The 57,675-nt window shown below is 36.3% G+C and overlaps 3 protein-coding genes across 5 annotated transcripts in view; all 3 read right to left on the bottom strand.

The window, feature by feature from the left end:
* Positions 1-14,113: 14,113 nt before the first annotated feature.
* Positions 14,114-14,875, bottom strand: LOC139150779 (actin-like). The gene is made up of 2 exons (XM_070723173.1): positions 14,656-14,875; positions 14,114-14,253 (listed from the first exon to the last, which is right to left on the bottom strand). Exons 1-2 carry the CDS (start codon positions 14,873-14,875, stop codon positions 14,114-14,116), a joined length of 360 nt encoding a protein of 119 aa, XP_070579274.1.
* A 14,207-nt stretch (positions 14,876-29,082) lies between these two features.
* Positions 29,083-37,304, bottom strand: LOC139151936 (uncharacterized). Of its 2 annotated transcripts, XM_070724999.1 has the most exons (9): positions 37,198-37,304; positions 36,496-36,636; positions 36,000-36,023; positions 34,998-35,021; positions 34,487-34,534; positions 33,595-33,726; positions 33,046-33,093; positions 30,580-30,721; positions 29,083-29,847 (listed from the first exon to the last, which is right to left on the bottom strand). In XM_070724999.1, exons 1-9 carry the CDS (start codon positions 37,217-37,219, stop codon positions 29,733-29,735), a joined length of 696 nt encoding a protein of 231 aa, XP_070581100.1. In that variant the 5' UTR covers positions 37,220-37,304; the 3' UTR covers positions 29,083-29,732. The 2 variants fall into 2 exon arrangements, with proteins under 2 accessions (XP_070581100.1, XP_070581101.1); XM_070725000.1 differs by lacking the exon at positions 34,998-35,021.
* An 18,792-nt stretch (positions 37,305-56,096) lies between these two features.
* The window catches only part of LOC139151935 (uncharacterized), a 3,117-nt gene continuing 1,538 nt past the window's right edge, over positions 56,097-57,675 (bottom strand). For both annotated transcript variants that reach the window (XM_070724997.1, XM_070724996.1), the window contains 3 exons: positions 57,640-57,675; positions 57,120-57,287; positions 56,097-56,732 (listed from right to left, as the gene is read on the bottom strand). The exon at positions 57,640-57,675 is cut by the window's right edge and continues 108 nt beyond it. In XM_070724997.1, the coding sequence (XP_070581098.1) occupies positions 56,707-56,732; positions 57,120-57,287; positions 57,640-57,675 (230 nt within the window). In that variant the 3' untranslated portion in view covers positions 56,097-56,706. The remainder of the gene's footprint in view (positions 56,733-57,119; positions 57,288-57,639) is intronic.

The raw sequence follows: 57,675 nt of genomic DNA, 5'->3' as shown, positions 1-57,675 counted from the left end.
GTATAGTCCGTGGGCTAGAGGGGGTCTACGTGCACCTCCCCCACAGGATAACAGACCTGTATTTTTCAGAAGCCTTGGGATCCCTAGAATACGAAATGGATTTTTAACAGAAAAATGCAATAGCTGTTACGGTCATGTTTTGAAGGGTACCGCAAAATCACGATTTTGCGACCCAAATGCGTTTTCGTCAAATCTGTCAAAGTCATTTGCTGAGCTTAATTTTAAACATAACCTCACTTGTTTGGTATCATTAGAAAGGCAATTTATTTTTCTTTAAGGTGACATATTGTAATGTGCAATATCTTCAACAGTTTTAGTGAAATATGACCAAAACTTACCCCATACCCTAAAGTTTAACATCGCAAATTACTGTGAATCTCAAATTCTACCAAATTTTTAGCTACGCATAATAAAAAATGTAATGCCTTGTATGAAATCTGTTTTATTTGATACAGGAATATGTTAGAAATATGAAATAGAATTTTAAAAGAAAAATATTGGGATTCTATAGCTGTAACAGGCATATTCTGAGGGGTATCGCAAAATCACAATGTTGGAGACTCATATGCAAGGTTGTTTATTCTGTCTTATTGTAGATCACCTTCTGAGCTAATTTTATTACATAACCATGTTTATTTGATCTCATTAGAAAGGTAATTTACTAGTCTTCAAGATGACATATAGTAACTTGCATTATCTTGTAGAGTTTTCATGGAATATGACCAAAACTTACTCCATATCCCAAAGTTTAACATAGCAAATTACTGTCGTAGCTATTGTCAAATTCTACCAATATTTTAGCTACACATAATAAAAACGGCAATGTTTTGTATGAAATGTGTTTTATTTGGTACAGGAATGTATCAGGAATATGAAACAGACTTCATACAATATATTGCCGTTTTTATTATGTCTAGGTAAAAACTTGAATTTGACGTTAGCTATGACAGTATATTTTGATATACACATTGGGGTATGGGGTAAGTTTTGGTCATATTTCATAAAAACTGTACAGAAAATTGCCTGTTGCAATATGTCATTTTAAAAGCTAGTAAATTAATTTTCTATTGATATCAAACAAGCCACGTTGTATTCAAAAACAGGCTCAGCAGACTACTTATAAGAAGACAGATTTAACAAAATGTATGCGAGTTGGCAATACTGAGATTTTGTGGTACTCTTCACAATATGACTCTTACGGCTATAGAATCCCAATATTTTTTCTGTTAAAAGTCCATTTCATATTTCTGATATGACCGGATACCAAATAAAGCAGATTCTATACAAAACATTGCCCTATATTTTATGTCTCGGTTAAAAAAAATTGGTAGAATTAGATGGTAGTTGTAACAGTAATATTCGATACAAACTTTTGGGTATGGGGTGAGTTTTGGTCATAATCAATGACAACTGTACGAAACATTGCATGTTGAAATATGTCATTTTATATACTAGTTATTACCTTTCAAATAATACCAAACAAGCCAGGTTATATTCAATATCAAGCTCAGCAGACGACTTATAAGAAGACATATTTAACAAAAACGCATGTGAGTCAGCAATACTGTGATTTTGAGGTTCCCTTAAAAATCTGAGTGTTACAGCTATAGAGAATGTCAATATTTCTGTTAAAAGTCTATTCACATTTCTGACATGTCCCAGTACCAAATAAAACAGATTTCATACAAGACATTGCCCAATTTTTATGTCTAGGTAAAAAAAATGAAAGAATTTGACATTACCATATGACAGTAATGTAAACTTTTGGGTATGGGGTACATTTTGGTCATATATCATGAAAACTATACAAGATATTGCATATTACAATATGTCACTGTAGAGATAAATTGCCTTTCTAATGATACCAAACAAGCCAGGTTATATTCAATAACAAGCTCAGCAGATGACTTATAAGAAGACAGATTTAACAAAAACGCATGCGAATAAGGAACACTGAGATTTTGCGGTACACCTCAGAATACGACTGTTACAGCTATAGAATCCCGATATTTTTTCTGTTAAAAGTCTATTTCATATTTCTGACATGCCCCAGTACCAGATAAAGCAGATTAATTGCAAAATAATGCCTGATTTTTTATGTCTTGGTAAAACATTGGTAGAATTTGACATTAGCTATGACACTAATTTTCAATGTAAACTTCGGGGTACGGGGTAAGTTTTGGTCGTATATCATGAAAACTATATTGCAGATTACAATTTGTCATTTTAAAAACAAGTAAATTACCTTTCTAATCATACCTAAAAACCCAGGTTATATTCAATAACAAGTTCAGGAGATGACTTATAAGAAGACAGATTTAGCAAAAACGCATGCAGATCAGGAATACGGAGATTTTGCGTTACCCTTCAAAATCTGACTGTTATAACTACAAAATTCCTATATTTTTCCTGTTAAAAGTCTATTTCATATTTCTGATATGACCCAATACAAAATAAATTAGATTTAATGCAAAATATTGCCTGATTTTTTATGTCTAGGTAAAAAATTGGTAGAATTTGACATTAGCTACGACACTAATTTTCGATGTAAACTTTGGAGTATAGGGTAAGTTTTGGTCATATTTCACAAAAACTGTAGAAGATATAGCATATTACAATATATTATCTTAAAGAAAAATAAATTGCCTTTCTAATGATACCAAACAAATGAGGTTATGTTAAAAAATAAGCTCAGCAAATGACTTACAAGAAGACAGATTTGACGAAAATGCATGTGGGTCGCAAAATCGTGATTTTGCGGTACCCTTCAAAATATGACCATAACTGCTATTGCATCCCTATATTTTTTCTGTTAAAATTCCATTTCGTATTCTAGGGATCCCAAGGCTTCTGATAAATACAGATTTGATATCCTGTGGGGGAGGTGCACGTAGACCCCCTCTAGCCCACGGCCTATTATTTGTCCCATCGAAAACTACACGCTCCGTTACGACGAGGTGGTAAAACACTAAACATAGCTGTCTTTCTATAAAGCAGTGACTGTTAGGAATGAGAAAAATTGAAGTATTAAATTAACCGTTGGAATATTTCTGCACTTTACCTTAGTTTACCAATAAGTGATATTATATTACAATATTGAACTCTCTAAGGCTACAGAAACATCGTGACCACAACCAAAGGTGATCCTTTGCTACGTTCTTCCTTTCTGTTGAAAAGCAATCTATATGATTTTTAAAGTGCGTCTAAGCCATACAAGGATGTCAAATTTCTCTAAAAACACAACTGTGGGGCTATTTCAAGAGTTTTCTTGACAGCTATAATCATAGACTGGAAGATCAGTCGTACGAGGGCGCTTCTACACTTCCAATACTTCCTTTGTAAAATACACCGTTTGCAATATTAGAAATTCGGCTGTCCTTGATGGGGATTAAAGTTACCCCACAATGCTATGTTATTCAATTAAACTGCTGTCTGTTTTCATGGGTGAATACATATTGCATTTCACTTATAATGTGATGAACAAAGTTGATGATTTTATAACAAAGTTTTCAAACCTTGTTTAAGACTTGAAGAAGACGGATGCGTCCTAAATGCATTTATATGATGATATGATTTTATTGATATTTTTCTTCTTTTTTTTCTTTTTATTTCTAGACAAGTTGCTTTGTAATTTTGGTCGTTCGCCTGACACACTCACAGTTATGCAGATTTGTTTTATTTGCCATTTTGTTGAAATGAAGTACTCTTGAGAAAAGTAGAAGCGCCCTCATCGGACAGATCTACCAGTCGGACCCTGGGAGGGTCTACATCATACCTAACCTTAACAAGGATAGTGCATTTGATCAGAACCTTTGATATCACCATCATACCACAAGAAGACTATACTGAAATGTGCAACATCAGCTCTACAAGTATTCATCTTCTTTCTAAAATCTTGAATTCAGCTTTTCTTCCAGAGTTGGTTACCCTTTTACCGCGAGAGTTGATTCACATAAAGTCCAATATCACAACAAAGAAGGTATAGTCTTAGAATACTTGGCAATAAGGGTACATGCCATTTTTTAGTTAATAGGTACGGAACTAGTTCTTTGGATCTGACAGCTATACAATCAAAAACCCTGTACAAAAATTTGCAATATCCGCTTTATACATGTCCACCATGATTGTTTACAAGTTAGTGTAGCAAACATTTCCATTCATCCTAATATTATAAGACTGACCATTCCCTCGTGTTAGATGTTTGCCCGGCCTTTTGGATCGACACATACTTTGCGCTGTTCCTCTTTCGGTATTGAAATAGCTTGGGCATATTGCATTTTGTGAGTGCAAATGAATCTGTGTAGCAGGAAAGAGATTTGAGTTTTAAATAATCGTTACTAGATCTCGCACTTGGATAATTGGAAGTGAAACTATAAAAAGATACAAAGTCATCCAAATTTACATCACAAAAATCATTAAAACACTTATAGAAAAATATTAGATCCGCTATTTCTCTTCTGTATGTTAGAGGCAGAAGTTTAAGTTTAAAAAGCCTGTCATTGTAATCTAAATCCGCGTAGTGAAGGATATACTGAGTAGCCTTCGTTGAACCTCTTCCAAAGCCTTTATATTCTGCTTGGATGTACTAGCCCACAGACAACTACAATATTCTAAGCCACTCCTAATTAGGGTTTACTTGCATTCGGCGGAGCATCGGAGCCCAAAGTACGCTTTATCATACCTAATTTACTTTTTTTATATGATTGTTCCAAACCAAGGTGGAGGAAATATCCACCTCTAAGTCAGTATTGAATTAACATGACATAAGATGGTACCATTTATGCTGTATGAGTAGATACTGGATTTTTTTACGACGAGTGATTGAAACAATTTGACACTAGATGGGGTGAAAGCAAAGGTTCCAAGTATTACTCCACTTCAGTAAGAAATTATTATCGTTCTGCAGATACTCACAGTCAGCAACACTATTTATAACTCTATAACACTTTGAATCATCAGCAAACAAAGCAAGAGTAGAATTTTCGACAACACGGGGCATGTCATTTATATAAAGGAGGAAAAGAAGAGGTCCTAGTATTGACCCTTGGGGAACTCCTGAAACAACCGGGAGCCAGTCTGAATGAAGTCCTCCTACAAATTCTCTGCTTTCGTCCAGATAAGCAAGCCTGTAATCATGTTAATAGCTGAGAATGGATCCCAAAAGATTTGAGTTTATGAATTAATAACTGATGAGGAACACCAGTGTTCCTTTTGTACAGTCTGTCAAAGGCCTTTGAAAAATCTAAGTAAACCATATCAACTTGACCTGCCCTGTCCAAAGTAGAACCAATATCATGAAAACTTTGCAAAAGCTGAGTCACTGAAGAACGTCCCTTAACAAAGCCATGTTGCAGATAATAGATGTGCTCCTTTATATTTGGAAAAACGATGTTAAAAACAGCCCTCTCCAGAACTTTACTACATATACTTAACAATGCTACAGGTCTATAATTGTCAACTTGCTGTCTATCAGACTTCTTATGAATAGGAACAACGTTAGCTGTCAACAAAACGCATCCACTGAATAGTGATTTCACTAAAATGAGGTCTGGTACCAGATACTATTCAGTAAGGTGCCGCACAAACAGGTTTAGAAATACTTTTGTACCCTCAGCAGTGAGAATTCTAAACCAATTTTCTAACAGGTGAAAAAAAAACTCATTAATGGCTACTGTTAGAATTATTTTAAATTGTACTGTTGTTGATCGTCAAGTGCTTTGTCTGTTATTTGGAATTGTGCTTTTTAATCTGCGTGATCTCTTTGTATTTTATCTATTGTGGAATATTTCTTTTTAGACTGTGTACACCACAACACATTTCCATTTTTATATTGGATTAATAAAGGATATAATAACAATAATAATAACCAGTCATCCGGCAAAATACCTGTTGTAAGTAATAAATTAAAGATGTAACATTGTGGTTCAACTAGTTGCCTGGCACACTGTTTAAGGACAAGTGGAGAAATACCATTTTGGGCGATTGCTTTACAAACGTCAAGGTCGAGAAGGATGTTAAGAATGTCATTCCGAGTAACTGAAACATTTCCTGACGAGAGATTCTTGAAAATGGAAAAATCCGGGAAAGTAGCATGAGGATCAGACTTAGTAAAAACAGAATAAAAGTAGTTATTGAAAAGAGTGGCCTTATCTGCAGTAGTGGCGGAACCTTGCTGGCTAACAAGAATCTTTGGTAGTGATTTGAAGCGCGTTTTAGACCGAATAAGAGACCAAACCCTTCTTGGATTTTCGACTATAAATTTACTAAGATTGTAAATGAACTGATGAAATTTCGAAGTCACCATGTTTTTGAGCCTATTGCGAAGCTTACTAAAAATCGCCCAATGCCGTGAAAGATTTGAATTCTTGGCTCGTCTCCATGCAGAAAGTTTTATTTTATGCATATGCCTAATGTCGGCATCGATCCAACCCGGTGCAGATATATCCTAACTTTACTTTAGGGATATGAGCATCAATCACTTTAAAAAGATGTTTCTTAAAAAATAACCAGGCCGAATTTACATCACTGGAATAGAAAATATCATCAAAATTCGTGTTAGACAATGCAGACCTAATGAGATCGAAATTTGCCTTTTTGTAGTTGTAAGTAAAGTCGGTTTGTGTTTAATGTAATATAACTTAGCAATAATAGAAAATTCCAAAATCGTATGGTCGGTATGAAAATTTTCAGAGGAAACAGAAACTACCTCACCAAATCTATCAAGCATTGAAGTGAAAATAAGATCAAGAATGTTTGAGCAATTCACCCGTGATGGAATATGATTCATTTGCGTCAAGAAAAATTTGTGGACAGTATCTCAGAAAGCTTGTCCGTGTTTAGAAATACTATGAAGGACAGATTCGTGACAACCTTTGATGTTGGGAAAGTTAAAATCCCCAATGACAAGAAAAACATTATAACAGTGCACAACTTTCTGCAATGCATATCGGGGCCGGTCGGGCGCTATTTTTTCACATTTACCCAACAATGTTAATTTTCTCGTCGTTATAGAGCTTAAGGCAGTGTGGAGATACTGTGGATAACCTAGATAATACAATGAGAAGTCTCTGGTACTTCAACACTGTGTTACTGCTCCGTGCAGAATCCTGCGTCGTGCAGACATCATAGACACCAATTCTTGCAATCAAGCTTGGTTCGATGTAGTGTAAACTGGTATGCTATGGTATGCATACTACAGAGGCCCCTTTAAACAGATACCGGCGACATTAAATGTCCACATAGACCTATAGTCTTGTCAGTCGATGCTTAAATACATGCCACTTAATGGTAGTGTCATTATACATACATATACATACATACATACATACATACATACATACATACATACATACATACATACATACATACATACATACACACACCACACACACACACACAAACACCACACACACACACACACACACACACACACATATATATATATATTATATATATATATATATATATATATATATATAAATATATATATTATCTCAGTAAAAATACCCACGAGGACATCTGTATATTTCGATATATATATATATATATATATATATATATATATATATATATATATATATATATATATATATATATATATATATATATATATATCTCGAAGTATACAGATGTCCTCGTGGGTATTTTTTACTGAGATAATATCAGAAGAGATTGAGAAGACAACATGTACACAGCTTGATGCATATATATCTAATCCTTAGTTAAAGCCCGGTGCGGACTTACTCTAAAAATCTCGCAACATATTTATATAAGGATCGCAATTTCAAAGGCGAACAAAAGACAGAAACACCTCATAATCTTTTTAACACTTTTCGTCCCGGGGTTCAAAGACGCACGACACGGCCTCATAAAAAATGAAAACATGTTCTATCTTCACAAAAAGTCAAGCTAATATGAAAAATGACATGAAAAAGAGAAGAAAGAAAACCAAAAGAATGAAATTGGACAAATACTTCTATTCTCTTACTATTCTCACATTTTACTAATATCTATACATTTGTGACTTAGATCAATAATGCCAAGTAATCTGAACCCTATTGCCGGGGGTAAAGAAAATGTTGGTGTCATAGAGATGATTTTAATTACAACAATGTAATTTTGAGGCTCAGAATGGGAAGGTCTTCCGCTCACATGATATGAGCACGCAAATAGGGTTAGGTAGCCTCTTATTTCTGCTTTTTATAACTCTCTCCTTTCGTTCAGTTTCAATTGCTCTAGGTCTTGAACAAAGGATGTTTTTCTCTTTACACTAAATGCTGGATTTTCCCGTTCGCTATTTCTGTGTACAGCGTCATTTGCTCAGCCGGGTTAACTGACGTCACTTTATTACGTGGCCTTGAACCAACAGCAACATTGGCGTCACTTTATTACGCACATTACAGACATTAGCATGAGTTTACTTTTCGTAACTTCTCAACCGCTTGTCAACTTACATAGAGGACTGTTTTTGAAAGCTGTGAGTGAACTCATTGAAAAAGGATGCAAACAGAACGTCCCATTGACAGTGCAAGTGTAGATAGACTAGCATAAAGTCTGTGGGCATGTATTAAATATCAACATGGAATGTATTCAGTGTATTGAAGGAATAAACTTTAGTAGACTCGCGTTAGTGGTAGGCTGTTGCATAGATCGTGGGGTAAACGCGTTGCTAGGCCAATTGCTACCAAGAAAAGCCAAATGACTGGGGCCAGTCTATGATGTGGACGGACGAGAGCTCAACTAAAATGACCATCTAGCCAACCGCTATCAAAGGTTCAACGGTCTTGAAAACAGGATGCGAGAGAGAAAAGTCTTGTTTGTCTTACCCAAGCTAAATGTTGGATTTTCCCGTTCTCTATTGTTGTGTGTAGCGTCACTTGCTCAGTCGGGTTATCCCCTTGTAGCACTTTTAGGCATGTAGCATCGGTTTATAACTGTCGTTTTAGACACTTCTCTCTCGTCAACTGTTTATCACGCTTTCATTGAACTCATTAACATGGATTGCAAAGAAAATGCCTCTAAGATATTATTGGTGTGGACGAACGACATCTCAAAAAAATAAAAAACTCTACCAGTAAGCCTCTCAAAGAAGAGGCGATGTTCCTGAGGGTAGTCGTTTTGATTCGCAAAATCCATACAAATAAGCCATACGCTGGCGTATACCGACGATTTGCCAAGCACACGCATCTCCGTGGCTCAGCCATACCACAGACAAGGAATCTGTGGGGATGTGCCGTAATATTTGGCGAATGTTTTAATCGTCGACTGTCGAGTATAAACCATGGTCGGGAGGCCCATACAGTTTAGGAACGGGCGAACAACTTTTCATCTGAATGAAAGTTTCATTGAACCACGGTCCGCACCGTGATTAAACAGCCTAAAGGCTGCATTCACAATTACTGGTGAAGGGGGAAATCCAAAATACTGCGGAGTAAAGGGGAATTGAAAGTTTTGCTCTAAGAGGACGACCTGAAAACATTATGGTTCCTATTTATTTATTTATTTATTTATTTATTTATTTATTTATTTATTTATTTATTTATTTATTTGCATTTCCAGATTCTAAAGCTTGGCGGGTAACTCAATAAAAAGTGTACAACATTTAAATATTATCCAATAGTTCTGTTGTTAGTAATAATTAAACTACTGATAACGGTAATGTCGAACATCTACGAGCAGAACAATGCAGTACAGTTTAATTTTTTCCGTGATTACACCCCTTCTACATAGGTAGCTACATGATAATTGGAGAGGAGAATTGAAAATTGTGATCATATAGGTGGGGGGCTTGAAAAGGTTTTGAGGGTATTCAGGGACTAAAAATAAATAAGATATCAATTGCGAGTCCTCCAGTCGCCCTACCCTTATTTGTGAAGGCGGCATAATGGATTAGTTCACTTCTACTAACTTTTCTCTGGACGTACAAGTCAATACTCATAACATAAGTAACCTTATGGACTTCATACCAATATTTCATGATCATACAGCTTGCTACAGGGGAAATAGCTGACAGTCGGTGATCGATGAATTTTGTTCCGTTAGAAAGCCAAATTTATTCGTTATTTTTTTTCTCTTGCCACTTGCCTTATTTTTCCATTCGGTATTAGTTGATTTTGAAGTGGTCAATGCACAACCGTATCTTTCACATATTACTATTACTTTCTTTCACAAAAAATGACAGCTGGGGCGATAACATCCAGTGACTGTACGGCACACTCAACCGTTTTATTCATCTAACTAAATATTCTTGATATTTTCAAATACACAACTTCAAAGCTGTTGCTTTATGTATGACTAAGTCAACAAAAACTTGCTTCACTGTCTCACAAATTATGGTTCATTACCGTGTCACCACTATGGTACACGACACACAGATCAAGGAAATCTCTTTTTCCCAACTGTCAACATATCAATTTGCAATTATCATGCACAGGTAATGTCTAATGAAACACTTTGCCATCAGACATCAGGTCAAAAACCGCACGATATGCCTTTCGTAATTCCCCAAAAAATCTCCTTGTAAAAACTTGACGTAAATTCCGGGTATCGCCTTGTGAAAACTTGAAGTACATTCCAGGTATTATAATTTACTGAATGACTGATTTACTTATCAACACTGTGTATCTGAAGTACCTTTAAAATATTGAATTATTGTATTCTTTTATGATCAATTATTTTGGCCTTGGAAACAGACGTGCGTAACAACCTTGCTAATTTTCTGTTTTCTTTTAACCTGTATTCAAGTATAGATCAGATCTCTGTCTTTTACCTGCGTTGTAATATTTACTCAGAAGGATAATAAAGTTCAATTTCAATTAAATTTCAACTGCAAGATCTGGCTGGTAGACGGACAAGAGTAGCCCTGCGATGAAAGCTCATCAGTTCGACTGCAACTGTACAGAAAGTTCTGGAACATGCTACTAGTTTAACTGAAGACATAAATACTATACACTTCAACAAGTCAAACACGACAAGTTTACAAATACATGTGCTCTGTGTACAGTAATGCGCGGCTTGTCATCAATGAAATAGCTGCAAGGAAGACTAGATAAGGTTTAGGAGATTTATAAAGAAATAGAATCAGATGACGAGCTTGATCAGCTTGTCCACTTCTTTACGGAAAACAATATCATCAAAAGTACCTTAGCCCAACAAAGTCCAAGAAAATTTGAGTATTGATCACCACGTGCATGACCGAAGAAAGTAAACTTTTGAAACCTGTGTTATGATGTATAGGTGAAATGTCTATACAAAAACGATGAGTTTATTCTGAAACTGAAAGATCGAACAAGGCTACAGACTCACAATAACAGATCGTGAATAACGACTTCGTTCTACTTCTTCAAGTTTCTGTTCATGTTTTCGGTGTAATTAAAGTAAAACAGATATTATAGACACAGCTGACTGAAAACATCCGATCCTTATCTGATAAAAATTACATTTGAAAAAGAACAGTCGGACCTAAGTCAAATGCATACATTTCAGTTCAGTAGTCGGTCAATGGCGTTTACATTCCGTCCTATCGAAATCAACCCTGAAAAGTACCTGTCAACTTGTACTCAATGAAATTTGTACAAAGTAAATTTCAAGTTATTTGACACTAAAATGATAACACGATAAATGAAGAGTCCTATACCATTCATTTTATGATAGTATCAAATTAATTCTCGAAGCATTGTTTATAAGTCGTGTTTAAAAACCCATCATCACTAGTTTAGAAATGTCCACTTGGCCCGAAGGACTGAAGGCTTGTAGTCGGCCTTTTTCCGATAGGCTTACATTCGTTAGGTCCTCTGCCCTTCGTTAGAAATTTAAAGTTAACGTAAAGGAAAGACGTCGATTACTTTTTAATATTGGTTCGAGTATTAAAGTATTAAAGCCGAGCATTTTGACTTAGGTCCAACTGTCCTTTTTAGTCCCCACGGACACCGTCCGGGGGGACTTATAGGTTTGGTCATGTCCGTCCGTCCGTCCGTCCCGTTCACGTAGATATCTCAGAGTCGCCTGGAGCGATTTCGTTCAAACTTTGTACAAGGATAGTACCCTACCTCATACAGATGCACGTCGATTTGTTTCACGATGCGAAATTTGGCCGTGTTAGAGGACTTTTTAGTTTTCACCTCCATAGACTCCCATGTATAAGGCAGTCCATAGACTCCCATGTATAAGGCAGTCCATAGACTCCCATGTATAAGGAAGTCCATAGACTCCCATGTATAAGGCAGTCCAATGACTCCCATGTATAAGGCCAAGAAAAATAAAAATTTAGTTTCTCATCGTATTCATATTGCAAAAAGGATGCAGTGGCACAGTTTTTAGTCCCCACAGATAAAGTCCAGGGGGCTCATAGATTGGGTCATGTCAGTCCGTGAGTCCATCCATGTGAGTCTATCCGTTCACGCAGATATCTCAGACACTTTGACAAAATGTCACGTGACCTTGGTGACCTTTGACCTCGAATATACATATTTGTCCATAACTCAGTAACCACAAGTGCTAAACCTTTCATATATGGTATGATGGGACACCCTATGACGCCACATATTGTACCTCATTAATTATGTGCATATCTAATTTTGAGCGAGCCAATAGAGCCAGAGGTCTGATTTTTGGTATGTAGGGATAACTTAGCAATACAATTTTTTTGACAAAATGTCATGTGACCTCAGTGACCTTTGACCTCAAATATACATATTTGTCCATAACTCGGTAACCACAAGTGCTACACCCTTCATATTTGGTATGATGGGACACCTTATGACGCCACATATTGCATCTCATTAATTATGCACATATCTTATTTTGAGCGAGCCAATAGAGCTAGAGGTCTGATTTTTGGTATATATGGATAACTTAGCAATACAATTTTTTTTTGACAAAATGTCACGTGACCTTGGTGACCTTTGACCTCAAATATACATATTTGTCAATAACTCCACAAGTGCTACACCCTTCATATTTGGTATGATGGGACACCTTATGACGCCACATATTGTACCTCATTAATTATGCACATATCTAATTTTGAGCGAGCCAATAGAGCTAGAGGTCTGATTTTTGGTATATATGGATAACTTAGCAATACAATTTTTTTTTGACAAAATGTCACGTGACCTTGGTGACCTTTGACCTCGAATATACATATTTGTCCATAACTCAGTAACCACAAGTGCTAAACCTTTCATATATGGTATGATGGGACACCCTATGACGCCACATAGTGTACCTCATTAATTATGTGCATATCTAATTTTGAGCAAGCCAATAGCGGTAAATGTATGATTTTTAGTATATAGGGATAGACTATAGGATAGAAAGTTTTTGACAAAATGTCATGTGACCTCGATAACTTTCACCCTTAATACACGATAATGTCAATTAATAAGTAACCACAAGTGCTATGTCCTTTGTATTTAGTAGGATGGGAGACCTTATGACAACACATGCTTTACCCCGTTAATTATGCCCATATATAATTGTGGGCAAGCCAATAGAGCCAGAGGTCTGAATTTTGGTATATATGGATTAATTAGCAATACAATGGGTTTTTTTCAAATGTCACGTGACCTTGATGACCTTTGACCATGGATATGCATATATATGCATAACTCAGTAACCACAAGTTCTTTACGCTTCAATTTTGATAGGATAATAGACCTTAAGATGTCACATCTTGTACCTCATTTATTATGCACATATGTATTTCTTGGCTGGCCAATACAGCTAGAGGTCTGATCTTTTTTCCCGATTTAGAACCATAACTTAGACATGCCTCTTGTTTCAAATTGGGAACAATGACATAGACCTATGTGTCCATAGATCTGAACATATACACTCCAGTGATACTTCTTAATGACCTCATTTCCCTGCCCCATCAAGACTAATACTCCTATTACAAGTGGGGACTATGTCATTGTCAATGACTTGTTGAAATGTAATTTTTAGCAGATCAGGATCAGATGTTTCCAGTCAGCTGTGTCTATAATATCTGTCTTACTTTAATTACACTGAAAACATGAACAGAAACTTGAAGAAGTAGAACGAAGTCGTTATTCACAATCTGTTATTGTGAGTCTGGAGCCTTGTTCGCTCAGTATTCTCACGAGATGGACTGTCAAATCTCGTCTAGCCAAAACTGTTCTCTGTATGGTGTGCGACAGAATGTAGCCTTCGGCACCACGTGCATCACACTGTCACCACTGTCCAGTGCAATACCACTGCCAGTGGTGCGACCCGGGGAATGCAGTGACAGGACTGTTTGGATGGAGACGTACATGGCCGGTGTGTCGAAAGTCTCGAATATAATGTTTATACGATGTAACAGTTAGTAAACTAACTGAGTAATCTGTCAACGGGCTACTGCATGACACAGCACATAGCTTGTGCTTATCCAAGTGACACAGATAGTATTTTTAAGTGGTTACATCTCTTATATAACATGTATCATAAGTTGACTAACAAACTTACAGCATGATTATGCAAAAATCACGGTAACCTTCGATTGTCAATCGATTCAACAATAGTGTTTGCAGAATATGTGTCGTATCAAAATGATAATATGTCAAACTAATTTTTTAGATCTGTACAAAACCTACTTTCCGGAATTTCTGCAAGGGAATTAGAAATTATTTCAAACTTGTAGGTATTTTGGCCCACCTTCATCATCCTCTCTCTGTTGGCTTGGCAAGGGCGCTTCTGTTAGTAATACTGGGTGTTCTTCCGGAGCGACACGCAGTTCATTGTAGAAAGTGTGATGCCAGATCTTCTCTATGTCATCCCAGTTCGTAACGATTCCGTGTTCGATGGGACATCTCAAGGTTAGAATACCTCTATTGTTATGCGCCTTGTCTCGGCTGTAGCTGCCCTTGTGTCCCATTACCAAGAGGAGATGAAATAAGAAGACGTGATATTTAGCTTATAACATTACAGAGAATATTTTTTACCAGGGATGCTGATCATTGTTACGAAGAAAAAGAACTCGACAGGGCCTTAGTTACTCTACAACCCTGTGCCCTACAACCACCTGTTCCGAGCCAGCGCGGTAACTCGAAAACACGAAAATTCGAAGGTCTTCCTTCGTCAACTTTGGTCCAGTCAATACAGATAAATATCCCTAATTAAGAAAGTTCATCAAATATGCGAATTAGAAATTGGCTGAATGAAAATGCTTTACGACTTTCACTAATGTTGTATCATAGTATCTTAAATATATGTAGCAAGATTCATCCATTTTGGTCGAGTCAATTCAGATATATATCCCTAAACGTTCGTTACATATGCAAATAAGGAATTTGCTGAAGTAAAACTAATTAATGACTTTCAATGATGTTATATCATAGCATCTTCAATGTACATAGCAAGTTTCATCAAGTTTGGTCGAGTCAATTCAGATATATGTAATTAATTAGGAAAGTTAATTAAATATGCAAATAAGGAATTGGCTGCAGTAAAACGTTTAATGACTTCCAATAATGCAATATCATAGTATATTTAATGTACGCAGCACGTTTCACTTATTTTGGTCGAGTAAATTCAGATAAATATCCCTAATTTCAAAGTTCATTAAATATGCAATTTAGCAATTATCTTTCATTTCAACCCTTAATATCTTTCAAGGCTGATACATTTTGGTGAGATCAACATTTGTAGCAAATCTCATCAGATTGTGTTCAGTAATTCTCAATGCATATCCGTTTTTTCTAAAATTATTATTATGCAAATGAGCAAAAAGTAAGCAAGTCACACCCGCCAAAAACTAACCAGTTCTTGCCGTTTGCAAACTGAATCTATGTACCAAATTTGATTTTGATCTGATGAGGAGCCGTTTTTGAGATATCGGGCACACAGACAGACAGACAGACAGACATTGTTGCGACATACGCTCACGTGTGTGAACACGTGAGCAAACAAGTAAAAAAGGGACGAGTGCTGCAGTCAACTAAGGGAGCCTTCAGTAGTTACAGGGCGGTGGGCCGGTGGAATGGGGGGGGAGGGTCACTTTTTTAGAAAACAGTTAAAGGAGGAGGGTCACTTTTTATAAACCTATCTTGGGGGAGGGTCACTTTGGACAGAAGCTGATTTTATGGCCAAAAATTTGATTGTCTGTGTGATATTTCATGAATAGGAAATCACCAGTACACAGTATAGACCGCCATGCATGGTGAATTGACATTTCGGTGAAATTCCGAAATCAAATTTCTTGCACAACCATGGACTTGTAACCACTCTAGTCTAATCAAGAACAGTAATGTGAATAATCAAGCATACATAAATGCACAGATTTATCTAATTTTGTACTGAAAAAAAGTATTCATAGTTTCATCATAGACCCCAGTGCACAGTGAATCGACATCATTTTGGTGAAATTCCGAAATCAAATTTCTTGCACAACCATGGACTTGTAACCACTCTAGTCTAATCAAGAACAGAAACTTGAATGTGAATAATCAAGCATACATAAATGCACAGATTAATCTAATTTTGTACTGAAAAAAAAGTATTCATAGTTTCATCATAGACTCCAATGCATAGTAAATCGACATTTTGGTGAAATTCCAAAATCAAATTTCTTGCACAACCATGGACTTGTAACCACTCTAGTCTAATCTAGACAATAATATGAATAATCAAGCATGCATAAATGCACAGATTTATCTAATTTTGTACTGAAAAAAATTATTCATAGTTTCATCATAGACTCCAATGTATAGTGAATCAACATTTTGGTGAAATTCCAACATCAAATTTCATGCACAACCATGGACTTGTAACCACTCCAGTCTAATCAAGAACAATAATGTGAATAATCAAGCATACATAAATGCACAGATTTATCTAATTTTGTACTGAAAAAAAGTATTCATAGTTTCATCATATAGACCCCAATGCATAGTGAATTGACATTTTGGTGAAATTCCGAAATCAAATTTCTTGCACAACCATGGACTTGTAACCACTCTAGTCTAATAAAGAATAATAATGTGAATAATCAAGCATAAATAAATGCACAGATTTATCTAATTTTGTACTGGAAAAAAGTATTCATAGCTTCATCATATAGACCCAAATGCATAGTGAATTGACATTTTGGTGAAATTCCAAAATCAAATTTCTTGCACAACCATGGACTTGTAACCACTCTAGTCTAATCAAGAACAGTAATGTGAATAATCAAGCATACATAAATGCACAGATTTATCTAATTTTGTGCTGAAAAAAAATTATTCATAGTTTCATCATAGACTCCAATGCATAGTGAATTGACATTTTGGTGAAATTCCAAAATCAAATTTCTTGCACAACCATGGACTTGTAACCACTCTAGTCTAATCAAGAACAATAATGTGAATAATCAAGCATACATAAATGCACAGATTTATCTAATTTTGTACTGAAAAAAATTATTCATAGTTTCATCATAGACTCCAATGCATAGTGAATTGACATTTTGGTGAAATTCCAAAATCAAATTTCTTGCACAACCATGGACTTGTAACCACTCTAGTCTAATCTAGAACAATAATGTGAATAATCAAGCATACGTAAATGCACAGATTTATCTAATTTTGTACTGAAAAAAAAGTATTCATAGTTTCATCATAGACTCCAATGTATAGTGAATTGACATTTTGGTGAAATTCCAACATCAATTTCTTACACAACCATGGACTTGTAACCACTCAAGTCTAATCAAGAACAATAATGTGAATAATCAAGCATAAATAAATGCACAGATTTATCTACTTTTGTACTTAAAAAAAATTATTAGTTTCATCATAGACCCCAGTGCACAGTGAATCGACATCATTTTCGTGAAATTCCAAAATCAAATTTCTTGCACAACAACCATGGACTTGTAACCACTCAAGTCTAATCAAGAACAGAAACTTGAATGTGAATAATCAAGCATACATAAATGCACAGATTTATCTAATTTTGTACTGAAAAAAAAGTATTCATAGTTTCATCGTAGACTCCAATGCATAGTAAATCGACATTTTGGTGAAATTCCAAAATCAAATTTCTTGCACAACCATGGACTTGTAACCACTCTAGTCTAATCAAGAACAATAATCTGAATAATCAAGCATACATAAATGCACAGATTTATCTAATTTTGTACTGAAAAAAAATTATTCATAGTTTCATCATAGACCCCCATGCATAGTGAATCAACATTTTGGTGAAATTCCAAAATCAAATTTCTTACACAACCATGGACTTGTAACCACTCCAGTCTAATCAAGAACAATAATGTGAATAATCAAGCATACATAAATGCACAGATTTATCTAATTTTGTACTGAAAAAAAAGTGTTCATAGTTTCATCATATAGACCCCAATGCATAGTGAATTGACATTTTGGTGAAATTCCGAAATCAAATTTCTTGCACAAGCATGGACTTGTAACCACTCCAGTCTAATAAAGAACAATAATGTGAATAATCAAGCATAAATAAATGCACAGATTTATCTAATTTTGTACTGAAAAAAAAGTATTCATAGTTTCATCATAGACCCCAATGCATAGTGAATTGACATTTTAGCGAAATTCCAAAATCAAATTTCTTGCACAACCATGGACTTGTAACCACTCTAGTCTAATCAAGAACAGTAATGTGAATAATCAAGCATACATAAATGCACAGATTTATCTAATTTTGTGCTGAAAAAAAATAGTTTCATCATAGACTCCAATGCATAGTGAATCGACATTTTGGTGAAATTCCAAAATCAAATTTCTTGCACAACCACGGACTTGTAACCACTCTAGTCTAATCTAGAACAATAATGTGAATAATCAAGCATACATAAATGCACAGATTTATCTAATTTTGTACTAAAAAAAATTATTCATAGTTTCATCATAGACTCCAATGCATAGTGAATCGACATTTTGGTGAAATTCCAAAATCAAATTTCTTGCACAACCATGGACTTGTAACCACTCCAGTCTAATCAAGAACAATAATGTGAATAATCAAGCATACATAAATGCACAGATTTATCTAATTTTGTACTGAAAAAAAAATATTCATAGTTTCATCATAGACCTCTATGCATAGTGAGTCAATATTTTAGGTGAAATTCAGAAATCAATTTCTTGTACACAAATGCACATTTTACTTCCCTATTCAAGCAAAGCACATTTAAATATATTATCAAACATCTATAATATACAGATATAACATGTTTTGTGCGGGTAAATTTTCAATTATTTGCCTGATAGACTCCATGTATTATGATTTGATATTTTTGGATGAAGCGCTAAATCAGCCACATCTAGCCTTTTTATAGTAGCACAAAATATGGTGACCATTCCTCAAATGTATGAAATACCATACCTCTTCAAAAATTCTTGCGTGATAAATTGCGACTGTCCCTCCAAAACCACCAGCCCTCCCCTCTGTAATTTGTCCCTAACATAACAATTGAACCAATTGTTATGTAAATTAGCTCATACTGTTTTAGTTATTCCTGGGGAGAATACTGCAGTGGTTGGGGGGAGGGTCAAGTTTTAGAATGTCGGACAAGGGGGAGGGTCTCATTTTAGACAGGAGAGGGGGGAGGGTCACATTTTACGGTACAGGGGTGCGCGATATTCCCCCCCCCCTGTAATTACTGAAGGCTCCCTAATCTATAAGTACTTGTTAACCCCATTGGCATAGAATGCCGGTAGAAGTTTTCTTTTTTACATTCAACAAGTCAATGTTGCGATTCAGAAGCCTTCACTGATAAAGCATGGCGAGAACGACGGCGAATGTACGTTAGTGCATAAATAAATAAGCTTAATTTCATATTTAGTAAAACAAACCATTAAAGAAATATCTTATATATCATTCTTTAATTTCTGTGTTGTAGTTTCAAGGAAAATAAACACTTTTACCGGTCAAGTGAAGTCAAGGGCCATTCTGTTGCATTAAGATTTTGGCTTGCGGAAAGCATTACAAGATAACATTAGAAAACATTTTTCTTGATGGATGTGGAATTTTTATCCTATGGAGTGTATTGATCGGCTTCGTCACTTCTGCAGAATAGTTGTTATGCCACAGTTTGCCGGGGGAACTTATCACTGAATCATTTCATGTTCAGCTCATGTAGACCTCATGCCATGGCATTTATGGCGTGTAATCAATGATGTCATCGATTTCCCGACACACGCCAATACTCTGGTAGTTTCTTTAGAGCCCAATAAGCGGCTGGACTTGTGTCCCTTAGTGACGAAGGCACGTTTCTGATGACGTCACAAAGACAGTAAATTTGTCGTTGCCAGTTATCAAAGATACATGTAAAACATAGGTTTACAAAAATGCGCCTTTATCCAGATTGAAAGCTGAAACTCTCACTTCAATAACCTTGTACAAATATAGGGGGCACAACAAATTTTATAAATGGGAAGTACAGATCACAAAAATTTGCTTAGACTTCCGATGGTTCTTTTTCCCCCCGCATTGACCCTCAAAAACAAATTAAATTTTCGATATTCAGAGAAACAAACTGAGAAGGTAAAACTTCATTTCTGGACAGGTCTAAAAATCCACTCACGTTCCAGACCAGTTAAAGATTGGGCGAATTCGACAATTCAAAAATCGTTCCCCGACGCGGACTTCTGACTCCAGACCAAGTCAATTGTAAAAAGACGTAGGCCCTTCCCCTACTTCAGTTTGCGATAGAGATAACTTCTTTTTTTTCAATAACGACCGCGACTTTCTATTCTTTCGCTGTACACAATACCGCTTTCACCTTTCTCTCACTTCTGCAAACCATTCCAAATTCACTCAACATAAACACCAATTTTATGGCACCGACACTCAACCGATTCGAATTTGACCCCATCTTATCCTGCCTGCGTGCACTTCTCTAAATCTCGCAATTCCAAACGGCCCGTTCCTTTGCCCAAACAGCTTTCGACAACAGCCAACAAAAGTATAATAAAGTATACGTAGTGGTCATTGCATTTCTGCAGGGCGGTAATACTGATAATCTAGGAACTTGTAGTATAATATATATATATATATATATATATATATATATATATATATATATATATATATATATATATATATATATATATATATATACACATACACATACACATACACACACATACACTAAAAACTTGCTTGTATCTTCTCAGAGGGGCAACATGTTCGATGCATGATTAAAGACTTGGCATTATATCACCATGCACTGCCTGTCGCATTTTGATTGGTCGAGCTGAACCACGTGACTGACCACAAATACACAGTAATGGTCTGTTTACATGCCCGTGAATATGAATAATAAGATTAACAACTCAAAGTATCGTAACTTTACAGCTCAAACGTAAATCATAATCAATCACAAAATAAAATGGAGCACTTGTAGGTCAAGTTGAGATACTTTTTTTCTGAAAACATCTCCGGATTTGCCAATATTTTACAGCGCGCGTGACAGTGCGTCGCGTAATGCTCAGTTTCTGGGGCCCAGTTGTCGTTCGCTCCTGAAATTTTCGGAAATTTTGACGGTTTTCTTGGGCTCGCTGATAATATAATGGAAATAACAGACTCCGCGCTGACCATTAACGTTTATTTGTGGGCGCGGGCTTGAGGAAAGCCAAATTAACGGGCTCGGCAAGCCTCGCCCGTTAATTTTTGGCTTTCCTCTCGCCCTTGCCCACAAATAAACGTTAATGGTCAGCGCGTCGTCCATTATTTCTATAACATTACACTAGCAATACTAACACATCAATTTGCTTAGTACCTATCATTCGAGTTTCACGCATTCACGCGATCGTCAGATAAGTTGGTTTTATCGCTTGAAATTTACTTCATGTGCTTGTGAGTATCAAGATAGGTAAAGCCGATTATGGTGATGAGTTGGCTGGAAATTTGACAAGTAAAATTTCTCTTCGTCTTTTCGTGTCGGCACATGGGGACTGTGCCAGAACGCTTGTTTAACAGGGTGGACACACACACACACACCTACACGCACACACATAAATATATATATATATATATATATATATATATATATATATATATATATATATATATATATATATATATATATATATATAGGACAACCCTCTGAAAAAAATTTCTCGCACATTTTTTTTTAGAATACGGCGCGGCCGAAAAAAAAATACAGAATGAGACAATGCAAACCACAAGTAATTTGAAGGAATGGGCTGCTTGAAACGTACACTCTCTTCATAGATTTGAGAGTGTACGTTGGCGTAGTTACATCAGGTCAAAGAATGATAGTGTCCTTGTCGCGTTTATTATGACATCTACATTACGTTTGAAACAACCACAACGCAACGGTTATCTTCGTTGAATTTTATTGGTCAACAACAACAACAACAACACGACTAATTAACATAAACAACAATGCAAACAACAACAGCCAGATTTCTGGGTTTCCTATGGTTTATCCTGGAGAGCAAAGTAATAATTTATTCTTCAAAACCAGATATGAACTGAATATGCTCACGTGTTTAACAACAGGTTCATTAATAGTAGTACACTTCACAGAACAACAAGATATATGTTATCACTAAATGAAGCAGGTTTTTTCATATCGCACAGTACTCTCAGAGTTTAATCACTAATTACAAAACTTTATTTAATATGCAAATGAGTTGTTCATTAACTTGACACTGCTAAATGCTTCATGGGACAATTAAATATCCATCAGATCAGCATTTGTAGCACGTTTTATTTAATTTAATGCAGTAATTTTAGAGTAATGTCACTAATTACAAAGTTCATTAAACATGCAAATAATCCCTATATTAACTTGACACTGTTCAATGATTCATAGCACAATTAAATATTTATCAAATCAATATCTGTAGCACGTTTCACAAAATTTGGTGCCGTAATTTCAGAGTTATATACCTAATTACAAAGTTTATTAAATATGCAAATGAACCCTTAATTAACTTTACACTACTAAATGCTTTACAACACAGTTCGATATCTGTCAGATCAGTATATGCAGCAGTTTTCATCACATTTGATGCAGTTATTTCGGAGTTATATGACTACTTATAAACTTCATGAAATATGCAAATGAGCTAATTATTAACTTGACACTGTTCAATGCTTCTCAGTACAATTGGATATTTATCAGATCAACATCTGTAGTAAGTTTCATCAAATTTAACGCTGTAATTTTGGAGTAATATCACTAATTACAAAGTTCATTAAATATGCAAATAAACCCTTAATTAACTTCACATAAGTAAATGCTCTACACCACAATTAGATATCTGTCGGATCAGTATCTGCAGCAGATTTCATAACATTTGGTGCAGTTATTTTGGAGTTATATCACTAATTACAAAACTTCATAAATATGCAAATGTCCTATTTGTTAACTTGACACTGCCAAATGCTTCTCAGTACAATTAGATATTTATCAAATCAATATCTGTACCCGATTTCAAAGACTTGGGTGCCGTAATTTCAGAGTTATATACCTAATTACAAAGTTCATTAAATATGCAAATGAACCCTTAATTAATTTCACACTACTGAATACTTTACATATCAGTCGGATCAGTATCTGCAGCAGATTTCATCACATTTGGTGAAGTTATATCGAAGTTATATGACTAATTACAAAACTTCATAAAATATGCAAATGACCTATTTATTAACTTGACACTGTCCAATGCTTCAAAGTATAATTAGATATATATCAGATCAATATTTGTTGCAAGTATCATCAAATTTGGTGCAGGAATTTCAGAGTTATCTCACTAATAACAAAAGTTCATTAAATATGTAAATGAGAAGGCAATTGACATGACACTCACAGTATCATCATAATGTTCTGAGATTGTCATCTGTGAAAAGTTTCATGAAATTTTGTGCAGTATTTCTTGATATATGTCTACACTGTCATTACCGTCTCCTTAGGGAAACCATTGTACGGAAAAAACGATATTGCATAACTTCATTAATATGCAAGCCACACTAACCAAAATCTCATCAGTTCTTGCAAGTAGCATATGGTACCTGTGTACCAAATCTGACTTGAATCCGTTCAGGCGTTTTTGGGTTATCGTGTAAACAGACAGACAGACAGACACACACACACACACACACGGACAGACAGACAGACATCGCTATGACAATAGCCCACGTGTTTAAACACGTGAGCTAATAGGGAACTGGATAGGTTGAAAGAAGTGTCTCTTCACTTTTTTGGTGAGTTGTTATTTTCATATATTTTAATATTATTTTTGATTTTCTGCTCACGTGTTCTCACACGTGAGTTTATGTCGCAGCGATGTATATATGTCTGTCTGTCCGTCTGTCTGTCTCTCTGTGTGCTCGATATCTCAAAAATGGCTTATACGATCACAATCAAATCTTATACACAGATCCAGTTTGCAAACGGCAAGAACTGATTAGTTTTTGGTGGATGTTTTGCTTACTTTTTGCTCATTTGCATAATTAATGATTTTAGAAAAAATGGATATACATTGAGAATGACTGAACACAATCTGATGAGATTTGCTACAAATGTTGATCACACCAAAATGTATCAGCCGTGAAAGATATTAAGGGTTGACATGAAAGATAATTGCTAATTTGCATATTTAATGAACTTTCCTAATTAGGGATATATATATCTGAATTGGCTAGATTAAAATTGACGAAACTTGGTATGTATATTAAAGATACTATGATATTAACATTATTGAAAGTCATTAAGCATTTTTACTTCAGCCAATTCCTAATATGCATATTTAATGAACTTTCCTAATTAGGGATATGTATCTGAATTGACTAGACCAAAGTTGATGAAACTTGCTACATATATTGAAGATACTATAATACAATATTCTTGACAGTCATTAAGCATTTTTACTTCACCCAACCCTCAATTTACATATTTAATGAACTTTCCTAATTAGTAATATATATCTGACTTGCTATGTACAATGAAGATACTATGATACGACCTAATTAAAAGTCATTAATTAGTTTTACTTCAGCCAATTCCTTATTTTCATATGTAATGAACATTTCTAATTAGGGATATATATCTGAATTGACTCGACCGAAGTTGATGAATCTTGCTACATATATTTAAGATACTTTAATACAACATTATTGAAGGTCGTTAAGCATTTTTACTTCAGCCCTTTCTAAATTGCATTTATGATGAACGTTCTTAATTAGGGATATTTATCTGTATTGTCTAGACCAAAGTTGACGAAACTGGCTATGTACATTAAAGATATTATGATACAACATTATTGAAAGTCATTTAACATTTTTATTTCAGCCAATTTCTAATTTGCATATTTAATGAACTTTCCTAGTTAGGGATATATACTGGGATTTACTTGATCAAAAATGGCAAAACATGCTATGACCATTGATGATTATACCAGGATATACCAATATTGAAAGTCATTTCAAATTTTCATGTCAGCTAATTTATAATTTGTATGTATAATAAGCCTTCACAATTTGGCATATACAGCTTGAAAGACTTGACCAAAGGCAATGATATGTGCTGTATAAAGTTGTGATATAATGACAGCAGTCAAAGATGTTGATTATTTTTATTTCAGCTTATTACATATTTGAATACTTACTGACCTTTAGAATCGATCTGTGGTGAATATTGTTCATTATGTTGATCATAACTTAATGAAGTTGCAAACATCTGAGAAAGGTTCAAATTTGCACATTAATGCAATATATAATGAAACACGTGAGCATTTTCAGTTCATATCTGGTTTATGTCAGTGGCTAGTTTTCGTTATACGCCATAAATGGTCAGCAATGCTATATTTGATGATTTTTCATTGTTTTTATTATGTATGTCAAACTGCAAATTCTTATTCTACTCCTAAAAGAATGTTGAAAGACCCACTATTTAGCTTGTCAACATATCGTCTGTATGTGTAAAATGCACTATTATTGTTTACCTTTGAAAGCTAATCCGGACCAGAATTCACTTGTTAACAATATATACACAACAGTTCACTTCAGAAGTCATCATAACCGACAGTTAATGTGAAGAACAGAATTTATGGCAATGCTTTTGTTATTAGCCCTCAGGTTTATCTAACCCTGGCACTAAATGATGACCAGACGCAAATAATGCTGTTGAAATGAGGAAAAAATAGCACATGTAGCACACACTCCGCAATGTTTTAAAAAGATTCATATACCAACAGTCTGTGACTTGAATGAAACGTATACATCGTGACGTTAAATTCCTATTAGAACGTGAGATTACACACAGTGAATGCAAAAATGCGCGATGATAGTGCATAACACAGTGCTGTATAAAACAGAACTGTAAACAAAATAACTAACACTAAGATTCCATTCAGAATTCTACACATATGTCATTGTTACATGAAGCTGTCAAAACTGTGCATTGCTGCACTAAAGTTCAAACCGCAGAAATGTTGCTACAGTGTATACTAAATACTAAAGCGCCACTGCTGTGCATTTATATCTGCCAGCATTCCTATGTTGTTTTCATGTTTTTTGCGCGTTCTTGCTGGTTGAAGAATACAAAAAAAAAGAGAAAAAAGCGTCACCACATCATTTTTGCAATGTCTATGATGAGAAACAAACTTTTTATTTTTCTTGGCCTCAGGGAATTCATTTCAGGTGACAAAGGCATGTCCGGGGAGGGGCAGGGCCCTCCTCATTATCATGTTTATGCGGGCGTGGGGAACTTACTAAAAGACAAAAAGAGGACAGACAAGCAACGGGCATTGTTCAAGGTTTGAAGCGGTTGAGTAAGCCCTCCATGTTTGCCTTGCTTAAGGAGGCTCTCAACTCTCTTTTCCGAAGAGTGCCGACCATGCACCTTTCGGTAGTTTCCGGATTTTCGCCAATTTTTAAGCGAAAGTATGTTTGGTAAAGTCCGTGTTGTAGTTGTCGTGTGGTGCTCAGCGAAATTGGCATGCTGGTGAAAACGGGAAAGTTTTAAGCTTCGGGGAGGTGATTTTTACCATTTTAAAAATTCCTCTCACATTTTATGAATATATAATGAGTGTTTTTGAACCAAATTTGAAAGTATTTTATTGATACTGTTAGGTTTTACTCAATGGTTTACGGCCAGTCATATCATCTTTTACAAGTGTGTCATGGAAGGACATGTTTCTGAAACTGCTGTCGTGTTACTTATATGTTTTGATTGGCGTGAAGTAGTGTTTCTGACCTGAGAGCTCACAAAGTAAGTATGGCTGCTACGCGACTTGCAGCACGATGCCATCTCGTCGTACTTTTCGCATAATCTCGTGCAATTCTCAACCACGAACAAAGTCTCCAAAAAGTCTAACACCTTTTAAACCCATTTTAATATGAAAAGGCCATAGTCTACCGAGACGACCATGAACCAAAAAGCATGCCGCGTTGCTAGTCTGTCCTCTATTTGTCTGTGCTAAAAATACTCTCCATTGAGATCATCAGAAAGAAAGCACTGAAGTTTAGAGTGGATTCATTATTGGTAGTTAGATGAGACTTTTAGAGTTCCTTGCTTAGGGATGGACCATTTTGATATCCTGGGGGTCTGGAAGATTTTCAAAAAAAAATATTCCCAGCGAATTTCAATGAAAAAAAAATTCAGCCAGAGGGAATTTAGGGAAAAAAGATGATTCACTAAGGTGAACGAAAAAATCTATCAAAAGTTACTTTCTGGAACACATTTTTATATAAAAGAAATGAAGGCTACTTCACACATCGTTTCTACTGTTGACAGAGATATTTGATATACTGAATCGATCAACGAGGTTTCATGATAAGGGAAACATGGCGAGACACCAGTGAATAAATAGTGCTTTGACCCTGGTCATGCTGTGATCCGGGTCCCCGGTAAGACCGGTTTAATTATGTTCGAGTGATTCGTCTTAACAGTGTTTCGAAACCGACCATGAGGTTCCTTCATCAGTCGCTCTATTGTTTTGTATCCCTTCCATTCGGTTGTATAATAGTCATCTTCGTCCTCAAAGATGGGCCAGATTCTTCATTATGAGAGTTAGTCACTATTGACAGACTCTATAGTAAGCGATCCGATGCGTGGTTTCAACATGGAATAAATAGACCCAGCATCAACTGAATACTACGGTTTTTGGTTTTGGGACATGTACATTGTATTGAGCGTGGTTAGTGCTCGTTATGTTAACAGTAATTGTTGTATTAACCTGTCAACGAATTCTTTGTTCTAGACACTCAGATTGGTTACCCGAACTTTGGTTTTGTGTTAATTATTTTGCATTGTCATACATTTCGGGTTAATACCAGCCCCTGCTTTCCGGTGTTTGAAAAGCATGTTGTGGAAGGCTGTTTCGAGATATACCGCATTTTATTTCTCTGTTTTTAGCCTTTCCCCAATTTCGTGGTTCTGTCAACACTAGTTGCTGTAGACGGTCTTTCAAATTAGTTTGGTTAGAGGAGAGTGTCGGTTTATGTAATCACAAACTTTGATTTGGTGCACCACAGTTTTCTAAGTTTTTATTTTTCTTTGCCGGATGAATATTTGCTTTGCTCTGCAATCTTGTTAGCTTGGTGGTTTGTAGTACCGAGGAGGTGACAGATAGCATTATGGTATTGCACAATGAGTTGTGGCCGAAAAATAGGAAAAGATAAGCAAAATAAAATTGCCGCAGAGTCCTTGTACTTTATGTCAGTATGGTAAATTGTTATGGCAGTTTGAGGACTTTACATTTGTTGTGGGGGAAAAAAGTATCCAAATGAGCAGTTCGAGAAGAGAAAAAAGTTACCAGAGAGTGAAAAAAATTGAACAGTGGATCAGGAACGAAAAAAATGCTTTCGGACCCCCCCCCCCCTCAGGATATCAACTGATCCACCCCTTACAATTTCAGAAATCGACGGTATAAGTTTGCGCTCAACACCACTTTTGGAAGGACGGGAGAGATAAGAGGGTAATTTACAGTGTGGACGGGGACTGAGATGATATTACAGAATAAAGAAGTAAATGTACATGCGTACATTAGGATCTGCTCAAAATATGATTTCGTGTTTTCTCCAATGTAAAACAAGGAAACTTTCAGTCTGACGAGGCACCAACGAAAGAAGTACACTTTTGGTCAATTTGGTTTATTATCCGTGTGTTTTTATTTTCTACATGTTGTATGTATACAAAGTAGCTTCGTTACTCGTCATGCAAACTCAGAATCATAAATCCATTCTCTGCATTCTGTTCAATCCTACTGCGAAATGTGGACATTGAAAGTGAAAGTTATGCAAAGCGAAATGACTAAATTCAGATTTTCAAATGCACAAATTCAAGATAACTTTATGCAATCTAGTTTCGTCGAATTCAATATGATGAAACATATGAGATACAAAAAAGTGTTACAAATGCTATTGTTGCATGAAATGCTGTAATTCTGAATAATAACATAATGTTTCAATTAGAAAAGTTAAATTCGTCTTGATATGAAATTGCTAAATGAAAAATCTACAATACAAGCTAACGCCCATCAACTTCGAGTGTGTCTATATCTAAGTATATTCTTGCTGTTGTCCTGTATCTCGCCCTGTGAATATTTCGTAGTTATCTGAGGTTAAATATATTTCTCAAACCTATATTTACTACAATGTGAAAGTAACATGGAATATATTTATGTTTATTTATCTGCATATTATTTTAGTAACCCCATCCGGGACTCAAAATTTATCAAATTATGAGACCCATCATATCCACCCTCTTTACAGTCTGTCGAGCTTGATTGTAAGAATCAGGCATCGATCGTGTCTGCACGACGCAGGAGTCTGCATGACGTAGTCACACAGGGTTGAAGTACCAGAGACTTCTCATTGTAATTGTGTAAGTTATCCACAGCGCATCCACTTCTGTAACAATAGAGAAAATTAAGAATGTTTGTTAAATGTAACCTAGATCATACAAAGACTTCTCTTTGCTAGGTTATCAACAGTATCTCCAGTTCTGTAACGACAGGAAAATTAAGAGTTTCGAAGACGACAGGCGCTTTTCCTCCAAAGAGTAATTTTGTCGTGATTTCTGAAAAAAACATATATATTTTGAGAACGACTGATGAGATTTGCTACAAATGTTGATCACATCAAGATATATCAGCTGTGAAAGTTATATTAAGGGGTGACATGAAAGATAATTGCTTATTTCATGTTTAATGAACTTTCCTAGAAAGGGATATTTATCTGAATCGACTGGAAGAAAGTGGTGAATATTGTTCATTATGTTGATCATAACACTTTCAACGAAGTTGACCACTGTGGCAAAGGTTCAAATTTACACATAACCGCAATATATAATGAAACACGTGTGAGCATTTTCATTTCAAATCTATATTTCAATCTGACATGGCTTACAGACTGTAGTATTTACAATGCGTTACCGTTAGTCGTCTCGCATCCCTGCAGTTGCTTCATTCTGTTATCGCAATTCCTGGTGTAAACCAGTAAATTTCCAAATAACAACTGCCACTAAATAGTGTGGCGAGAAAATGCAGCTGATCGTGATTTGTTACATTTTCGGGGGAAATATCAAATGTGGACAAAAAATTCCGAGGAACAAATAATATTTTCAAATGTTAATGTATTTACCTAATAGATGCTTGTGGTGTTAATGTGCCAATCGACATCGTGTCTTCTCTGTTTGAGACATATGCATTCTGCATACACGACATCCCATTTCTAGCTGGCATACAAATTCCATCAGATTTTGGCAGCTTGCTTGCTTCTGCGTCTGCAAATACAATAAACAGACACCAAAATCAACATCGGTAAATTTTTGGCTGAAAGATCTGTCTCAAGTTCAAATAATTTTATAAAGGCTTCTATCTCCAACAAGTCACTTTTTCCTAAATTGCGAGCAAGTGGCCGAGTTTGTATATGACATAACCAATCGTTGGAGAAAGACAGTCCGTTGAGATCGAGCCTTGTGCAATAAATTGTACACTACCTATAAACCGAAATGGAGTCTTCCTGGACAGAAACTTGTGTGAAGATTGTCAGAAATGTCGTGTGTACGAAAATACAAAACATATATACTGTACGTGATACATTAATACGAGGACGAATGAAAACGCCAATGCTTGTCAGTATTTTTTGTATTTCATCTAATTTTCGCAGCTTGCATACCGCTGAGCCTGCAAATGTAGTTACAGAAAACAAGAACAACATCATCGGTTAATTGTTTTGCTGAAAATTCCGTCTCAAAGTAAAATAATTTTTACAATAATGCTTCCGTCTATGAAGTACGAAGTCATCGTTGATGACACAGTTCCCATGTGTTAATGGGTACTTTGATTACAAGTCCTTGGAGAGGATAGTGTCCTGTTCATTAATTAGATCTGTGATTAGATGTGAGTTCCATGGTAGTCAAAACGTTAAACCAATGTAGACTGCCACCCTAATTACATAGGGTCATTACATAAGTCAATTAGAAATTAATGAAAAGGATGTTGCCAAACATTTTTGCATTCTATTATAAAACTGACAGCTTATCACATTACCACATTTCATAAACGATACCGCTAAGTGTCGATGTATTACAACACTGTGGGATCAACATCTTTCTACAGTTTCATCAAATTTGATGACGTGTTTCTGGACATATCATTCTAACTAGGAAAGTTCACTACATATGTATATTAAATACTAATTACATAACACTGCATAGTGTCTTTATTTAATGTTGAAGCAATGTGAGCTCAACATCTGTATCAAGTGTCATGAAATTTTATGAACCATCTCGCCATATCAGCCTAATTACGCAGTTATTGACATGATACTACTATATCTTTCCATGCCATAACACTACTGGAAGATCGACATCTTTAACATGTGAATTTGATACAGCATTTCCAGACATATCAAACTAATTATGAAAGTTCATTAAATATGCAAAATAGCAATCAATTGACTTGATACTGCTTAATGTCTTCTCACAGTATTACAGTACTGAAAGATCAACATCTGTACCATGTTTCATCAAATTTGATGCAGTATTTCTGGACATAGCCCCCTAATTAGGAAAGTTCATTAAATATGCAAATTAGCAGTTAATTTGAACGACACTGATAAATGTCTTCATTCAAATATTAAAGCAATGTAAGCTCAACATCAATACCAATTTTCTAGAAATTTAATGAATAAATTATCGACATATCAGCCTAATTTCGAAAATTCATTAAATATGCAAATCAGCATTTAATTGTCATATAATACTATATATTAACGCATTCCATTACGCCACCAAAAGATCGTCATCTGTGCCACATTTCATCAAATGTGATACAACATTTTTAGACATACTACACACATTACAAAAATTTCATCAAATATGCAAATTAGCAATTAAGTTACATGACACTGCTTATGTCTTCACATAGTATTAAAGTACTCCAAGATCAACATGTGTACCATGTTTCATCAAATTTGATGCTGTGGTTCTGGACATAGCCCACTAATTCGGAAAGTTCATCCAATATGCAAATTCGCAATTAATTCGCCTGACGTCACTAAGTGTCTTTGTAAACTTATATGACACTGTGTGCTAAAGATCTACACCAAGTTTCATCAAATTTGCTGCAGTATTTCTAGACATATCACCCTAATTACAAAAATTCATCAAATATGCAAATTAGAAATTAATTGATGCAATACCGACTGTGTGCTATCAGAGCTCTGTGTGACAAACATCTTAACAAAGTTTCATCAAATTTAGTGCAGTCGCTTTAGAAATATAACTCTTTTTCAAAAAGTCATTGTCAATGACATAGTCCCCACTTTTCCAATAAAATGACTGTCACACGGCCATATTTGGTCAAATTGTAAAACAATTTGATGTGCATTTGCCTGACATAAGGAGTAATCCTTGTACCAAGTTTGAATGAAATTGCTCCAGGCGTCTCTGAGATATCTGCATGAACGGACGCATGCACACACACACGCACGCTCGCACATGACCAAACCTATAAGTCCCCTTGGATGGTGTCCATGGGGACTAATAAGCATATAGATATTACATTGTAACAGTGACCACGCAAAAAACCTAAGACTACGCACCTTTCCAATACATCTGTAAGTCAGGTAGTATCACTACAGGCTCTGAGTCTGCAAATACACCAAATACACCAAATACACCACATACAACACACACCAAATCAAAATAATCAGTGATTGTTTTGCTGAAAATATAGTCTCAAGTTGAAATACATTTTATAATAATGCTCCTGTCTCCCACAAGTTACTTTTTCCTCAAATGCAAAACTGTGGCGGAGATTGTACATGACTGAACCAATCGTTGTTTATTGAAGACAGTCCGTTGAGAGTCTTGTAAAATAAATGTGAGACTACGTGAACTGAAATGGAATCTTCCGGGGTTAAAGAAACATGTTACATGTATAGATTGTTCTGATCTGAAATGTTGTGTGTAAGAAAATAAAAAATCATATATACTGTTGTACACCAATGCGAGGAATAACAAATATAGAAATGGCCTATAGACGATAGATTTGTAAAATGAAAAGATTCTAAGCGAGCGTAAAACTGACTATGAATTACATAAACATAGATACTGAGTTGTATCAGTGACCCCACACGCAAAAGTCTTACCGAAGTGAAAATGCTGAAAATGCAATGTGCTTGTCTTCATCGACATCATATCGCCACTGTCTGGGATAAAATTGTCAACATTTGATGCCATAGGCATTTCATCACATTTTGGAGGCTTCACCACCGCTGAGTCTGCAAATGCAAATATAGACACCAGAAACAACATCATCGGCAAACTGTTCTGCTGAAATACTGTATCAAGCTCAATTAAATTTTATGACAATGCTCCCGTCTCCCACAAGTCACTTTGTCCTCAAATGCAAAAACGTAACGGAAATTGTATATTACCGAACTAATCATTTTTGGCTTAGGCTTATGAGACATTAAGCTTATTTTTGTTGATCTTTCCAGTTATGATCAAAATTAATTATGAATATTAATAAATTATTAATACGAATGTTACAGAATAATAAAATCTTGCTTTTTTACAAACACCAAAAACAACATCATCGGTGAATTGTTTTGCTGAAAATATAGTCTCAAGTTCAAATACATTTTATGATAATGCTCCTGTCTTCCCACAAGTCACTTTGTCCTCAAATGCAAAACTGTGGCGGAGATTGATATGACTGAACCAATCGTTGTTGGTTGAAGACAGTCCGTTGAGAGTCTTGTAAAATAAATGTGAGATTACTTGAACTGAAATGGAATCTTCATAGGATAGAAACTTATGTGTAGATTTTTTCTGAAATGTCGTGTGTAAGAAAATATAAAATCATATATACTGTTATACATTAATACGAGGACAAATAAATATAGAACTAGCCTGTAGACGATACGATTTGTACAATAAGAAGATTCTAAGCAAGCGTAAACCTGACCATGAAGTAATAATATGCATATAGATATTGTATTGTAACAGTGACCACGAAAAAAACCTAAGATTACGCACCTTTGCGATATGACTCCGGAAACCAACATATCTCTACAGGATCTGAGTCTGCAAATGCAATTAAAGACACCAAAATCAAAATAATCGGTGAATTGTTTTGCTGAAAATATAGTCTCAAGTTCAAATACATTTTATGATAATGCTCCTGTCTCCCACAAGTCACTTTGTCCTCAAATGCAAAACTGTGGCGGAGATTGTATATGACTGAACTAATCATTGTTGGCTGAAGACAGTCCGTTGAGAGTCTTGTGAATAAATGTGAGACTACTTGAACTGAAATGGAATCTTAATGGGATAAAGAAACATATGTGTAGATTTTTCTGAAATGTTGTATGTAAGAAAACATAAAATCACATTAATACGAGGACAAATAAGTAGAGAAATAACCTATAGACGATATGATTTGTACAATCAGAAGATTCTAAGCTAGCGTAAACCTGACTATGAAGTAATAAGCATATAGATTATATATTGTAACAGTGACCACGCAAAAAAACCTAAGATTACGCACCTTTCCCAAACCAAGGATCTGAGTCTGCAAATGCAATTAAAGACACCAAAATCAAAATAATCGGTGAATTGTTTTGCTAAAAATATAGTCTCAAGTTCAAATACATTTTATGATAATGCTCCTGTCTCCCACAAGTCACTTTGTCCTCAAATGCAAAACTGTGGCGGAGATTGATATGACTGAACCAATCGTTGTTGGTTGAAGACAGTCCGTTGAGAGTCTTGTAAAATAAATGTGAGATTACTTGAACTGAAATGGAATCTTCATAGGATAGAAACTTATGTGTAGATTTTTTCTGAAATGTCGTGTGTAAGAAAATATAAAATCATATATACTGTTATACATTAATACGAGGACAAATAAATATAGAACTAGCCTGTAGACGATACGATTTGTACAATAAGAAGATTCTAAGCAAGCGTAAACCTGACCATGAAGTAATAATATGCATATAGATATTGTATTGTAACAGTGACCACGATACGACTTCCGTAACCAACGTATCTCTACAGGAACTGAGTGTGCAAATGCAATTAAAGACACCAAATCAAAATAATCGGTGAATTGTTTTGCTAAAAATATAGTCTCAAGTTCAAATACATTTTATGATAATGCTCCTGTCTCCCACAAGTACTTTGTCCTCAAATGCAAAACTGTAGTGGAGATTGTATATGACTGAACCATCGTTGTTGGTGAAGACAGTCAGTTGAGAGTCTTGTGAAATTAAAATGTGAAACTACTTGAACTGAAATAGGATCTTCTTGGGATAAAGAAACATGTAACATGTATAGATTTTTCTGAAATGTTGTGTGTAAGAAAATATAAATCATATATACTGTTATGCACTAATGCGAGGAAGAGCAAATAAAGAAATGGCCTATGGACAATATGATTTGTACAATCAGAAGATTCTAAGCTAGCGTAAACCTGACTATGAAGTAATAAGCATATAGATTATATATTGTAACAGTGACCACGCAAAAAAAAACTAAGATTACGCACCTTTCTCAAACCAAGGATCTGAGTCTGCAAATGCAATTAAAGACACCAAAATCAAAATAATCGGTGAATTGTTTTGCTAAAAATATAGTCTCAAGTTCAAATACATTTTATGATAATGCTCCTGTCTCCTACAAGTTACTTTGTCCTCAAATGCAAAACTGTAGTGGAGATTGTATATGACTGAACCCATCGTTGTTGGTTGAAGACAGTCAGTTGAGAGTCTTGTGAAATTAAAATGTGAAACTACTTGAACTGAAATAGAATCTTCTTGGGATAAAGTAACATGTATAGATTTTTCTGAAATGTTGTGTGTAAGAAAATATAAAATCATATATACTGTTATGTACTAATGCGAGGAAGAGCAAATAAAGAAATGGCCTATAGACGATATGATTTGTACAATCAGAAGATTCTAAGCTAGCGAAAAAGTGACTATGAATTACAAAAACATATAGATAGTAAGTTGTATCAGTGACCCCATACGCAAAAGTCTTACCGAAGTCAAGCAGCTGCAATAAAGCCGTTAACGCATTGCTTGTCTTCATCGACATCGTGTCGTCACTGTCTTTGATAAAATTGTCAACATTTGATGCCATAGGCATTTCATCACATTTTGGCGGCTTCACCGCCGCTGAGTCTGCAAATGCAAAATGTAGACACCAAAAAAAACAACATCATCGGCAAACTGTTTTGCTGAAAACACAATTACATTTTACGACAATGCTCCCGTCTCCCACAAGTCTCTTTGTCCTCAAATGCAAAAACGTGACGGAGATTGTATATTACCGAACTAATCATTTTTGGCTAAGGCTAATTAGACATTAAGCTTATTTTTATTATTATTCTGTAATATTCATATTAATAATTTATCAATATTCATCATTAATTTTTGATCAAGATTGAAGAAATCAACACAAATAACGTCTAATTAGCCTGTGTTCATGGCTGAAGACAGTCCGTTGAGAGTCTTGTGAAATAAATGTAAAGTGGAATCTTCCTATGATAGAAACTTATGTGTAGATTTGTCTGAAATGTCATGTATAAGAAAATATTAAATCGTGGAAGAACATATGAATAGCCTACCGACGATATGATCTGTACAGTGAGAAGATACTTCGCGAGCGTAAAAGTGACTCTGAATTAAATAAACATATAAATACTACGATGTAACAGCGACCCACACACGCAAAAATCTTACCAGAGTCAAACTGCGTCGCCATGGAAGCTCCAGAAGAAAACTACTGCACTTGTACGATGACCGTGTCGGGTGGAATTCTTCTAGTAAAATGTCACAGAATGCCATGGCAGAAGTTTTTATACGCCGGTGATGTCACCTACATGCGTGCGCACTATTGGGTTTTTCCCTTTGTTTACAATGAATCTCTATGTCGTCAGCTATTGGACGAGCCCCAGTCGCTTGGCTTTTCTCGACAGTTGTTCGTGCAAAAAGGTATTCGTGCGAAGTTTTTCAGAGGGCGGGCAAATTTTTAAACTAATCAGCGGGCCGGGAGAAAAAATCTGTATTTACTGTTAGCGGGGAAGAAATTTAATTATTTTCAGTGGGCGGGGAGAAATTTTTTGACAGTGGGTACCCGAACATACGTAGGGGGGGGGAGGGGGAAAACCGTAGTTGACTGAAGTTGATGAAGAGGGGAGCAATATTCTAAGGTATACTGCTAGCTGCTCGCACGGTTTGTGTTGATTTGGGTTGCCTAGTGGGTATCAAGAGGGCAACGGGAATTTCAGTAGCGGGGAGAGGACAGTGCGGAGCTTGAATTGTTGCGGGCAGGGCAGCGGGCAGACTATAGATACTGGAGGGCAGTAGGCATCAACATCAACATTCAGTGGGAGGGCACAACTTCCGTGTATGCCAGTGAGAGGGCAGTTACGAACAGCTCTACTTTTTCCTCCAAATTTTAGGTCAAGGTCAAAAGCACGTAAAATTGGTATATTAGGGAGCGTTCAGTTATTATGGCCGGGGGTGGGCCGGCAAATTCTTCCTGCGCATCAGTCAAAATAAGTGAACCCCCCTACCCATTGTACCAAAAACTTGATGACCCCCCCTTTCAAGATGACAAAAATTTCATGACCCCCCCCCCCCTCACATTGCTTGAGTAAAGATATGGAGCAATAGAATCCCCCCAAAAAAGAGCTTAGATTTTTTCAAATGACCTTCCTTACAAACTCAAAAGGTGTTAAAGCTCAGATTTCCACTTCTGACATGCTATAATTTTGAAATTACCCTTTAAAGGGGTTGGACAGAAATTACTGGAGGATCGCATTTTTTTTGCAAGCATGTGTGTACAAAATTTTGATATTTGGATTTAATTAAAAATCAGCTGTTGATAATGTTGATTCACCATACATGGTATACATATATTTTCTCATACATGTATGAGAAATCTATGTAATACTTATTCAATGCAAAACTATATCTGTGCATTTATTGATATTTGATAATTTACATAAGTGTACTTAAATGAAATATGGTTGTTACAACTGGCATGTGGACAAAAAGTTTGACCTTAGAATTTCACCAAAAATGTTCATCCACTATACATGGGAGTCTATGAGGAAAGTATGAATATTTTTTTCCAATACAAAAATAGGTAAACCCATGTATTTATGTACTCTCGATTATTGATATCAATGTACTTGATTAGATTAGGGTGGTAACAAATGGATGTGTTCGCCAGAAATTGGATTTTGGAATTTTACCAAAATGTAGATTCACTGCACATTGGAGTCTATGAGTAAACTATGAATAATTTTTTTCCAATACAAAACTCAAAATCTGTGTATTTATAGACATTTGATAATTCATTTTAAAGTACTTAGTTAGCCTAGGATGGTTAAAGGTTGATATGTGTGCAAGAAATTGGATTTTGGAATTTCACCGAAATGTTGATTCACTATACATTGGAGTCTATGAGAAAACTAAGAATAATTTTTTTACAATGCTAAACTAAACTAATTTGTGCTTTTATAGGTGTTTGATAATTGATACAAATGTACTTGATTCAAATAGGGTATTTAAAAGTTCAGATGTGGACAACAATTATGATATTGTAATTTCACCTAAAAGTATAATTCCACTTTTCATGGTACTAGTAGTCTCAGTACAGGTAACTGTTAAATAATTCCCTGACAAAACTTGCTATATCTCTAATATGTAAGTAATAGGAATTGTTCATGGCCCTCAGTGCAGTGAGCTTGATTTACAATAAGATAATTAGCCTCAGAGGTTGTCAAGTCAAGATGTTCATGTGACAGATAATTATACTTTTGTTCAGATTTAAGGTGAATAACTTCAGAGAATGAAATCATGCAACGAACATTTTTATCTCCCAGAAAATTTCTGAACACTGAAACTGCTTTTTGACGGGACGGATACTTATGAAAATTAAGTGACCCCTCTCTGAGCTGTTTGAAAAATACATGACCCCCCCCCCCTTTGCAGTTTTCAAATTTGAGGTGACCCCCCCCCTGGATTTTGCCGGCCCACCCCCGGCCATAATAACTGAACGCTCCTTAGCCTTTAAAACATGTTTTGTGATGATTTTGCGAAATTGATGAAATTTAACACTTGGCGGCACCTGCTACTCGCCTGCCTGTGGGTCGGGGCCATCGCGCTCGCGACTTAATCACTGTGTGTCATCTTAACAAAAACAGCCTGTAAATTGCTACAATGTCGCGATCACCTCGCCAGTCTCCTGGAGTTTGCAATTGTGAATAACAAAATACATTACTTCAATTTACTCTATCAGCAGCCACCCCGATACAGAATTACTCAAACCCAGATGTTTTATGGCAACATACCCCTAAGAAGTGTCTGCAGCTGACTGAAATGAAAATGATATTACTGACAAGTAATATATTTAACAAAGTCGCCTCGGGGACAGACGTTCGGTCTCTCAGACTTTTACAATTCTTTTCTGATCTACCACTTGTGGGTATTCATTTTAAAGCTCTTGGTGTGAGAAAACTTTTCGCCGGCTTAGTTTTTCGAAAACTTTCGAAAATTTTGTTTTTACTTTATAGAGTTAACACGGAGGATGGCGGCCATTTTGAATGTCAGATATCGGTAAATCTTTGGTAATTTGTTTCTCTAGCACCAAAATTTGCATGATGACCACCAATTTTTATTCGTAATTTTGAAAGGGGACAGTTGAAAGATTCCTTGAGGAAAGTTTGAGCAAAAGTTCAACTCTTTCACTTTCGAGGCGCATACCACCTGAACTTGAATGCAACATCTGACGCCAATCGCCATTGAATTTAGTTATGTTCTTTTAATACATTCAAATCGAACGACAGCATGATAAACGGACTTGCCAAAATGGTGGCATGGTTCTTTCACTGATTGGAAGTTCCCCGTTGTTATTTTTGTAGGCAGTGTCATAATATTGGTCGGGTATTCCCAAGACTACGTTTAGTGAAGAGTTCAAATCACCATTGAATCAACGTCGAATTTAGAAAAACCCTCAAAACCAAACTGAAAAAAAAGAACTCGGAAGTAGTTACTAGTTAGGAAAGTACCCCTTGCGTGTAAAAAGTTACTTCGTGTTTTTTTATTATCTGTATTCTATACAACTATTATCTGTACTTATTTTTGAGATATTCTGCGAGAGAATGGACAGCTACCTATCTGTCATAATCTTCCAAATTGGCGCACAGAATAGTAATATTTCACGCTCAAAATACATCAGCGTTCTGGGACGCGAGTGATCAAGCTGACGTTTCTTTGTTTGGACTCTAACAATGCTGGCGCCACGAAATACCAGCTCAGTATCGACAACATGATCTCGCTCATTTAGACATTTGAAAGAATTACCCAGTAACTTATTTTTCTCATGGAGGTATTCTGCGTACTACCCCCATGTTCTATTATATTTATTTATTTATTTATTAGCCGTGTTCACAATAATGACATTGGCTCAGAAAGAAAGAGAGAAGGGGAAGAAAATGTATAACACTGAAAAGTTTTCAGATTCACTACATTCACATTAGCTCAGAAGTGATTAAACTTTCTGTCTGAAAATCTGTAACAACTCATTCATGTATTTTGCAACAACATGAACAATGCAACTGTCAGTACATGACAAAAAGTACTTAAAAAGAGAATCATTGTCAAAGCATTTTAGCTGGTTCTGAATGTTAAAATTATTTTAAGTAATATTGTTCGTACAGTGTGTGCTGGTTTACTTGGACATAATAAAATACAATGGATTTCATCACCAACACCAGAATGACAAAGGGTACAAAGTCTAAGATGTTTGGAATGTTTTTAAAACGACCAATTTCTATTGCAAAAGTACGGTCAGAAATTCTTGCCTTTGTCAAAGCAATTCTGTGAAATGGAGAATTAACAAATGATAGATAATTTTCACATTTAAACATGTTTTTAATACTACAGTATACATTTAATTTGTTATTTTTTGACAAGGCATTTTTCCAGGCTTCCTTAAATTTAGACTTGAAAGACTTTTTTACAAGTTCGATAACTGTTGAAGGTTTACATTTCTCACAATTCAAAATGCTAGAATTGCACAGTAGAAGAACAGACTCAACAAAATGTAAGAAACACGAGAAACCTTTCTTGTGTAAGCTTTTTTCGAGTTCAAATGCAGTATACAGCAAACTGCCCTTGGACAAATTCTTAAGGCGAACCAAAATTTAATAACATTCAAAATAACTGATATCAGTAACGGGTAACGCCCAAGTTCACCAAGACAAGCATGGATGCTGGCAGTTTTACTAACACCAAGAATGTGTTTACATGCTTTCATATGAATTGACTCAAATTCACTGACAGGTTTTGCAAAATAATCTGTAAATCTTTCCACACTGACTTTTCTGAATAAGTAAGCACCCCACACCTCAGATCCATAAAGCAACACAGGTTTTACTAATGAATCATGTAATTGAACCCCAACTGGTGTTCCATTGAGAGAGTTGAAAACCAATCGTAATATTGAGCCGCTGTCATCATTTTAATTTATTCATGGCGTGGGTTTGAAACAAAGGATCTGTAGCAAGCCACGCACGGGCATGTGATAATTTCTACTTTTGTAATCTTTTCTAATGTCGGTAAATCAAAGTATTGTCTTATTATATTCTTTATGGCGTCGGCATCCGACATAGCCAAGATACTGTATAAATAGACACACTAACTCAGAGGAAAAACTAGAACTCAAGGACCGATATAACCACGGTCACTCTCTTGTGGAGTGACCGAGACAGGACATTCACTCAGAAACTAGAACTTTGGACCACGATCACTCTCTAGTGGAGTGACCGAAACTAGGAACTAGGACCAACTAAGACTCATGTATCAGTGGGTGGGCCGGTAGGTCCGGTTATGGTTCCGTATTCAATAAATAAGTTCCTTCACGTTATGTCATAACGTGAAGGAAAGAAGGATCTGACGACGAGTGCTGATGTATAACTGGAACTTGAAACGGACGTTAAAATGGCGTAGTTAGAAATAAATAAAAATGATAAAATTCACTTACACTAAAGAGAGCAATTATAAAACGCTTAGCAAATGAGTTAATTTTAATAAATACCAACACCTAAGATCCATATCTATCGAATGTATAGTTTTCCTTATGTTTGTAAAGAAATTTTAACATGAGTATCGATTACAAAATGACGATATCGAAATTATATGACAAGATTATAGGTCATATATACAATATATATATATATATATATATATATATATATATATATATATATATATATATATATATATATATATTAGAAGAGGTTGAGGAGAAGACAACATGTAGACAGATTGACGCATATATATCTAATCCTAAGACATAAGACTCACGACATGGACACATAAAAAGTGAAAAATGTTTTATCTTCAAAAAAATTCAAGTTAATATGAAAAATGACATAAAAAAGAGAAGAAAGAAAACCCAAAGAATAAAATCGGACAAATGCTTCTACTCTCTTACTATTCTCACATTTTACTAATATTTATACATCTGTGGCTCTGTGTTTCAATCGCAGATCAATAATACAAAGTAATCTGAACCCTATTGCCGAGACTGAAATGCGGCAAAGAAAATGTTGGTGTCATACGTACGATTTTAATTACATACGTATGATTTTAATTACATCACGTAATTTTGAAACTATTAATGGGAAGGAGGCCTTCCGTTCACATAAAGAAGCACCTGAATACAGACTTAGGTAGCCTCATATTTCTGCATTTATTCCTCTCTCGTTTAAGGGGCGACGTCAAAAGATCGATGTTTGAAAAAAAACTTAATTGCTTAAGTTTGGGGGGGTTGGCCAAATTAATTTCTGTGCAGTCAAAAACGATTTAACGTCTTTTTGGCAAATTTTACGATTTCAAGGCTGTTTTTTGTACGCTAAAACCGATCCAGTCACCCGTATTTTTGTTACTTTACAATGGTTTTCAATTTTTATTTAATTCAATGGTACATTGGTACGTCGTTTGAAAGAATTAGTACAGGGTATGAGTCCGCAATGTTTTTCAATTTTAGGTCAGTTAAGTTAGAAGGGGGGGGTGGTGTGGGGGGTCTGAGGCCAAACTTAAGCAATTAAGTTAGATTTATTATATTGAACTTTTGATGTTGCCCCTAAGTTGGTCCAGGTCTTGAACAAATGATGCTAGGATAGGGGGTCTTGTTTTTCTCTTACCCTAGATATATGCTGGATTCTCCCGTTCGCTATTTCTATGTGCAGCGTCATTTGCTCAGCCGGGGTTTCCCCATCTTTACTTATTTATACGCACACTTAGATACTTTTCAACCCCTTGTCAACTTTATACACAGAGGACTGTTTTTGAAAGCTTGAAATGAACTCTTAAAAGGGAATGGAAACAAAGCGTTCCTATGACACAATGACAGTGCAAGTGTGGATAGACTCGCTCTAAGTCTGTGGGCATGTACTCAATATCAACATAGAATATATTGAAGGAATAAACTGTAAACAGCTGCTCAGAAAAGCCAAATGACTGGTACCAGTCTATGATGTGAACGGACGAGAGCTCAAACAAATAAAGGAACTAAAATGACCAACTGGCCAACCGCTATTAAAAATGCTGGATTTTCCCGTTTGCTATTTTTGTGTACAGCGTCACTAGCTCGGTCGGGTTATCCCCTTGCGTCACTTATTACGCACATTGAATCGGTTTATAACTATCGTTTTAGACACTGTTCACGTTATTGCACGCTGTCAGTGAACTCATTAAAATGGATTGCAAATAAAAACGTATCTAAAACAGTATAGATGTGGACGAAAAGCATCTCAAACAAATCACTAGCAAGCATCTCCAAGAGAAGGCGATGTTCCAGAGAGACGCCGTTTTGATTTGCAAAATCCATGCACATAGCCTTGCGCTTGCGCACACCGACGGTTTGCCGAGGACACGCATCTTCGTGGCTCGGCACACCACACACAAGGATTCTTTAGGCACACAGAAAACCGTAATATCTGGCGAATGTTTTATCGTCGACTGTCGAGTAACCATGATCGGGAGGTTCATACAGTTTAGCAACGGGTGAACAAATTTGATCTGGATGAAAGTTTTGGAAGATGTTATCCGCACCGCTGCGGTGCGGATACGTAAGGAAATAAATTTCCTATTCCCACCGGGTCGGTGTGGGTGCGGATTCGCACAGCAGCTTTGCAGATAAGGAATGCAGTGCGGTGCGGATAAGGAATTTAAATTTCTTATTCGCACTGCAACGTTTAAACTACTGTGTAGTTTTTCAAAACAACTTTTTGCTAATCTGGTTGAGTTTCTGAAATCAACACCATATCATCAGCATATGAAAGTATGAAAGAAAGTAGATGTGTAATGAATCACATGTAATGGAAAAGTCCCTAATGGAGCTATGGAGTACCCGAAGGTCATTTACTTAAATGTTAAAAAACGTACGACTCAGTTTACGACCCTGTTTGTCTCCAACTTAAGGTCAGTTTTAGGTCACAAGGTCAGCTTGGGTATATAAAACTATGCATACACGCCGCAAGTGATGCAACATGAGTACACACATCCAAGTGTCAGGTAAAAAAGTTTCAGAAGAGACAAGAAATTCAATAAAATGGTGAAATCTAAAAACAACGTGAATAGACGACAAATGCAGTACAATTCACATTCAGTTTTAAGTCAGGCGGATCAAGCTTAATCGCGGTCATTTTGTGGATTACCCGTGAGCTTACCTACTGTCATTGGATTATGGATTAGTATGATTGCGATTATTATACTGGCAGCGTACAACGTCCTATCCTAATTTGATGGAAATGTGCAAGGCTATATAATAATCAACAGGTAAACAAATTTGCAAATGACACCGCTTATAATTAGTACTACCGAAGTCATCATAGCCATCAATGCAGAACAGACCTTAGAGCATTGCTTTCACATATTACATCTAGTATGTTCTCATTGCATTTTTGAAGCTCCCCCCCCCCCCATTAATTGAATATTGTTGTTTTCACTGGAATAACAGCATATTTAACCAGTTCCTGCATTCAGACAGGAGAGAAGAAAACCAGTTCTTCCTATCGTGCTGTCTTTTGATTTCTGAATGATGACAGCCCCTTTACTGAAGTTCCCCGTAGTTATTTTGTAAGCAGCGTCATACTCTCGGTTGGGTATTCCCCTAACTGTTCGTTTAACGCTCGTATGCATTGTGTACACATCACCTTTACACGCTACTCAACTCAAAATTTCTGAATTCTTCAGACAAGTCCTCCGATTCCTCGGTCACAATATCGGTTCACCGAAAACCAGTAGATATTTCCCAATTTGTGGCGGCACCCAGGTAGCTGTGATACACATGACCTGCATTCAACGCTGGCGAAGTTGTGAGGATGAGTACCCGAGAAGACTCCATGTCATCCTGTTTTTGGGGTTTGGTTCCCTGGGGGTTGATTCTGAAGTCTTTAACTCTCACCGGTCTGATTTTAGCGATCAAGCCCTAATAATGGGCAGATTTTAACTGTATATACAAACTTTGGCGGCACACCCTTTTAATAAAAATATTTGGATGACCACCCGGGTTTGTTGTCAAATATGTAAGGGACTGGTCAGTTTTTCGGCCTGGGGGGGGCCGGTGGATTATTTTTTGCCGATGTCAAAAAGTGGCTGACCCCCCCTATTCCAAATTTTGAAAACAGGGTGACCCCCCCTATTCCAAATTTCGAAAACAGGGTGACCCCCCCCCCCCCGGCGGCGCGCAACATAGGTAAAACAAAAAGTGGACATAAATATATATATTATATATATATATATATATATTATATATATATATATTATATATATATATTATATATTATATATATATATATATATAGAAGAAACTTGGGTTGAACACACTAACCACACCTGGTTGTTAGGTTCCAAACGTATTTATTATACGTTTGGAACCTAACAACCAGGTGTGGTAGTGTGTTTCAACCCAAGTTTCTTCTATCTTCACCCCACTCCACGCTCCACTGGGGATCACCTGAATTCCTACAGTTTCTTATATATATATATATATATATATATATATATATATATATATATATATATATATATATATATATATATATATATATATATATATATATATATATATTATATTTTACATTTTACATATATATTTATATTTTAAATAGTCATTCTATGTTTTAATGAAATTGTTGACATGTCAGTTGTAAGATAGGAATGTCAAAGTGTCAATCTTAAAGTTTGAATACAGTACATTTTGAATGACCTGTATTTGAATGAGCTGTGAATGTATTTCACATTTTCTATGCTTAACCAGATGTCCTGAACTGTTGTACAGAAATGGATGTCAATCATTAATATCAAAGAGGAAAAAGCAGTGAATCAAAAACTTTGATGGGTGTTAAGACTTGCCAACCATCCAATTAAATCTCCTGAGGAGCCATAGAGAGCTTTTACAGCCAAATCTGATGTGTACAGTGTCTGATGTCTGAGAGGACCTTTTCTTGTAACATTGAAACCATAAAAGCACAGCTAATAATGACAAAAACTGCCCTTTTTAACTGTTATTTTGTTCATAAAAAGGCATCTTTCTACAGAAAACCTGTGACACAAAGGAAAATAATTGCATCAATGAGAAGGAAAGATATCTTGTCATTTTTCTATCTCTAAAATAAGTCACTGTATCAAATATATATTGTGAAATATTTGTGCATGTTGCTTTCTCATACTGAATTCTCATACAGAGAACAGAAAAGTATCAGGAATTTGTCATCCTTTTCATATGAAATGCAGATTTCATGATGTACACTTTCACTTTGCAAACATCAAGATATCTCTGATTTATTAAAGTATGGCGCCCGAAGGGCGCGCCGACAAATATGAAACATCCTGATATCTCTGATATATATGCCTTGTGTATTAAAGTCATGCACCTGAAGGGCATGCTGAAAAATGTCTGATATATTAAAGTAATGAGCTTGAAGAGCACGCTGAAAAATATTGAACATACAGATATCTCTGATGTATGTATGCTTGATATGTTAAAGTTGGGCGTGCTGAAAAATATGACTGATTATTAAAGTTATGCGCCCGAAGGGCGCGCCGAAAAATACAACTGAATGATGAAATTTTGTGGCTGACACTAGCATTTTAGGCAATGATGAGCCTGTGTCAAAATTCAAAAACACACTGACCCCCCCTATTGGGTATTTCAAAAACATGGGACCCCCCCTATCACCAAAGTCAAAAACAGGGTGACCCCCCCCCCATGAATCCACCGGCCCCCCCCCCAGGCTGAAGAAACTGACCAGTCCCGAATTCCACAAGTCACCGATGACCTAATCTAACGACGCGGTCATACGGACAGATATAGGGCTATTTTGAGATATCGGGCACACAGACAGACGGACAGACACACACACACACAAACAGCATCGCTGCGATATTAGCCCACGTGTGTGAACACGTGAGCTAAAAAGCAGAACAACTAACAATCATGTCAGAGCAATGTAAATACAGTTGCTATACAAACTACATGGAAATATTTCACTTGCTCAAAATATGCAATGCTTGCAAGAACAGCGTTCTCAAATAGTTTTTAGCTCACGTGTTCACACACGGACCTAATGTCGCAGCGATGTCTGTCTGTCTGTCTGTCTGTGCACTCGATATGTCAAAAAACAGCTCATTAGATCAGAACGAATCTTGCAAATGGCAAGAACTACGTAATTAGTTTCTGGTGGGTGTAGTTTGCTTACTTTTTCCTCATTCGCATAATTAAAGATTTTAGAAAAAAACGGCTATACATTGAGAACGACTGCACACAATTTGATGAGATTTGCTGCAAATACGACTCATACCAAAATATATCAGTAGTGGGAACCATTAAGGGATGACATGAAAGATAATTGCTAGTTTGCATATTTAATGAACTTTCCTAATTAGGGATATATATCTGATTTGACTTGATCAAAATTGACCAAACTTGGTATGTATATTGAAGATACTATAATTTAACATTCTTGAAAGTCATCAAGCATTTTAACTTCACCCAATTCCTACTTTGCATATTTAATGAACTTTCATAATTAGAGATTATATATCTTAATTGACTCGATCGAAGTTGATGAAACTTGCTACATATATTTATGGAGGTACCTCTGATACCTCCATGAAATATTGAAGATACTATAATACAACATCCTTGAAAGTCATTAAGCATTTTTACTTCAGCCAATTCCTAATTTGCATGTTTAATGAACTTTGCAAATGAGGGATATATATCTGAATTGATCGGACCAAAGTTGATGAACCTTGCTATATACATTAAAGATACTATGATACAACATTATTGAAAGTCATTAAGCATTTTTACTTCAGCCAATTCCTAATTTGCATATTCAATGAACTTTCCTAATTAGGGATATATACTTCGATGGACTTGATCAAAGTTGGCAAAACATGCTATCGCATTGATGATTATCCCAGGTTATAACAATATTGAAATCATTTCGCATTTCATGTCAGCTAATTTATAATTTGCATATCTATTGAAGTTTCACGGTTTGAAGGACTTGATCAAAGGCAATTACACTTGCTATATAAAGTTATATAAAGTGGTGATTCAATGACAGCAGTCAAAGAAATTATTTTTTATTTCAGCTAATTACATTATTTGAATATTAAATGACTTTGAGAATTAATCTGTGGTGAAAATTTGTTCATTATATTGATCATAACACTTTCTGTGAAGTTGCAAACATGTGGCCAAGGTTCAAATTTACACATAACTGCAATATATAATGAAACACGTGAGCATTCAGTTCGTATATGGTCTCATTATTTACACTGAGAAATGCGGAGGACGAGGAAGCTCTCTCTCTCTCTCTCTCTCTCTCTCTCTCTCTCTCTCTCTCTCTCTCTCTTCCTGCGAAAATATTAAATATTCACTGCTCTTGCCCTGTTGTCAACCTCGGCAAGAGTGATATCAATCGTACTGAATACACCGAGATTTGTTATCGGCCCTCAGGTTTTATCTAACCCCGGCGTTTAATCATGACGAGACGCCAATAATGCTGTTGAAATACACTACGCAACATTGAAACAGACGGTATGTGATCAGAATGACACGAGCACATCGTGCCGTTGAACTATTAGAAGGTGAGATTGCACACAGCGTATATACATGTCCTGTTTGGGCTTGTGAAATTACTGGATTCATTACAGGTGACAAAGCCCTTCTCATTAGCATGTCTTAGTCATGCGGGCGTGACTGACTAAAAATACTCTCCTTTGAGATCACCAGCAAGAAGGCGCTGAAGCAAGCCAACAATAGACCTTCTTTGAGTTTATGCGAAGAGTCGATACATGATTGATAAATAGACGGAACTAAGGGTGAAGAGTTCATTGCTTACTTCGCAATTTCATAAATTGACTATGTATAAAGTTTGCATTCAAAACTACAACCCTTTCAGAATTAGAGCGCGAAGCCACTGCAGTGAACTGCAATAAAACTGCTTACACTAATTAGTTTCAGCTGTAGCCGTGGCACTTTGGTGTTGAACAAGGCTACTTGATAAAGACCAAAAAGTCTGCTTGTACAAAGGCAAAACTAGCTCTGTCTGAGGCTCGAGTTGTAAATGAGAGTTTACGATTGGCACCCTGTGTCAAGATTAAGATACAATGTAACATTACCATGCACTGGTCCATGTACAAATCTTTTTATTTCAACTTCCCCAGACAAACTGTCTGCATGGGACATACAATGTGTCGACTTTGCCAGCTGGCTACAGCTGAAACTAATTAGTGTTAGCAGTTTTATTGCAGTTCACTGCAGTGGCTTCGCGCTCTAATTCTGAAAAGGGTTGTACTCTCTTTGAAGAGGCGGGACAACTGAGAGGATGATTTACAGTGTGGCAGAAGGCGATGATAATATTACAGGACAGAGAAGTAAATGTGTATATGAGGTTCTGCTAAAATACGATTTGGAGGTGCACATTTGGTCAATATGGTTTATTTGCCGACTATCTGATTGTTGTTATTTTGTACATGTTGTATGCATACAAAGTATCTTCGTTACTCTTCATGCAAATTCAGAAACATAAATCCGTTCTGTATAAGCCTACAGTGACACACATCAAAGGTGAAAGCTATGCAATGAGAAAATGACTAATTGCAGATTTACAAATGCGGGAATTCAAGATAACTTTATGCAATCTTGTTTTGTCGATTTAAATATAATGAAACATGTAAGATACAAATTAAGTATTACAAACGTTATTGTTGCACGCAATGTTGTAATTCTGAATAATGATATAATGTTTCGATCAGAAAAGTTACATTTGTCTTGATATGAAGTTGCTGTATAAGTCTATTCTTGTCGCGACCCGTTGTCCTTTTGCTCGCTCTGTGAATATTCGTGGTTATCTTGAATATATTTCTCAAAGGTATATTTACCGCAGTATAAAAGAAGTACGTGATATTTTTTTAGTTTTATTTGTATACATATTAAATTAGTAACCCCGTCTAAGACTCAAATTTGCCAAATAATGCGTCCCATCATATCCCCCCTATATCGAGTCAGCTTGACTGTTAGAATCAGGCGTCGATGATGTCTGCTCGACACGTAGCAGGAATCTGCACGAAGCAGTCACACAGTGTTGAAGTACCAGGGACTTCTCATTGTCATTGTCTAAGTTATCCGGAATACATCCAGTTCTGCAATGACGGGGAAAATTAAGATTATTTGCTAAACGTAAGGAAATAGTAGCTCTACAGCCATAAAGTGATACAGTAATTTTTGTCACAGTAGAGTAAACGTGTTTCTGTCATTTTCATTCGATCTGTCACGGCTTACGGACTGCAATATACATAATTTGTTAGCGTTACGCTGCGTTCACAAAAATTGCTGGGGGCTGGAGGAATTCAGGGGGATTCGAAAATTTTTGGGGTAGTAGAGGGGGACTTGAAAATTTGCTCTGCCTGTAGGGAGGACTTGGAAAATTTTGGTTCCCTTTTTCGTTTTACATTTTCCAATTCCAAGTTTTTGTAGGTAATTTAATGAAATGAATAGCATTTTTATATCTTTCAATTATTGTAATTTTTGTAATAGTTTAATAAAATCTAGAACCATTTTGTCACATTTCATGACTTTTATCTTGAAAAAATCTAAGCATGTATGATTTGTCGTAAAAAACCAAACTAGCCTGGTAACAGGGCAGAATCTACAACTGTTGATGATTTTTGTAAAATTCTGTGCAATATATCAACTACAGTTTCTTGCTGTGTTCCTACAGCATCCTCAAACACACAATATTTAGTTTGTCGACAAAGCCTGTATATAGTACATGTATTAGGTGATAATTTAATTACAGTCACCCTAGGCTGACAGTCAGTTTTCAGTCATACAAATGCATGGTACACATACACAGGCTGTGTTAGCAAGCTTAATACTGGACAGTTCAACATGCTGCAGGGAGTAGAACAAGAACACAGTTGTATAAAATGAACAAAAATATTGTCAAAATTATCAACAGCTACTGCGTGTGGGAAGTGTCACTATCAGGTAATCGCCCTGCTACTGTAGTGTCACTGTCACTGCATACCTGAACAGTGACAGAGATAGCTCTGGTTCTGACGTACATTGTAGTTGAAGAAGAGTTTGGGTCAAATGATGCTCATGACAGTGAAACATACTTGTACACAAGATCAGGCCAGAGAGCAACATATGGAAGACCAGGAGAATTAAAGAGATATCGAGGATTTTTGAATTCTGGCATATGAGAATAATCAAATATTAAAGAAAAAAGATATAGGGTCACCATGCCTGATTAGCTTAATTTTCACATTCTCATCGTAAAATGATACAAAAGTAAAACTTTGAACAGTAAAGACTAAATTAAAAAAATATGTGAATAAATATAATTATTTACTTTTTAACCAAATTTGCCATTATTACACCAAAAATTTCAGAGATGAAAGCATTTTTGATGGAATGTTTTAACCTTCCAGTATTGTCAATTTTGAGTCGCATCTAATTCACATATGTCTTGTACTCTTGAAACACATTTTTGGTAGGTCACTGTGCAATATGGCAATTAGCCAGAATTCACCGATTTGCCCACTCTCTCATGATCGTCTTTTTGTGTCCTTTTCGGCAGAAGCAATTAACCTGGCCAGAGTTGGATTAATCTGAGTTGGCTTAGACTGTTAAATCCAAAAAGTTCACTGATGCGTTTAAAAATGAATCAATTTATGAACTTGTCTTAGGAATATGACTTTACAAACTGTTAGTAACAGGAAGTGTTGAACATTTGCGAGAGGAACGGCGCCGTACGTGTTTATTTTTTATGTGCGCACATCCTTGGCTGATATACGGGCTTGTGATAGTTGAGGGGATTTGAAAAAAATTGATACATAGAGGGGGGATTTGAAATTTTTTAGGGTATCGAGGGGGATCTGAAAAAATACGATTTCAATCGCGATTCCTCCAGCCCTCCCCCCTCCCCCGAAAACCGTTATTTGTGAACGCAGCCTTAGCTGTCTCGCACCCTGCAATTCCCCATTCTGTTATTGCAATTCCTGATATGAACCAATTTAACAATAACCAATGCCATTACATATCGTGGCGAAGAAGCGAACGCTGTTAATTTCAAACAAATGCGTCCTGATGATAGTGGTGAATATCAAGTGGGTTAGTCCAACCACAGTTCATTTGTGAAATTTTCAGCGGGTACTTGTAGATAATGGATACATGAGGTGTGAAAAATAGTTGACAAGCCCCATCTGCTACTATACAATTGATGTTCAATAGAAGGTCGTCCGTGTATGTCCGAAACGTTAGGAAGAATAAACATCTATTGTATAGTAGCAGAAGGGTCTTGTCAACTATTTTTCACATCAAATGCGCACATTAGATGAAAGAGAACGCGGTCGCCCGTTGTGTAATGCAGATGACCGTAATTTATAAAATTTTTGGTCGACAAAGGTAAACTTGCTTTTAAATCATAGACAGTAGAGGGGAAAACTCCCTCTATTGTCTATGCTTAAAGGGGAAGTTCACCAAGGAAGATTTTTGCATATGTGCTAGCTTTGTGGTCGCTTACCCCGGAAAACTATTTTCACCATTTATAACTCGCGCGATTTTTTACAAAAACCGATAGAAATATTACAGGAAGTTGCTCATGTAATTTGAGTCACGAGAAAAAGCGCCAAGCTTGGCGCTTGCATAATGTGATATGAAAGGGACCATCTTCAGACGGGTATGGCATTGTCCTCTCACCCACGCTCAAACCAGGCTGTGCGTATTTAGGCCTACATAACTTTTGTTTAGTACTGAATATTCTTGCATAAACGATGAATCACCTGTCCACTGTCAGATTTTGTGTTGCTGTTTACCACTGTGTTTACTGTGGCTGGAGGACAATGTTGGCAGCCATACCCGTCTGGAGATGGTCCCTTACATATCACATGATGCCAGCTCCACGCCTTGAGCTTTTTTCCCCATGATTAAAATTATCCTACATGGCAACTTCCTGTACTATTTTTATCGGTTTTTGTAAAAATCATGCGAGTTATAAATGGTGAAAGAAATAGCTTTTCCGGGGTAAGTGACCACAAAGCTAGCACATATGCAAAAATCATCCGTGGTGAACTTCCCATTTAAATGGTCATTGTGAGAAACAAATACGATTTTCAAATGTTAAGTATTTACCCAATGGATGCTTGCGGTGTTATCACAGACCAATAGAAAGACAGACTACCAACGGGTATTCGCCTCAAGGCGGACGTGGTTACGTAAGCCCTCCATGTATGCCTCGCCTCAGGTTGCTCTCGTCTTTCTTTTCCGAAGAGTGCTGACTAAGCTTATGCACCCTTCTGTAGTTTCCGGATTTTCGCCAATTGTTAAGCTAAAGTATGTTGTTGTTGGTGTGGCGCTGAGCGGAATTGACGTGCTGGCGAAAACGGGAGTGTTTTGAGCTTCAGGAAAGTGAGTTTTACCATTTTGAAAATTCCTCTCACATTTTTATGAATATATAATGAGTATGATTGAACCAAATTTGAAGGTCTTTTATCGATACTGTCTGGTTTTGCTCAATGATTTACGGTCAGTAATAATATAGGATTATTCACAAAATACGGCCCTGTATGGACGAGGGCTCAGTGAGAGACGTATTGGACGAGCCGAAGGCAAGTCCAATACGTCACTCACTGACCCCGAGTCCATACAGGGTCGTATTTTGTGTATAACCCATCATTCAGCTCTGGGACTATTCGAGTGTACAGAAGCGAGAAACACCCCGAGTGTTTTTCTCGCTTCTGTACACTCGTCTATGGGGCGAATAGTCCCAGAGCTGATAGCCCACCAAGCGACTGTGGTATTACCCTATTATTATACACCTCCCTCCATTAATCGCCCGTTTAAACCAATTCTATGGTAAAACACAGTCCCTCTATCCACCGGTCTGGAAACGCCTATTGTAAAAGGTGTCAATCACCTAGACCGCACAGCCGAACCGCGATACGAGGGCCAGTCACGTGATAATGCGTAGCTTGGGTTTGTCCTGCATGCCACACAGTCCCCGATTGTGTGTACGCTTTTCTCGAATTTTCGCTGTTTTTGGCTCTATTAAGTGTTCTCTGCGTCTATCTACGACACGAAGACAGAAATTATCGTGATCCTTATCCCATCGTAAATGATGATAGTGTGCGATAATTTCTGGGGTTGACCGCTGCGAGTGTGTTGACGTACGTAGCACAAGCAACGGCTGCCTTTTTTAATCGGCACACAGTCCATGTAGCCGACAATGAGATGCAAATGATATGCGGTTAAGGTCTCCTCAACTAACTTTCAGCTGGTTCTTCACTTTCTACTATTTTTATAGTATTTTTTACAAAGGCACAGACTTATTCTACCTGCAACTTAAAACTGACGGTGATTTTGTAGCTCATTCTTTACTATTTTAATAGTTTTGGTAGCCGGTAAGAGACACTTCGTGTTCGTGTCGGCTACATGGACGATCTGCCCTGGAATCACACCGGAAAATTTGTGGTCCCCCTTCTCTTGCAATGCTAGTAGTCAGTGTCTCCAAATATGATCTAAATATGTTTTCTGTGTAATATTCTGTGAAATCATGAAATCATATCATGTGAAATCATGAAATCATGTGGATAGAGGGACTGTGGGTAAATTTTGAGGGATGCGGCACACGCGATATGAGTGGAACGCGCGCGATCTACTGCCCCTTGCGTTGGCACGAAGCCAATTAATTTTCAGTGCAGTACAAGCAAACTTCGCTGAATGTTTTCAATTTAATTAGTTTTTTAAGATAAAAATCAGTTGCATTTAGACTCAGTTTTGTGTTTAGTGTGTTTTAAACCTTATACTACGAATACATTTTAGTGGAAGTTGTTATTATGTCTATAACTCACCGTAAAATAGTTTGTTTACATCCTATTCTTGACCGCGGAGTGACGTCACTTTCACCTCACGCACGCGAGTGAGGTGAAATGGGATTTGACTGTACAGGACAGTGAACAATGCAGAAATTATGTGACAAAGTACAGAACTTAGTGTTTATCATTGACATAATGTTGAAACTTTGAATACTGTGTAAATGTTGAAAAATCCCACACTTCAATATTTGTTCTCACGGCAGTGTGACGCAAAAATGACGTAAAAATCCGCAAGTTCCCGGATGTCCGCGATCAAGAATAATCACTAGGTCAAAGGTCAAAAAGGCGCGTCGCGCTCTCCCGTATTTGGGACTCCGCGTACTATTACAAAATACGGAAAGTTATTGGACGGTCAATCTTACAGCAGTAGGTGTGTCTCTTACAAGTTGGTCATTGAAGGACGTGTTTATGAAACTGCTAGCGTTATGTTTTGATTTGCGTGAAGCAGTGTTTCTTGCCCTGAGAGCTCACAAAGTAAGTATGGTTGCTACGCGACTCGCAGCACGATGCCATCTCGCCGTACTTTTCGCATAATCTCGTCCAATTTTCGACCACGAACAAAGTCTCCAAAAAATATAATACCTGTAAAGCTCATTTTAATATGAAAAGGCCGTAGTCAACCGAGACGACCATGGAACAAAAGGCATGCCGCGTTGCTAGTCTATCTTGCTATTTGTCTGCCGCGTTATCTAGAGCCGTATCTTGTCATGCCTGTTTGAGACATGGGCATACTGCATACATGACATCTCATCGAATGCTGGTATGTAATCAATTTCAGCTTTTTACCGCCGTGAGTGAGCCTGCAAATGCAATTACAGAAACAAAAACAATGGCATCGATAAACTGTTCTGCTGAAATACTTATTTTTCCAATCGTTGTTGGCTGAAGAGAGTCCGTTGATAGCCTTGCGTAATAAACATGAGATTACATAAAACTGAATGGAATCTTCCTATAGGATAGAAATTGAAGTGTAGACTTTTCTGAATGTGTGTAAGATAATACAAAACATATATACTGTACGCTAAATAGACATTAATACATGGACGAATAATATGTAAATAATCTATAGACGATATGATTTGTACAATGAAAAGATTCTAAGTGTCCGAGCATAAAAGTGACTATAAATTACATAAAACTTACGGATATTGTGTTGTAAAAGTGACCCACACGCACAAAAATCTTACCGGAGTCAAACTGCGTCGCCATAGAAGCTCCAGTGACAGTGGCAATGGCAGAGTCATACGAAAGTAGTATTTCATTTTTGAAATTTTGGGAAAACAGTGTTTTATTCACTGGGTGTTCGTTGGTATAAGAGACGAGATCTTCCTCTACCTGCACTGATGTCACCCAGCTACAAAATGCAATTACAGACAACAAAAACAACATCATCGGTAAACTGTTCTCCTATTCTTCTGATTCAAATGTACTTATGTCTCTCATACGTCACTTTGTGGCGGAGATTGTATAGAACCAATCGTTGTTGGCTGAAGACAATCCGGTGAAGTCTCGTAAAATAATGTGAGACTATTTTTACTGAAATAGAATGTTCCTGGGATAGAAACTTGTGTGTAGATTTTTCTGAAATGTCGTGTGTAAGAAAGTATAAACTCATATATACTGTTATACAATAATACCAGGACGAACAAATATAGAAATAGCCTTCAGACGATATGATTTGTACAAAGAAAGTAACTTCAGGCATACCCTGGAAGAATCTGCTGATTTGTGAGTCGGAATCTT

The sequence above is a fragment of the Ptychodera flava genome, chromosome 15 (assembly GCF_041260155.1).
Source record: "Ptychodera flava strain L36383 chromosome 15, AS_Pfla_20210202, whole genome shotgun sequence".
NCBI lineage: Eukaryota > Metazoa > Hemichordata > Enteropneusta > Ptychoderidae > Ptychodera > Ptychodera flava.
The sequence above is the reverse complement of the archived record's forward strand: the minus strand, read 5'-3'. Positions and strand labels throughout refer to the sequence as shown.

Excerpts from the sequence above, each read along its gene's own strand:
- LOC139150779 (XM_070723173.1), bottom strand. The coding sequence starts at position 14,875 with ATGGGACACAAGGGCAGCTACAGCCGAGACAAGGCGCATAACAATAGA. Across the intron at positions 14,254-14,655 it reads ACAGAGAGAGGATGATGAAG|TCCTGTCACTGCATTCCCCG; the intron begins GTGGGCCAAAAT and ends CCATCCAAACAG.
- LOC139151936 (XM_070724999.1), bottom strand. The coding sequence starts at position 37,219 with ATGGCGACGCAGTTTGACTCTG. Across the intron at positions 35,022-35,999 it reads AGATCCTTGGTTTGAGAAAG|ACTCAGATCCTTGGTTTGGG; the intron begins GTGCGTAATCTT and ends TTGCATTTGCAG. Across the intron at positions 29,848-30,579 it reads ACACCACAAGCATCTATTAG|AAGTGGATGCGCTGTGGATA; the intron begins GTAAATACATTA and ends CTATTGTTACAG.